Here is a 72,089-nt window from a genome sequence, read left to right on the forward strand (position 1 = left end):
TTACAATCTTGAGCACCCTCAGAATCGCAGGGTTCTGCTGGCAAACCCAAGAATTTTTATGAATATGATTGCAAAGCATTTTCAAAAAGAAGTAGTTTGTGTAACTCCATGCAAACTACAGTTGTATTATTTAACTACAGTACAACTGTCACTCCATATGAATCAAAGACTTAGACCACCTTTTGTAGATGAGCAGCCCTGACAAATTTTGTGTACTCTCAGAAACATCTGTGACTGGTTCCACTGCCCTCAGCGATTTGGTTAGAGGAAGAAAAAAACAGAAGCAGAAAGATTTGGCTAAATAAGAATAATATATCAAAACACCCAATATTTTAATGAAAGAAACTGAATATCCACACATTTGCACTTCTGTACAGTTTTTTTGTGATATATATATAATTTTAAGCTGTTTACAAATAACATTTAATGCTTCAAATATTACATAATGTTGATATTATATTTCTAGCAGAAATAAATATATTGCACTTAAAAAGAAACTTTTCATTAGATGTTGCTTCATAGTTTATGTTCACAACTTTTTTTTCCATAAAAAGATTTCCCTCTACCCCCACCCCATACACACAAACACACACTTCAGTACATGGTGAATGTGCTCACGCAATGCATTATAAACAACAAAGTCAACACAGCAAACAGAAGAACTGTGGTACATTCTGGTAAAGAGGCTACATCCAGTTTTTTTACCTTCCTTATTTTTAAACCAAATCTTTCCTCATGTTTCTGAAGGTACAATTAAAAGAAAAAAAGAAGATTGCTTAAATGTGCTAAAGGTAAAATACAGCAAACTGTATTTTTTGTCCTTAAACTATCATAAAAAGTTGCTTCAGAGCTTATTTAATTCACTGCCTAGTATTCTCTTAAAAACATAAAATAAAGAAAAAGAAGTTGTCATTTGATAATCTAGAGATTATATGCAAGGACATTTGATTACAGAGTAATACATAAATCCTCTTGCCAACAAGTAGGTGACTAATAAAGAAACCACATCTCCTGCAGCAGAAAATGCTTGGTAAAGAACAGTGAGAATAAAAAACTCTCTAAAACCAAAATTAATCTTGCAGTGAGTGTCATTCCCCTGCAGATGATTAGTATACGCACTGCGGCCACAACTTCTTCAAGACAAGAAGCTGTAACTCTCATCTCACGGCTGCTTTCACTCTTATCTAGGAGTAAATTACCACAATTTATATTGACTTACACTTTTGGAAATTATCCCAAGTCCTTGCAAAAAATTTCATTGATATTTCTGTTTCTATATAGTACACACACATAAAGAGGATTTACTACGTAATCAAGTTACCAGCCCAAACACCTTTCAGTTAAAAAAGGTTCCTTTTCAAGTGCCAGTTAGTGTTTGCTGGATGTTAGAAACGGCAACGTCTTCTTACATGTGCACATGTTTGATGCAATGTCTTGGTCTTCACAGGTAAAACTGTCTGTGAGGAATTCTTCAATTGCATTCTGAAGGTTGTGGTACCATGCATGTTAGCTACCATACAACTTACCATCCTTGGACTCATGAAGGAACCATTTCCATTAGGAACTCTACCTTTATCTATTTGGTCTATGCTTCTTAATCAGTTTACACCCAGCAGGGTATGACTGAAACCCAGTAGCATAGATTTACTATCTTTTACACTTCCTTAGGCCATATAAAGCAATGCTGCAAACTGAAGAGAGAAATTAAAAATGGGAGGTTTTATGTTTTATGTCTCAGAGCTCCAAAAGCAGAAGAAAAAATATTCAGACAAATACATTCAAATCAGTTTTGTCAATATATGGGATGCTTTTGTTGAATTAAAGACTGGAGGGTACTGAAGATCTATGGATAAAATGGTAATTCAGGAAAAACACAAAAATACTTGGAACACTTCCAAGGAAAATCTTATCATTCTCTTTGAAAAGCATATTTAGGCATGTTCTTTTTGCTCTTCTTAAAAAAAGGCAAACAGCTCTCCCCTCCAAAAAAACCCCCAACAAAAGCAAACAACATAAACCAGCTCCGATTTTCTGAGCCAAGAAAAAAGCTCATAAAGGTGAAGAGTACTTCTCATGGGATATAAAATGTGAATTGTATTTGCAAAATAAATTCTAGATTATGTTTGGCATTCTTAGCCCATCTACCAACAACAGATGTTCTGTCCTGAAAGTGATACAATTTTGACAGCAGTACAGCAAGTCCTTAAATAAATTACTGGGTTATTGTCAAAGTGCTGGAGATAATTTAATTTTTTTCTTTATTTTTTTAGAAAAAGTGATTTTACTCTTTAATCAATTAATTACAAATTTGCATTCATTTTCTTCCAGTTGTGAGTTCAGTGTTAAAGCTGATTTGTACTTGGGTTTTAATGTTTTCTGTACTGTTCCTATATTGTTGCTGTCATTTAAGTCACTGTTCTTACTGTCAAACTTTACTTTTAGATGACAGTGTGGAATGAAATCCTGCCCCCGTTACAGTCAATAAATTTCCATTTGACTTCAGCTGGGCAGGAATTTTATTCCTGGAATCACTCTCGTGCTTCCCTGGACCCACAGGAAGGTGAGAAGGACATGGAGCAGAAACATTGTGAGGTGGCAAGACCTCTTCACTGGAGGTCCTGTGGCCTCTGTGAACTTAATCCCTTTAACCTCAAATCTATGCAACAGGTTTTGTAGATAGGACTGTGAGAGCAAAGAAGAGAAAGTGAGGAATGGACATACCTACTGATCTCATTCCTGGGCAAATCTGTCACAAGCTGCCTTCATTCATTTGCTTGGGACCTGCCTGTGATTCTGCATTAGTGGGGAACCCAGAGGGTTTCTTCTGCAAAGGAATGAAGCCATCAGATAGCAGCACAAGGAGGGATGAGCCCACTGTGAGACTTGGTCTGACTGGAAAAATCAATCTGTGGATTTTGACAGATAATTCTGCATCGTCTGTAATGCAAAATTCATTGGAGAGAATTTGGATGAGAAGTTGGCTTTATCATGTTTCTATATTGAGACAGCCTCTTCTGCCACATTATTTCAGATCAGAATCACATTTCATTTGTAGTGGAAAGCACTTTTCTTTCATTTAATAATTTTTGTAAATGAAGTTGTCAAACTCCTGTTTCATTCTCCAGAAAGAGCCTGGAGAATTTTCTCTGAAACAGTATCAGAGCATTTCTGCATGCCAAATATTGGTGTTCTCAGAGCAAGGACTGGGACTGGGCTGAAAAGATTGTACAGTTTATTTCTCTGAATTTGCTTCATGAAGTAAGGTCATGTATGAGCAGCCGTTATGTCACATTTTGACCATGACTAAATGAGCCCACCTGTTTCAAACTTGTTTCTGGAGTCATGTAAAAGTTGCCTACTCACTTGACATTTTCCTGATGGAAATATCAGCAGTAAAACTACTGGCTTGAATTCTGAACTTAACCATGTCCCTTGCAACTCCAGATAAGTAAATGAAGCTGCAGAAGAAACCAGATAAAAGAAACAGAATTTCCCCATAGGCTTTAGTGCATGTCATCCTAGGGTCTTCATATCACTCTAACAGAAATCAAACAACTGAAGAGAAAACTTTCTTCCAAACCTCTTCTGTAATTATTGTTTCTGAAGAGTCATGTGTACTTGAAGAATTACATTCTTGTAGGGTCAGTATCACCTAATTTCCTGAAAAATAGGGTGTTTATTTCAAAATCATTTTATAAGTTGGCACAATCTTGCAGCATGCACTTTTCCTGTGAATCAGATAGCCTACAACAAAATCCAGTATTCAGGTACACCGAGACAAATTCAGTGTCTGATTCTGAGCCATTAAATACTGCAGAGCTTGGCCTGTTACATTAATTTATGGAACTCCTTTTAACAGGTCTGAGTTGCAAATAAAGTTTCTTTTTTTATTTACATAAAAAGCACAGGAGTTGCACGTTGGCCAAAGTAATTTTTCATCAGCAGGTCCAATAGTGATTAATGGGGAATTAGGGTGATACTGCGGATAACTTGGTTGAAAAGGTGATTGAAATGGCCAACTTGAGAAGATTTTGAATTCATCTGCTAGAAAACACATAATGATGGTCTTTTTCTGTGGGATGCAAGTGCCTTGCCTTGCACTTTGCAGAGATGGGAATAGGTGACTCAATGGACTGCAGTCTGCTTTTTATCACATGACACCCAACACAGAATGGTCAAAAGTAAAAGACAATAGTGGGAGATAAGTCTGTTTTGTCTTCCAGCTCTACAGAGATCTGTAATATATGAGATTATATATAGTAGTTCTTTTTTGTCAGTAGATGTGTTATCGTCTATAGCTTGGATGCAATTCAACACAGAAACTCTGTCAGCTTATCATTTACAGTGGAATCCCAGCTCTTGCCACACAGAAAACCAATATCACATTGGGACTTTTTCCAGCAGCACAAAGGATTCATTCTAGCTCTCTGCAGACAAGATCATTATTTTCTTATGCCTCTATAGCTCCTCCGTTGCATCAGACACAACATACTAGAAAAAGGGAACAGTGCTTTGAATGAGAGCCCCAAATACTTACGGAAAACAAGTCAGATATTAATTTAAAGGAAAAAAAAAAAAAAGTGTAAAATTCTGTACTGATATTTTCTCAAGGAAACTCCACTAATCTAGTGGGACACAAGAAAACTGGCTGTACAACCTTCATTTTCCTGGCCAAAGAGCTGGTATAGTAACAGCCATGATCAAACCCAACAAAATCAAAACAAGTGGAAAGATACACCAATGCCACCCATACCAGTCCATTAATCAGTTTGATCCAGAGAGTCTATAGACTGAGCTAGCCTGAAACTGGGTTAACTTGGTACACATGTGCAGCTGGAAACAGGTCTTCAGTGGCATGCACAGTAGCAAACAAGCACTGCTTTGAAAATCAAAATATTGAGTTTCTAAGTTTAAGTAACAGATTTTTCCAAATCAAAATTTTTCTTCATTATACCTTAACCGACAGTTAAATTGCTCCTCCTCAGATATAGTACTAACTTCCTTTTAGGCTGAAGGACAGAATACATTATTACTGCTACAGTCCTGTAACACAGTTCTTTTTTTTGGAACCAATAAGTGTTTTTGTGAAAGAAACAAACAAACAAACAAAGACTTGTTAATAACGTTCTCTTTGTGATTATAGTAGCAACTAAGAAATACTGGTGTTGGTGAATATATGCCAGTCTTAAAAAGGACAGTGGTCTTCTCCACTTTGTCCTGTTTTCAGCAAATGTATGCTGAGATAGCCTAAAACATGCTCAAAGTTATAGCAATACATTTTTCTGTTTAGACGTTCATCAGTCACAAGAAGAGATGAAGATGAGTAAGAGTATCACCTTTTTTTAAAATTCATCTAGCATATGAAAAAGACCTATAGACTGCTGCTCAAAGATAATCTCTTTCCACTAGGTATAATGCACCTTTGGAGCAAGCTGCAGATGACCAAAGATCCTGGGGACTTTGGAATCCATTTTGGCTGTGTTATGCATAGATCTGTGAGCAGCTCCAAGCTGCATGCTCTCTTCTTGTGATTCCTCAAAGGAGGAATCTGTATCCACTATGCATTTTCTTAGCTGGTTTGTTATGAGTTCAGCACTCCTGCCACAGGCCTTTCAGGAAGGTCCCTTGTATTTTTCATAGCAAACTCGCACATTTAAAATCTCCTGTTCCTCTTGTCTCACGTCACTCATACGAATGGTGTCATCACTGCAGAAGAGTGACGCAGTCCTTGGATAGCAGCATAAGGACCCTGCTGAAAATAATGGTGGTACCTTGGCATGTGGAAGGACGGGAAAGTGGGGCCGCTACCTTGCATAGAGCTGGCTATAGCAGAGGGTGTAAGAGGCATTCCCAGGCGGCTGTATGGAGGCAGAGATCCTTGGATCGGATGAGGAATGGGTGTAGCTATGGATGCAGTGCTGGTACCCAGGGCACTCAACGACTGTGGATGCTGGAATCCTGGGAAACTGGTTGAAGAGGAAACCCAGGAACTGAGGGACAGGTTATCAGATGTTGTAAAGGCTGACCCTGCAAGCAAAGAGAAAATATACCTAATGTTGGCACTGGGTAAAGTAACTAAAAGGGAGAAAATTAGTCTTTCACAGCAAGCCTGGTTTCAATGACCAGTTGTCATGAGAAATATTACCCAAATACTTCTGTCTTTAAAATGGTATTTGCTGGTTGCTGTCCTTTATCACTACATCTTTGACAAATTTCCATTTTCAGAAGCTTGTTGCAATGGTTTCAACGGCAAAATCGGGTTTGCACATTGAACATTTTAGGTATTAAACACTGAAGCACCTTGTAATGCTGCCACTAACCACTGAAATATCTACTCTGATATGGAAGCTCACTGTATTACATCCCTGTTTTGAAGACATACTGGCAGATATTTACATCAGATCCTTAGTAGAACTGTTGTTTTGGGGTTCTTTTTTAAAATTCCAGTGTGGCAAAAATGGAGACAAACGTAATTTGCACTACAAGTTTTCGGGTTTTTTTATCCCAGTGAAACCTATCAACACTACATCTTTTCGGTCAACCTGATTCTTTCCATAATATAGAACAAAAAATTCTAAAATTATAAATGTCAAAGTATTTGTTGTTTTTCCAACTGTGTACAGTACTCTAATAAACAACACTAGTGCTAATTTATAATAAGAGGCGCAGAACTTCCTCTGAAGGTAATTACCGACTTTTGATCAAATGGAAATGTTCTGTTTGTCATTTTGTTTTGGGTTTGTTTAACCTGAAAAGTCTCAAAAACTATTTCCACAAATCTTCCAACTCTTTAAAATACTTTTTCCTGAAGATTGAAGAATTAAAAAAAAGAAAAATGGTTTCTTAAAATTAGAATTAATTACTTATTTCATGTTGACAGTAAAATTTTGGGGAAACAATAATTTGTTTGGATAATTTGACACATGGTCATTTTCAAATAATCTGATGACCGTGTTACCCTTCATCTCTGTAGTTCCTGTATGCATGCGACCATGATTTCTAGAAATGAAGGCTACAAAATGCTATAAACTTATTGTATTCCTCTTTAAACAATAATTTAATTCTTGTCTCTTATGTATTTTCTTACTTGACAAACTTTCTTGCTTTAGAAAATAAATTTGTTGGCAAGAGTATTTGACAAAATACAATTTCAATTTAGTATTGCAAAACATTCCATGAAAACAGATTTTGTAACAGGTACTAGTTTCATAAATCTGATTCAAGAAGGGAGGTTCATCCAAACTGTAGAATGAAAACACAGGAAGACTTCTATCCATTGAGGAAAACTTACTGGAATTAAGTAACCAGTCATAGCCACATAGTTTCAAACAGAAACTATATGCAAAAACCAACAGAAATAAAAAGTGCACATTGTTGTGGGTTTTTTTTCAATCGTAAATCTCTTGTGGGATATATTCTCAAATCATTAATTCTTTTCCTTCTGCTTAATGAAACAAGTAAAACAGCCCAGCAACAGTAAAAAGAAATTGTGCAAATTTAGCAGTGGAAATAGACTTGAACCAAATCCTGGCCCTAGCACTGAACCAAATCCTAACTGCTGGGAAATGAGGATCCAGAACCAAACTCTAAGGATTACATATGACTCACAGGCCACAGCAAAACCCTTGAAAAATCAGAGAGTATCTGAGCATTGCTGCACTTCGGGGAAAGCAGGGTGCAAATCTGGATTTGCCCAGGTTTGCATTTGGCTCTGTTCCATGTGGCTGCTATGAATCCTGCATGTGGATGTAGGCACAGAAAAATAAAGAGTTTCCATTGAATTTATATATTTCCTATTCATTAATTCCTTTGGAATTAGACATCTTGTACTGTAGGTTAGCTGCTTCCATCTTTAGATGGCTGAAATTGGCTGAGCAGAGAATGCTCTCAGAGAGTGCTGAAGTAATTTATTTCTTTGTTTTATGCAGAATAAGGTATGTGATTCTTTTTCACGAATAACAATGAAATGATTGTAGGGCTGGAGCACTTCTCCTATAAGGAAAGGCTTAGAGAATTTGGGTTGTGGAATCTTGGGAAGAGGGGACTTTTGGGACATACTGTTGCAGCCTGTCAGTGCTTAAGGTGGCCCTGTGAGAAAGCTGGGAAAAAATTTTAGCATGATCTGTCACAACAGGAGTATGGGCTTTAAAATGAAATTTGATAGATTTAGACTAGATATAAGGAAGCAATTTTTTGCTGTGAGGATGGTGAAACACTGGCACAGGTTGCCCAGAGAGAGGCCGTAGGTCCCATCCCAGGAAATACGCAAGGTCAAGTTGGACAGAGCTCGAAGCATCCTGATCTAGTTGGAGATGTCCCTGCTCATAGAAAGGGGTTTTCACTACATGGCCTTTAAAGGTCCCTTCCAACACTAACTACTCAATCATTTTCATGAGGAACTTCCTCAAGCATCCTTTCCTGCTCCAACTGGTTTGGTCTCTTACTGCAGCTTAGTACTCCAAAAAGACTCTCATACCACTTTTGCCACCACCAAGGGAATTAGTAGTTCTGAGGCAATCAAGATCTCAAAGAGCTTATAACACACACCACCCCACAATGCATGTATATTTGGCTCTCAACTCTTATTTTTATGGGGGAACATCCATCACTTTTGCATGCAAGGTAATTTTAAAACTCATCAGCAGAAATGAAAATCTCTATGAACTTTCAATAAGAGCATTGTTTCTCTCCTTGTATCTTGGAGGGCTTTTCATTATTTAAGGACACTAGGCCTAAAAAGAGAGCAAAGGCAGTACCAGTTACTCATTGTAAGAGCAGCATGATTTACCCTCTGTGCATGTCTCTGGTTGCCCAGATCGCTCACGTCCCATGCAGCATATGGCTCCCAGATTAGAAAAAGCTCTTCGCCATGACTCACAATTTTCCTCACTTACTCATTTGCCATATTGCAAGCAAATGCAGAACTGTACCCTTTTATTACACATAAAATTAATTGCAATGAAGTAGTATATCCCCAGTGACACCTTTCTAAGGACTCTCTTCTGAAGAGATTTAATGGCCAGCTCTCATACTGAGGTTCACCTGGTTCATTTTGTCACTCCTGAAGGAGGGCATCATACTAGGGAGAAATTTAATTCTTGAAGAGAAGGTGCTTTGCTCTGAGTACTTCCAGCAATGGAAAATTTAATACTGTCTTCAATGATAGCTGGCCTAGGATCTAAGTTGACACGAAGCAAGGTAATTCCCCAGAACTATGTGAAAGGATGGCATCATACCAGGTAAAGAGCTGCTCCAGACACTCCATAATCTAAGGACCTGCTCTTAGAATAAATGTGTAGAAACAAGCCCACCTAATCACATTTTGCTGAAGAGCAACTCATGGTTAAAAATAAGTATGTTTTCTCTGCACAAGTCCAAAGAGCTCATGACCAGAAATAATGCTCTTATCTTAGCAGCACTGTATGAAGTTAGAGGACAAGACAAGGGCATTGCCAGTCGGAAGACAGATAGAACTGCTTTACCTCAAGTGGCTGTGGCATATCAGGCAGGTCACAAAGTCAACATGCAAAGTATAATGCAACACAGGTTTATGCTAGTCAGCAATCCTACAGGAAGGGTTTGAGATCTATTTGCAGTGGTAAATTACGACAGATGCAATTTCTCCAGTAAGTATCCTGACAAAGAACATGTCTGTCTTGCTACTACTTTTGCTACTGCTAACACAGACAAGTTGTTTGATGAAGCATTTGGGGCTAATTGCTTCAGGAGGAACAGCACCTTTAAGAGACTAACGGGTAACAATTAAACATCCATTTTTCAGGAAGCTACCAAATTTTCTTTGTGAGGAGGCAAAGTGGGTTAACCATAGGCTGGTTAAAGATGGTTAGAACTAAGTCCTCTGTTCACAGAAGGCTGGAGGTGCACCAAGTGGCACATCTACATGGTACCTTACAAGTAGTGTGGAGCCTAGCTAGTAAGTCCTGCCAAGAGATGGGAAGTGTTCACTTGCTCTCAGCGCCACAGTAATGAAGTTTTCTGGTTTGCCAACATCTTGAAGAAGAAGCAGAACAAGTTCTCTTCTGATGGCAAAGATTATATGGTCGTTTCTGAATTGAACCACCCACACCAGTGCCATGGGCATATCAGATGTCCCAAAGAGCCAAAAGAATAACGAGTATTCTCCTTCATTATGTGACTTCATGGCAGAGAGACGTACCAGAGAAATGCTTTAGAGTACCACAGTACTGCCTGTGGTCCCGCTTTTCTCAAATACAACTGAGTCACCACATTTTACATCATGAGCACGTTTTCCTACCTCTGCTTTGTGTTGCCTGGCTGTCATCTCCAAGCTCATCTTCTCCTCCATAGGTCCGAATGGGGGATCGGGCATAGGAATGCTTTTGGATAAGGCTCTCCACACTTTCTCTGTAAAAGGAAACAACCTAATGTATCAATACCATCCTGAGCAGCATCCTAACTGGTTAGGGTAAATACAATGCCTTTTCCTGTCCAGATCACAGCTTTCTCTCACAGGCTCTCCAAAGTTACTTAACAAAAGACTTACCTCATAGCATGACATTGGAAATGCCAGATTTGGCCTACATTTTTTAACATTGTGGATCACCTCTTACTAGCCTCTTCAGCAGAGTGAACTTCCTACTGTGTTTCCTGGATGTGGTGTCAGACAGTGAATATCAGATCAGAACTCTTCATAAATTTGAAAATGCAAACTCTGCAGTTATTTGTGCTGAGTATGGGTTCAAAGAGACACCTGTGGTCCAGCTCCTTTCAAACAAGCTTTTGCATCGCACATGACCGCCTCATTTGCTGCTCTCCCCTTTTTCTGAAAGCAGGGGCAAGGACAGGCGTGTCCAGAGACAACTCAGCTCTGACTATGCTCTCTCAGCATCAGAGTCGAGGGCAGTTCGTAGCAGGAAGTCTGCAGATATTACCCATCTCGTGCCACGTCTATTTTGGGAGGTTAGATGTGTCTGCCAGACCCCTGCCTTGCTGGTAGCACAAAACACTGAAGTCACCCAAACCATTTTTAAATAGAAGGAAGGCATATCTGCATGATAAGCCTTAGTAGTTTGTAAGGAAGATCCAACCTTACACATTCCAAGCACATTTCCATGTAAGTAGGTGGCATTATACCAAAGATGAAAATGACCTAGGCACATTTCCAAAATGGCTTTGACCTTCTGTTCCTGTTTAAGAAATCTAAGTAGCAATAGTTGTTTAAATCTGCTACTTGATGAAGGTTTTGTCTGAATTTACTGTTTGTCCATTCATACTTGCTAATGCCCTTCGCTTGAAGAGTGTGCCTGTTCCAGAAATTCCAAGGAAAAATATTTTTCAACTAACATGATAAATCACAATGGCACATGTTTTCCTTTCCTACAGAAAGTCCATTATGGTCATTTTGTCCTTGCTCTATCACTGGCATCATTACTTATGCTAGTCTCCTCAGAAAAAAATAAATAAAAAGAGGTTCTTATCAAAGTGATTTACTTGTGTCAGGATTGGAAATGGACTGAAAGCAATGGCAGTTCCTACATAGAGGATGATATAATTGGATTACTGCCTTTTAAGTGATTGAAAACAGTAGGCATATCAGGGCTATCTCGAAGAAGATTTTCCGAAGAAAAAGACAGATGGCATTGTTTACATTATGTGCTGAATGCCTCTTGAAACATTAGGCTTTCTTCTGAAGCAGAATGTGAAATGCAAAGAATTTTACTTGACCAAAAGGACTATTTCATGAGCACAGCATAACAGAATAACAAATTACACCGATGTTTTCTGAGTGATTTAGATGCTGCTATATAAACATATTCATAATCAAAGAATTACTAGTGTATCAAGGTCTGAAAAATAAATTTAATACAGGTGATTGTCTCTATTGTCTCTATTGACTTTATTTCTAGTAAGGGTCTGCTTATAACAGCAGAGATTACAGCGTGTAATAATATCCTGATGCAACAGAAAAAATACAGGCTGTAGTTTTAGCTCAGTGGGCCAATTTCACCTCTAAAACATTGGATCCAATGGTGGCTTGGGGATAAACTCACCCCAATAAATTTACATTTGAATTACCTACAGGGATTTAAAGCTAAATCAAATGCCCACAATTATTGCAGACTAAATTCTTTCCAGATGGGTTTGTATGCTAGACAGAGAACTCTATTATTCTATATGCTTGTCTTCTTTTAAAGGAAAAAGAGAGATGACTTCTTAGTGAACCCTGAATCTGCAAAGTTTGAAACCAGGGAACGATGTGGTAGGTTTATTTATTTATTTTATGATGTAGTGCTGCAGATAGAATGCAAAAGGTTTTGGAAGATTAATCTCATTCATCGGCACAAGAGGCAAAGGTTTTTATGGCAGAGGGAATGTGGAAACTTGGATCAGGGAAAGCAACTAATCTCACAGAAACACTTCCTTTTGTGCAGCTGAGATTTAATATTCAAAACTGCATGAGCTTATCTTGACTAACCACATTGGTTGCTTATGCTATAATCACAAAACACCTACTGAATTTTCATTTTAGAGGTTGATGCTGTGGCTCTCATCATGAGCCCGAAGCACTGAGATTCCCACCAGAATTTAGGCACCTGCCCCCATAGTCTTCAGGTGGCCCCTCTTCTTGGCACATACAACACATGCTGCATATAAACCTCCAAACAGACCTACAAAATGCAAAAGGCTGAGCGCACCTAAGTGTGCAAAAGGAAACGGGGAAAAAAAAAAAAAGAAGTGGTGCATTTTCTCCACTCATAAAGCGTATTTCTGAGTTATCCTCCAAGCACTGTTTCTCCCACTTAGAAAAACAAGAGCAGAAGTCTACACTTAGATTTCTTTCGTTCCTCTTGTGTTTCAAAGGAAAAGAATGTGGTGGCCTCTGCATCATGCTGCAATGTTCCATCCCCAGAGAACATCACTTGGAGTCTGGATAGAGAGGACAGCAGTTGCAACTCATTTAATCTATAAAAACATTTGGAGTTTTCCACATAGGTTGGAAAGAATAGACTAACCTCCTTCACCCTTTAAAGACAAAGGTGCCATAGGATTTACTCCAATGCAGATACGTAGGAGGAAGCAAAACTTTAAGAACAAGAGTCAAAATGCAGGAACAAAGCTGGCAATTTGGAACACAGATTCCTTCTTGTATCCTTGTTTCCACTGGGTACAAAAGGACTTAAATCTCAAAATCTTTCAGAAAATTCTCTTTATGGAAGTATGAACCCTTTAGGTTATCCCAAATATGGTGCTCTGGAGAGTGAATTAATGAAATGCATTTTTTGAGGTCCCAAAACGTTACACTGACACCACTAACAGAGAAATACATTATTACCTCTGGCTTTATAGTTCTGTATGGTACATCAGATATTTCAATGTGGTTCAAGGGATTTATGGAAATAATTTTATAAATTACTGAATGATAAATTAATATTTTCCACTTTATGATTCTATGGTCAATTTCAAAAATAGCAAGTGAAGAGTGTGATGGAGACAGGTTTTTAAAGCTGTCTTTCCATATTTTTCAGCACTTCCACAGCAAACTGTTGAAGAAGAAAGTGACTTCCAGTTAATCAATACCCAACTTCTGTCCTTCTGTTTCTTTGTCATCAGAGACTTACTATCTAATACTGGAACTTAACAATTTTTACCTTTTAATGTGTTTTAGAACTCCACAGTTTCTTCTATCAGCAAGAAATTAACGTTAGACTTCTGAGAAAGATCACAAGCTGCCAACTGAATAAAGGAAAGATGTCTTCTTTCTGTCAGATATTTTTGTATGGTCTACCAACAAGTTTCAGTCTTCCACACTGTTCTTCAACTCACAGATATCTTGGAAATACCCAGAGGAGTAGGAAAAGTATGCACATAGACACAATATATTACTATGATTAAGCTGTGCAATGTGTACAACTGGATAATAGTAGGAGATGACAGGCTGGAGAAGAGGAAGTTAGGGACTGAAGCTGCTTGAGAAAAAGGATCCATGTGCCAAATGGAAAGCAAAAAGCTAAGCTCGCATTGGCAAGCACACCACAGAGAAGATGATGAGGAAGGACAAATGTGAAGAGATAATAGGAAAAGGAGCTCAGGCAGATCCAAATGATCTACATTCCGCTTTGAGCCCAGCCCTGTCAATAAACCTTATTATGAATGAAGCACTTGTCTCCTTTGTCCAAGAAATAAAACACAAAATTTGAACCTGAAATCAAAGCATGTGAAAGCCTGAGAGAATTCATCAATTAGAAAGGGTTTAGGGTGCATGGGGAGCGTCGTGCTATTCTGCAGGTTCTAACCTCTTGATTAAGCATTTCACTCTTGCCTCTGCTGGCAACTGATGCCAAAACTAAACTTCTGGCTAGGGATGCTTTGTGTCATACAGTTCCAAGCTGAGTCTTTGGCCCTGTTTAGCTAACAGTGCCCTGTACGTACAGAGTAGCCTCAGAGGACCAAAAGAAGATGGGAAAATCCTGCTGTAACTGACAAATTATTAACTACCACTTGACAGACCAAACTCAAGATTTGCCATGGACTTGAACTAGGAGAGGGTAGGAAACAGAGTCAGCCTGGTAAGTAGCTGAAGTTCTGTGTGAGGGTGCTCGCTTTCTTCTGCTGTCAACCCAGATCATAGAAATTTTCTCAGGAGATTATGAAGTCCCAGATTATCCTGAGCAGGATCTTTAATCAAAATGAAAGAACAGGGCATGCACAGCAGCCTGGTGATCACCATGACCCTGATTATGAATTTGGCAAGAAGGAGATGGAGATGGGAAACCTACCTTCTCACTTTGGGTTAAGAATGCTTAAGACAATATATTTAGCGTTGGTGAAGGTGTCAGAAGTGCTGATTCAGAAGCAGCTTGCTGGAACCAGGGCATCCAGCATCTATCTTAGATCTATACCATGGCTACAAAGAGGTTGAAGTTCAATGTAAGGAACAGCCACCCCTTACTGTGGGAGGCAGGCTCAAGCTTCTTTGAAGACTACACCCTGAAGTTGAACTGTGGTGAGAAAGAGCAAATGGCTCTTCATTAGTTCAGAGAGCCAGGCACTCTGAACTAATGTCTTCTGCACAAGTTAATGTTTCAGGAATGGCTACAAGAGGTAAAAAAAATTCAGAGCAGAGATGAGAAGCCTCTTAGTATTAACCTCATTTTTTAATCCCTTACTATCCAAGTGCTAGGTATGCAGAAAGGATATTCCCAGAACTTGCTACCTGTTCCTGTCATGTTTGGTTTTTTCTACTTTTTTTTTTTTCTTGTTCTTTGTAAGGAAAGGCAATGTCAATAATGAAAATAAAATAAAACTGACAATCGTGTTTTGCTTGGCCATTCAGTCCAACACAAAGAAAAATACAGAACAGGATATAAAGTGGATGAATTATCAGTTTGCAGCCTGAATGACTTCTTTAGTTCTGCATTTCAAAGGTTTCCTTTTTTTGTAGCTGCCAGTTAGTATGTTTGGAAGAAAGCCCAGATAAGAGAAGATGTCAGAAGTGAGGTGAGGTGAAGACAGATGGAATAAATGGGCTGAGAAGGCACAAAAATAAACTTGTCGGAAGTTGCACTGTAGTAAGTAAAACTTTTTTTAAGGGAAAAGATGACTAATTTGTCCAAGACACAAGTGCTGAAAACAAGTTGGTAAAGAAAAAAGAAACAAAAAAAAAAAAACCAACCCAAACAAAAAAACTCAACCGACGAACAAAACTCCACTCCCCAAAAAACAATAAAAACCACTCACCTCCTGAAAAACCAAAACAACATAGCAGGAAGAACAAATACATTTCTGTAACAGCAGCTATGAGTGAACAACTTATGCTGTCAGGACCACTGTTCAGATATCACTCAGCCTTTATGTTCCTGTGGCTTTTATTTGCTATTTTACATATGCACAAACATAAAGACATATTAATTTTCTACATATACTTGTTCTTACTGGTAGGTGAATGTTAGAGGCTGACCACAGGCACACAGTTCAGGTGGTGGATGGCCCATGGTATGGACCAAATCCTTGAGTAGAACAAAGTAGTTCTCTTCTACTGCTTTGATTAAAACTCTACTAATCAGGGACAAAACAAGGCCTACAGGCTACAGTGGGCTCATGTGACCTGGCCCAAAAGCTGATCCACAGCCCCCAAACACTTCCACATAAAGTCAAAAATCCTGGGCAGATGTTGGATGGATGCATTACTGCAAGAATATATACAAGAGAGAAGGGAAATAAGTCTTAAATTTTGAAAAATCTAGGGTTTGATGACTAGTTAAAAGAAAAAGTGCACCTCCACAATGATGTTTACTGTCACCCTCTCAGTAAACATCCAGCACTTGTAGATGGACTGTAGTATGCATGGATGTGACAAAGCCTAGCTGAAGCCATGGCATGGGAAAAATAATTAAATTTATGAAGAAATGGCATGAAGTTATCAATATACACATCCCACTTCTCATAAAAATGAGAAAACTATCTTACATAGCCAGCACCATGGAGCTCCACTTCATGTGGAGCAACCATTTATTTCTGACTGTAACCAAATGATGAGGAGTGAGTACAGAGAAGTCCTGTGAAATTGTAGGGAGAAATCCCTGGAAAACTTTCTCTGGGGTAGAAACCATAGATCTAATTTGACATCATCCCCACCTGTCACGCACACACTACATCTGCATGAGGTGAGTGGAAAGACCTAGAATAATATTTTTATACTATTTTACACAAGTAAGAAGATAGATAACAAAAAACCTAAGTAGAAAATGAGCCAGAGTATGAGTGCTTAAAAACTCGGGAACTAAAGAGAATTTAAGCGGCACAGGGGGCTTTCTGCTGGGTGAAAAGGAACAGTTGCCTGGCTAACAACGAGCAGAGTCAGATTAACCAGATTTGAAGGGAGTAATTCAGGTGTTTAAACATAGGCAGATAGTGCTTTCAAGATTTGCTCAGGCACCCAAGACACCTGCAGTGTTCTGGAAGGGATGATGCAGAAAATACAGACAGTTCACCCACCCATCTGGAGCAGCAGCTGAAGACTGGAGTAACCTCAGGAACATCTGGAATGGCACTAGATAGGAGGTGTTTAGATGCCAGAGTCCTTGGTATTTCTTCCTAAATTCAGGACTTTTCTTCTCTGAACCTAAACACCAGAGATGATATCTCATGGCTGGTTGCTGACATTCACAGACTGACTACTAGCTGAGAATAAAAGACCAGCTGACGGTTTGACTTGTTGGAGAGCAGTGACAAAGCCCTACCTAACCACGAATGTGGGGGCAGGCCATAGAGGATGTATACATATCTGGCTGTTGGTAGGGGTCTTTCAAGAGTCTGGGAAGTTCTTCTAGAACAGCAGTAGGGAATAGGAATGGGGAAGAAGGCAGCTCTGTGGGATGAGCAGGCAAGGGATGGGAGAGAGGACAGCTGCGCTCAGCCCATCACTGAGCACGTTGCTTTGACTGATCCTTCAGCAGGGAAGTGCCCCCATCCAGGCATTAGCATGAACTTTGCTTACGGCCTTGTAAGCCAGCATGATGTATTTCCACATCTCAGAGATGAAGCTCCTCAGGGGAAAATCTGGAATTTTATTACCATGCAAATCCAGTTGGGATGCTGCTCTCTAACTTCCCCATCCCCCCATCCTTCTCTTCTCTGCCTAAAATTTGCTTGGGTGTGCAACCATACTTTTCCATATTTCCTCTTGAAGTATCTCAGAAGCATTATTGGACTTGTGCAGATGGGTGTACTCCTTTTACTCTCTTTAATAATTAAAACTTGCCTATCGCATACTTGGCTCCTGCTTTTGAAATTACTACCTTTTCCACTGGAGTTTGTGAATAGTATGGTTACGCTGGTTTTGTTTAACGATTTATTTTTAACAGGCTCACTATTCACAAAAACTCAAAAGATAAATTCAGACTCAATATGAAAAAAAAAATCATCCACTGGTTTCTGCCTCTGCATCCTTTATGCCTCTGGCAGTTTTTTCTTCAGCAGAAATGCCTCATTACTTGATTTGGCATCCCATAGTCAACACCACAGTATGCTAAGTTCCACATTCTAGTAATTGCTGCTAAATGTTCAATTTTTTCATTTACAACCACTGTGGGAGCCTTTTTATAGTAGAAGAGATGTAAATACCATGTAAAAAGATCAAAAGGTGAGTCAGAAACTTATCTAAATCACAGTAGCCCCAGATAAAATCTGCCCCGTTGCTATAAATAGCTTACAAGTAATGTAAGGAAAGAGTTGATTGTGAAAGGAACGTTGCACCCTACAAAAAAAATCGGTATATACCAAACTCAAAGATTTTTTTTTTCAATAGTTAAAAGGCTTGCATATTGCTATGAGTGAAAGGAAGGCATTTGGTGGTATTTAGACAAGAATAAAAGAAAACACAGGGCATTTTGAAAGTTTTGCTGTTGCCTACCTCCTCTACTGCTGCGCAAATTTCACTATTCTTACATGTATTATTTCAACTCCAACACATACAATGCCAACAGATTTAATCCTAAAGGCATTTGCAGCTTGAATTTCTTACATAAGGATCGTAAATCTAGAATGGGAAGCCTGAAATCGTTAAAGTCACATATTTATAAAATCATATTCAATTAGGTTAAAAAAGTGCAATTTCTGTCATCATGTCATAAAAAGATGTGTTTTTCTCTCAGATCTACTATAAAGAAAAGCTCCCTATATTGTTACAGATAGAGGCTGTTTTCAATCAGTTACAAGAAGCAATCCAATTACTGGATGGTTTAGTGCAGTAACTGACTCCAGACTAATTTAATTTCTTTAGGTCTCTAAAGATCAATTGATCTGATTTGTTTCCCTCCCCAAAGGCTGTTTAGGAAAAAGCAGGCTTAAATACTTGGAAATGAAATACAAAGCTCTGTGTGCTTTCACACTACTTAGGTCATTTGGAAAAGCTGGAACTCAGGATAAATGAGTGCTGTCCTGGCCCCAACATCACGGGATGCTTTACGGGAGGCCATTAGGATCACCATGCCGTGCTGCAGATTACACGCGCACGTGCTGAGTGCACGCCTGCTGAGGGGGCAGCACAGGGATAGTATTTTCACAGCTTCTTGGGAACTGTTTAATTTTCAAGAGCTGTGCAAGTGTGTTTTGGCCTTCACAGTCTTTTCCCTGGAAAAGGAGTATTTTTCTCCTGCAGTGATCTTAAAGTTTCCAATTAGACTGAGCGAGAGTCTTGATGTACTATTCAAGACACACCTATTTGCAATTAATGTTGCAATGGACATCAAATAAGAAATTCTTCCCATTGTCATATCCCACTTGGCTATTTCTTTTGCTTTGTTTTGGATTTCTTCAAACAATTTGACTGGTGCTAAGACGAAACGTATAGAACCAGTGGGCTCTTAGAGAATGATGTCCTCAGCTGCTTGAGTATTAAAATGGCAGAACCAAACAAACCCCTTGATATTTCTGCACCGTTTGTAGAACCTAGGCAATTCTCAAACAATCTCTTACCAGCCCACTTGCACGTTACACTTTTATTATCTCACGACTTGATGTGTTGTGCAGCAGGTTTTGAATTTTTAAATATTACTGTAATAGTAATCAGGGCTAAGCTTTCTAATTTAAGTCAAAATCAGACCTGACCCAAACTTGGGCTCTGAAATCCAGAGTTTTAATGTAAGTTTACTACTTTTCACATTCTGTTTCTCGTATTTATTGTAGGCTTCATTTTCGTTTGCCTTATCTTTCATGGCAACATTTGTGCCTGGGCTTGGCTGCCTGTCTCAGGCTCTATTCTTACACTTATCAATAAACAAAAGTGCACTGCAGCTTATGCTCAGCATTTCTGACTCCATGCCATGTGCTGTTATAATAAGATGTCCTCTGGAAAAATTCCCTTCATATCCAGCACCATGATAGTCAGTTCATCTGCACAGAGGTAACTAAGTTTTTCTCCCAGCTTATCTGTTCAGACTCTTTCCGCCCTGCAGAGCTGTGTCGTTAGATGTCTCCTGTCTGCAAAACAAGGAAACCTCTTCTGACAGGTCCTTCCTTCCCTATTTATTGCATACTAACCTGAGCTTTGGATGTTGTTTACCTCAGTACCCTGTCAATAGAGAAGACCATGCTATTTTATTAAATTTGCCTCTTTTTGATTTTTGTTGTTTGTTTGCTTTCATTTTTAATGAAGGCTTTCACTTAAGAAACAATTTTCAACAACTTTGCAAGTGTGCACTGCAGCCTACAAGATTTCTTTCCCCAAGTTACTGTTCTTTTACCTATTTATTCAGCAGATCACTTATGACCCAGTCACTAGTAAGGTGTAAAGGATACCACTATCATCCATCCCTGGGCCTGCTTAGAGAGATGTACTTTTGAATTGCTGTCAAGACTTTCTCTAGCTCTGTGGCTATGACTTCATTGAGCAGTTTGTCCCCTGTATGCACCTGTGAAAAATTATTCACAGATACATCTGGATATCTCCACATAGGAGCCTAGAGGGTTTTGGCCTCTCCTAACTTTCTTTCATGATGACTGTGTGCTCATAGGAAAAATTAGATGTGCTACACACATCTCCATTGAGTTCTCTTCCAGCTTAAAGGACATAAGCAGCTTAATTTGCTTCATTTGCCAAGTTATTTGACACGATATCATAAAAATGTGATGTGCTGGAAAGCTACCAAGAGATTGAAGTTTATTTCCTAACTCAGCTGTTAATGCTTCTGTCTCTATAGCAGCAGTTGCTTGTAATGAGCTGTACACACACAATGCAGTTTCCAGATAAAGCTTTCCCCTGATGCAGCTTGTAATACAGCTTTGGTGAAACAAAAATGACATCTTTGTTGTCAGAGTGGGAGTTATGGGAGTCATCCTGATGGCAATAATTGCCAATTTGGTGTCTGGGACTGCTGAAGTGAATTTTGGGAGCTCTCTTCTCTCTTTTCCACTATGTTGAGCGTGGGGAACTGTAAAGATGTTTTTCACAGGACCACTGCCCTTGTTTCCCATTGACCCAATTCACAGCTCTCAACAGGATTAAATGGCATGATAAGAAAAAAGCTTTTCATTCCGAAGTTGTAAAACTGACCCTCTTCCTCCTTCAAGAAGCCCCCTGAGAAAGACTAATATATTGGCCCCAACTGGAACAGATGTCAAAACTCAAACCAGCTCTTTCTTCATAAAGTTTATAAGTATTTTTAAAGGATGTGGAGGAGTCTTACTATATGCAGCAAGATAACGTTAAAATGCACAGGTTCTCAGGAGTTGAAAGGATGCTTTTCCTACAAACTCTCTCTTCTCTTTATCTTATCTGCATGGAAAGTAAACAGAAAGTCCCCATTACCTCTCGATATCAGTGAGTCTGGAAGAGTCACGGAATCCTTTAGCAAAAGGGTTGCTGTCAATTTTCAGTTTGGTTATCTGGGAACACAGAAAAGAGCAACATGACACAAATACAGTGTTAGGGCACTGCAGCCTACAAAGTGTTAACCAATCCATCCCCCGTGACTTCACTGCTAATTTCATCTGCGTGCCCTGGGCGTGTGCACTGCTCCTAAGACACTGAAAAGCTGAGGGGGCAAACCAGGATGCACTGCAAATATGGCAGTGGAAAGACCAAAGGGCATGGCAGGCTCAGCCTTCCTGTTGTCTGGAGCAGGAGGAACCCACCCACAGACAGCACTGCAGCTTCCAAGTACTTTACCAGCATCAATCAGGTTGTCTTTTCCACAAGCAGCACAAATCTCCCTGTTAACAGCTGAGCCTGCTTTGTGGAGCTGAACATCAACCAGTACAAGCCCAAGCGACCTGAAGCCATGGCTTCACTTCACTTTGTATTTTACTGGGATGGAAATGTTCTCAGCCAGGCTTACCAGCCACCACACAGGGGCAGTTTAACTGGTTTTGTATGAAAAGACACTGAGGAAGGGAAGGAGGAATGTGGAGAGAACTCAGATTTAAAATGACAGAGCTTGTATTTAAGGAGTGACCCCACTGAAACCATCACAGTCTTGAAAAAACACAGATCGTGACCAAAAACTTTCCTCCCTTCTTCAAAGGTAGCTATAAACTTGCCCAGTCATTCAGTCAGCCTTTCCATTTTGATTGAGCAACCCACTGACCAGGAACCTCTCCTGCCCCAAAACATCTGCACCCCCCTTTGTGGTGAAACTTTTCAGGCATACAGTGGTGGCTTTCAATATGTTTTTTTGAGGACCAGGAAAAAAATGCACCATTGTTCTTGTGAAATTTTCTATCTGTCCAACCAATTTAGATTCGGTGAATAAAACCTGAGACATCATTGTAATATTTGGATTTTCCAGTCATACTTTTTCCAAGAGCTAAAAATAAAATTTTAAGTGGGAGTTAGAGCTTGATGAGAGAAAACACAGGACCTATCCTGCAGGGCAATGAATGCCACCAACTCTAGCTTAAGGCCATGAAAATCAACAGCTCCCAGCATTTCATATTAAGGGGCTTTGTCAGCCTGACTTCCCTCAAAAAAAAAAAAAAAAAAAAAAAAAAAAAGCCTGTATTGAAGAGGCTACAACCTCATTTTTAATAACTGGGCCTCAAGACTCAGGAAAAAAAAATGGGATGTTTTCCAAATCCTCAAACAATGAAACACTCTCATAAAAAAAATATATTGAAAAATGGGGTGGCTTCTCCCCCAAAATAAAAAATAATAAAGAGGACAAATACATATTTATGTAAAATACAAAAAAATAAAGAGGACAGCTGGAGCAAATTTTTAATTCTGAGAAAGAGGTCCTCTGAGGAAAACAAAGAGAGGAAGGGACATGCTGACAAAGGGAAATTCTGAGTTTTTAATTCACGGTCTGCCAGTGGTCAAACACTATGGACCTGCGTGCGGGTGGAGGGTTTGAGGCTGTCTCATTGCTCGGGTACAACTGGTGGGAACAACCCTGAAGCCCTGTCACAAGGACCTTGAAGCAGTTCAGAAAGTTAGCTGTAGGCTCATTCTACTTCCAAGACATCCATAAGCCTCCAGCTCATGGTGATGTTGCAGGGTGGCAAGTTAGTGCCTCACATCCAGGGAAGATTTTTATGGCAGCATATTGAAAATCACCTTGAAAAAAGACAAGCTCTAACTAGTTCCATTGACTGAGATCACCGACACACCAAGCCAACTGCACTACAGAACAATAAGGATGTCTATTCATCTCTCGAGCATATTTTCACCAATCAAACTTCCATCTTCCTGATATTAAAGTTTTGGTATGACATCACAGGAGAAACTTTTTGTATCCACCAAAGCCAGATGAGACTCACAATCATTTATGGCCATATTTTTCCTGAGAGACTGTCTCACAAACAATCAGAGAACATCTGCTAGAAAGCATTTTAAAATGAAATCTGACCTACAATTCAACTCTGTGGCAGTGGTTTGACTGTTTAAATAAATGCATGCCCTTTAAATCTTAAATTATGAGATAGTTTGTTGAAAGTGTAATGTATTTAGCTTTTATCTAATAACCTCCAGAAATGTAATCAATCCCTCCTTAAAACAGTTCTGAAAGAAATGGCAAAAATGAAAAAAGGCTCCATTTTCATTAGTCATAAATAAAATGACAACATCAACCTCTAGGGGTTCCGGAGATGTTCCATTGAGAAATTTTCCAGGACTCAATGTATGTGCTTTGGGAAGGTTACTTTAGAAACCTCTCTAGTGTAAATATCATCGGTAGACACAAAACCATCCTACAGAAATAAATTCTGGGTTTAGCTGATTTTGTGCCTGTTACTGTTTTGCTGGTTTCTAAAGAAAGTTACATGGATAAAATCTAACTGCCTGTCCAAACATTATTTTCTTGAGATTTCCAGGTGCTTTTTTACAGAATTCAGATACAAATCTAAGTCTAAATCAATATATTAAAGCCTTAAAGCAGGATGCGGGGTCTGTCATAGGGACTGACTTAATATCACTAGTATTATCTTCAGAGCTTCCTATGCATTTATGCATCCTATGCATTAGTTTAATTTTATTCATAGCACTTCAAAATTGCTTTTGCTTCATATTAGGAAATGCCTACTTCTTTAAATAATCCAGCAGGTACATTAACTCTGTGATGCTGCCTGGCCACATATTTGGACAGTGCCTGTATTTTTTCTTAACTTGAGGGAACTAAGGAACAAAATAGGTAGGTTTTTTTGAAGTACCATAGTCAGTAAGCCGTTAAAACATGCTCTGAATCACACTGAAGGCAACAACATATTTCCACTGACTTAAATATTAAAGCCCAATCCACCGTCAAGCAGAGCCTCTGTTCTCTGATTGTTTATAGACTTCCTAAAATTACTCATTAGCAATCCATTGTTATGATCTCCTCATTTTGTATATATTATTCACTGGCATGCAAATTGAAATTCAAACATCTGGATGTAATCTGGGCAGCCTCTGAAAAGCATATCTCTGAGTGACTTTCCTTACGTTCAAGTCTTATGGCTTAATTAGTCAACTTTTTAAGCCCATGAAATCATCATGTGCAAACCAGAATCTCTCTCAGCTCATAGCTTGTGGCAGGAAAGATCACTGCAAATAAGAAGAGTTCTTTAATGAGCTATAATTAGAAAATGACTAAACATTAATAGGCAAGCAGCTTTTTATAGACAGAGGGGAAGACAAAAGAAAGCCTCTTACTTGCCATTTTTACTCTCATGAATAATCCTCACTGCTCTTTGAAGTCTGTACTGCTACTGTATATTCAGGAAATAGTCGTGAATGTGAATAAGATTGGCATGGAGAGGTAGGTTTTGGCAGAAATTTTCCTAGTTTAGATTGGGCAGAAGGGAATTTTCAGCAGGATGGGATCCAGTTACATCTGTGGAAGTTAGCGACTCTACTCACCAGCTGATTCTGGTAGGCAGTAACAGCAGTAAAAACTGTCTCTGGAAAGATGAATGTTCTGAACTCTTCTGATTTCAGATTTAGCAAAGAAGCTGTGTGATCCTTCTTCTTAATGATGTGGACCCTCGGCTGGTACTTGTGCATGGAGTTCAAAATGATCTGCAAGGAAGAATGACAGAGCACTGTCCTGAGAGGAAGGCTGACAGGGCCCTCAAAGGCTATAAAACCATGGGGTAGGGGAGATCTAATTAACACTGCAGGGGAAGCATCTGAAATCTAACCAGCCAGGGGCTGGTTTTCAGAGCAAACTCTCCAGGTCCTTTGGGCAACTCCAGGAAATGAAGGTGGAAAAGCAGGCATCCCAGGAGTTAGTCTCCTCTCACTCCTACGCCACTGGTGAGCATGCATTTCTTGAGGCGTAAATACCTGTTCCTACAGGTGAGGTGTTTTACATACAGAATTAGTCACTGGCAGAGTGTGCCCTGTCTGGCAGGTGTGAATATGTGCCTCCTGAAAACCAATGGCCGAGAGCCCCTGCTTGCAAAAATGCTCAGGTGCAGAATGAAAATAGTCACAAATCCCTCAGAAAAAAAAAAGATGGAAAAAATTAGACCCATCCAAAAACCTACCAGCAGCAGCACAAACTGTCTGACCAAAAGTAAAACTCCACGTAGCCTTTCCCTGTGCCCAACCTTTAAAACAAACTCCTTCAGAGGCGCTCTTCACCGCAGACTACCAAAAATGCAAGCAAGGAGGGAAACCAGTACGGAACCCCCAAATGACTGGGTTTTGCTATTCTATCCTCATTAATAATTGTTTACGAGCTCCCAAAACAATTCTAAACCTAAGGTACCAACCAACCAATTTCAACGTTCAAGAGTCCCCCTTGCTTCAGTTACCACTGGCTGGAGGCCTGTTTGGCGGCCTCTAACCACAGTATTACAATATAAGAATTAAATACAGAGCTCAGCTCACACCAGCCCTTGTTTTGGATATAATCACAGTCACAAGACAAAATTGGCAATGGTGTGGGTGGTTCTATTTTGCAGGGGCCATAACGACATTACAGGCAGCTCTGTACATCTGGAATAGCTAATGTGCATTCCTCAGGAAGCGCTAACTTCAGCTGAAACATAGCAGGAGCAGTGCAGTATTTCATGCTAAGTCAATGAGAAAGGTTGTACGTTGCATTGGAGTGGGGAGCTTAGAGACAGGTTTATCATGGCTACAATTTCCATCACTGTTTTCCTTTGCTGTTCCTCTGGGGCCAAATATTGCCAAGACTCACACTGGGACTTCGGGGGGAGGCACACAGCAACAAGACATTACAATGACAGTGAACCATCATCTTGAAAGTGTTGCATGTTTGCTTGAACCAGCTCAGGTCCTTTTTCAAAGCACTTCACCATTTTGTATAGGAACACACACAACGGCCATGGACCTTGCCTTTAATATCCTTAGCACGTTTCCCTCTCTTTGAAAAGTTTTGTCTTGCCGTCCTAATTACTTAGAGTGCCCTAAGCAGATGGAAAAGGCGTTTTAAAGCAAGGTGTGTGGATGGTGGCAGGCTCACTGCGGGGTTGGCCCACAGACCTTGGCACTTTCCATTGCCTTTTATGGCCATAACATCCACATCAAGGCATTACATCTGAGCAGCAGTCAGGCAGAAGGAGGAAAATGTTGAGAGCAGCTCCCACACACACCCCTTCCTTTCACTCCCCTCTGAATACAAATTGTGATAAAAAGAACTACATTTCTCAAACAAGACCTTATAATCCCTTATGAATTTTTTTCACATAGTGCACATAGATAACCTCCCTTGCCATGGTACTCTACATTTCTCTTTCCCACCAGAGGCAAGTCTGGTCATTCACGTACTAAACAAGTGCTGAATGCAACTAGGAGGTCACAAAAGACCCATAAACAAGGTAAATGTCACCATTTCCTTCACATGAGAGTTTGTATGTGTAATTCTCCACCCAAACCCCCACACAATCTGCTGATGACACACAAAGAGACTCCTTAATGTCCATGCAACCTCTTGTGTTAGGACCATAAAAAATAGCTCAAAGGAGTTAGATTCACAGGGTGTTCCTCACAGAGTAGCCTCCAAGTGCGGCCTCAAAATCCAAGCAGTCCCCTCCTGTATGGTGTAGCTATCAGAAAATCCATATATTCATGGCAGCCCCCCTGCAGACACTTGCTGGCAGCCACAGGTTCCCAACCATCCCGTCCACCACTGTGCTGACAGCCTGAGTCAGGGGAGATGACGAGGATACATCCTTATAGGATCCTGACTGCTGTAAGGTCAGGCAGGTTTGTAGGCATCTGGCTCCCACTGGCTACAAACCAGTCATCAGAGACAATCTGGATGCCAGTTGAAAAATTCCAAGATGGTTTTGAATTCAGAAACTTTACTGTGAATGCCACTTCCATATCCACCAAATTATAGCATTACCATGTTAAGTTTTCTTTCTGGAAGCACAAAGGTTCCTAACTTCTGCCTCATTGACTAAAAAAACTTGGGCATAACTCCTTGTGGCTATTCCACACCCCCTGCTTTCACAGTTATTTATTAAACATGTTCACAACTTTGAGGGTTTTTCCGCATAGATTCCTGTATTTGAGTAAATGCCAAAAAAATTACAATAATGTATACACTCATGGCTCACCTAGCTATAATCCAGAAATGATGGCACTCCAATGAAGGGCAATGAAAAGTCCTAAAGAAAGCACTCAGTGTGAAAAACATCACTAAAAATCTGGGAGGAAAATGTCACATTCATAAATATTTCACGGTCAGAAAAATGGCAATTAGTTGCTTGGCTGTAAAATTCTAGAGACAGGAGCCATTTCCTTCCTCTAGTAAGGACATCTTAAAGTGTTTCCATGGAACAAGCTGTATGCCATGCACACAGATATAAGACTTCTGCCTGAGGCTTGGGGAGAATATGTGCATAACTCTGGGGTTACACATGCTGCTGAAGGTACATGATCAGAAATGTTTGCCAACTCCAAAAACCTTGGATTAAGAGAAAACAAACATATGCTAGGACAAACAAATGCTCTCTTCTCTACAGATTTCTTTTCAGGAAGTGAACCACCCTGCAAACAAACCACAATTGCCTTAACACCCAAAACTGTCTTCTGGATGGTGAAGAAAGCAAGCAACTAGAACAAACTGGAGTCAGGTTGGATCCATTTTCCCTACCTGTTACTAATATTTAAAGGTGTCTTTTGGGTCCTCCAAACTTCCTCAGGAACCAACATGCCTTATAAAACATAATTAAAAAGTGAAGACTGGCTATTTCAACCTGAAAGGAACGATTTCAGGAGATGTTTCAATTCTCCACTTGTCTTCATAGACAGGAGTTTGGAAATGCCATGGACCATACCAGAGTAAGCCCTCCATAAAGGCTCCAGAGCACTGATTTCTTCCTTAATTCTACTGATCATCCAATTGCATTGCTTTGGTAAGGCAGCACGTAAAACCTGTCATCCTAATTTGGGACATAAACCCCCACAAAATATTAAAAAGAGAGTCCTCTGTGAAGAGGTAACACCTGTCACTCAAATCTCAACACTGGATCAAGCCTTCAGGGCTTATCCTTAACTGAACACACAAAACTTTCCATTCTCGTTGGATGTCCAGAACCTTTGTGCAAAGAATGGGATCAATCTCTGCTTCTCCGGAAATTAATGGGAAGGCTGCATCTCAAACACTACGGATCATTTTCTCCTGCTGCCTGTATTCGAGACGATTACATCTTCTTGCTCTGCCACATGTCTCTGTTCCCGACAGCTCCTCAGACCTACTTCTTCTTCCTACTCCTCTGGGCTTCTGGGAACTGCAGCTCTCCTAACTAGCTTGCAATATACTGCTGCAAGCCCTTTATTAGAGGCACACATGGCCCCTGTTATGATGAAAAATGCTTCTTTTTAAGTGCTCACGTATACTGCTCTATCATCACTCGGTGATAGAGCCCACAAATCTTCAGCATTGCCCTTCTACAGATTATGAAATAAAAGAGAGGAAAAAAGCAAAACCATTCTCCACTAGTCCTGAAGGGAACAACAGTGGGAACTGGGTTCAAGAACAATATACCCACAGATGGATCTCTGCAAAAGAACAACACAGAGGCATCTATCTGGGCTTTCTTTTGTTTATTTGTTTGGCGTTTTAATCTATTCTTGATGCTGTTATTTCCAGGATGTATTTTAAATGATCATGGCTGTGGTTCAATTCTCAGTTCTTGAAATGAGTGAAAATTCTCTTTTGGATGAGAAACAATTGCAAAGAACACAGCTGAGACAAATGGCCACTGTCTCCCACAGTCCAGGCAATAAATACCACGCTAGGGAAGGGATTTCTGATATATTGTATTCTGCAATTATTCAGCTGAAAGAATTATTTACCCCTACACACACTTTAGAATTCAAAATCATTCCTCTCTTCCCAAGACCTCATTTACTAGCACTGCCTTTATGCTCGTTCTTCTGAACTGACCTGCCCTGTTGTCAGCCAACAATTCTTTCAAATCCATCCCCTTGCTCCTTCTGCCTTCCCTGAGAGAATCACCAAGCCCAGAGGCAACAATTTTAGCTCTTGTTTTGCAATTTGGAAGCACTTACCTAGTCGTTCCTGCACTTTACAGGCACTTTTAAGGAGGGGACTGGACAGAGGATACCTATTCTAACCACCTACCACCAGCCAGTCAAGATAACTGAAGGAGTTGTCCCCACTGATGGGAGCACAGCAGGAACCCTTGGCAAGCAGCTCTGAATCCTGTTTACCATCTTCCAGCCTCAAGACTTGTGACAACAAACTGGCACAAATCAGAGCTGGGACCTGCCTCCTTTAGAGGCTCAAGCCCACCCTGTGACACACCTTGACTTGGAGTTAGCCTACAGTTATTTCAAGGGCAATTGAGGCACACGTGTGTTTTAGAATTCTGTAGACCCTGCTTCGGTGTCAGGTCAGTATTTTCTTCTGGCTCTGAGCCCATGCTGCGATGAGTCTGGAAGTAAAATAGCCCTTATTGACAGATCCAACCCTAACTGGTGGCCTGAAGAGACCTGTTGGGAACCTCCAAGCACATGTATAAAAGCACGTAGGTTTTCTGGCCATGGCACGTGGCAGAGCAGACTGCCAGGTCACAGCAAAATGCAAGCAGAAGCACAACAAAAGGCTTATCTGCCTTCCTTCTGTTCCTTGCTCTGATGCTCTCACCTCCACCCTGAACTTGCCCCTGATGGATATTTTGCCTCTAATGGAAGTGGGAGCATGATTTGAACCATTGATCCAGGCTCTACCTTATGGAATATTACAGAAAATCCTGACTTTGAAAGTTGCCTTATTCCTCAACATCAAAGGAACACAAAAGGACCCTTAAACATGTCAAACCAAACACATTCAAGCTTCATGCAACATCTTCCACCACTGTGGTATGAAGGGCTTGAAGGGCTGGTCAAAAGAGGTGTAACATGAGAGCCATGCCAGCCTTTCCCCATGGCAGTCTCTCTTGCATTTAGCTCTGTAGCACAAGCAAGCAATTCCTCGGTGATTTGTTTTCCCTTTCCCATCCGTAGAGCTACTCACATGGCCATGCTGATCCAGCTCGTTGTTGGTGAGTTTGACTTTTTCGAAGGACACCATCTGCTTCAGCAGTTGCTCTCCTGTGAACGGGGAGTCAGGGTGCACATACAACCTAAAAAAAAACACAGGGAAACCGCCTGCTCAAAATAAAATCTCACCTCTGTGTTTGTGTGTGGGCACCACCTCTGTATGAAATTAAAATGCACATATCATTTTGCCTTTGGGATATGCAGTGGTTTCATGGGCATGGACTTCCTGAGAGCTTAAGGTAATACAAATCTGCTGCTAGAACATGATACCATGTCCCCCAAATTAATGAATTCCCGAAATAAAGCTATTCATGAAGGACAGTAAAGTGGATGACTTATTTAATTCACTGGAACATAACTGAGAATCCTGGGTCTGAGTGCTAGACTGCTCCTTAACTATACCTATTATTTTATCCCACTATCTAAAATGGAGACATTAACATTCCCTGTTGTGTCTTTTCCCAAATGAAAAATTGATCATGTCTTTCCCCACAGCTGTACTAACAAGCACTTAAAATAACAATGACTACAACTCCAAGAGAAAAAACATGGTGTCATTACAGAGATAATGGGGGAATGCAGATAAAAATGCATTTTTCTTTATATGTAACATTAAGCCGTGATAATGATTTTAACCTGCACTTGATCACACATTCGCTGTGGTGACGTCTGTTTATAAGAGGTTGAAGGCTGCAGTCCAGCACAGTGGTCTGCCATGAAAAATTAGTTGCAGCTCTGCTATTAACAATCCTACACTTGGGAAATTAAGCAGAAGAAAAGGAAGCAAGAACACATGCAGATACAATATATTATGACTACACTAATTACAAATGCCATGCTATTTAAGAGCAATGATTTTATTGGAATAATGTATTGCTGACAATTATTAACTCAACTGTTCTTTTGTGATGGCAAATTGACTAGACTTTCAGCTAGCGCCAACCAGCCCTGTTTTGCTGCTGCCTCTACTGGTTATCACTCACTGAGGGCCTGACTCTCATTTTGGGTGATGTCTTTGGCCACACAAATGACTTTCTTCCATTAGGTGGGTGAGGCAGCACTGAGCTGCCAGGTTAGGAAGATAAATATTTGTCCTTGTTGTTGAGCTACGATTTTAGAATGGAAAAACCACTAAACGGTGGGGTGTAACTCTCCAGTAGAGCACACTGATCCTAATCAATGCCCATACTAAAGACACGGGGGAGAACAGCCCTGTTGCTCAAAGAGGAAGGAGATTTGATCCTGTATTCTGTTTCTGCCAGCACAATCCCCAGGACACAGTGAAACTGAAGTTTTACCAGCACAGCTCGCCTCAGATGTGCAGGATGTTTTCCTTACATTGATCCAAAGCACAGCTTGGCTGCTCTAGCTATGTCCATGGGAGAGATGATGCTGAGCCAGGATTCCTGTCACAATAAAATATTCCTAGCATGCAGGCGTCCTCACTGCTATCGGCTCTGCGGATTGCACTGCAAAGCTCATAAAAAATGATGATATATCTGAAACCCCAAGACCTGGAATCATGTTATGTCCAAAGAATCTTAGCCCTCATGAAAACTAACTTTGCCTTCCTCTAAAGAACTGTGAAAATTTCAATATTCAGAGCAGTGAACTGTGGAAGGCAAAACAAAGAGTCCCAAACATGCCTTGCAACTTTTAACTTCTCGGCCAGGCTCGGGGGTTGGTTTTTGGTTTTTGTTTGTCGGGTGGTTTTTTGTTTGGTTTTTTTTTGAGCCAGACTCCTAACTATGAGTGTCTGGATAGCTAATAATGTTTACCGTGATCACAGTATCAGACTCAGCAAAGTTTGGCTAATTGGGACCAAGAAGCCAAAGTATTTCAAATATGTGCGGGGAATGATTAAGGACCTCCCTGTGATGAAAAGCTGAGCACAACTGTTTTATACCATTGATGGTTAATGCTTGGCACTGCTTTAAAACTACCAAGTGCCTGTAAGCAGAGTGCTAAGAGGAAAGTCACTGAAGGATGGGCATCAGAATGTCAGCTACTGAAAAGCAGTAATAGATCTTACTTTTCTTTACCCGTTTGCTACACCCCAACAATCCCACTGCAACACAGAGTTCCACCTGGTGATCTACACCTATTTCCCACACTTCTCCCACAGCCCAAGCTGGCACATCTCAGGGAAGAGGGCTGAACACTTGACAGAGCCATTTCTGAAGCAGAAGTGGTTGGCAAGACCACGAGTGCGCACAAACGGGTCAGCGAGATAAATGTGCACGTTACAGCACAGCACGCGAAGCTCTCCCAGAAGTTTGCCTGGGATGTGCTGCCTAAGGCCAGCCAGATGTGAGGGCTCCTCAAACGATTTAGGAGCCATATTTGGGTGTGAATTTGCTCTGCAGTATATAATGTTTCAAGATATATGCAAGGTTTGGGTACTGCTTCCTTTTTGTGTATTTTGGAATGCAACACTGCACTCTCTCTATTTAGATTAACAGATGGTCTGGTCCCACAAGCCCTCTGCATGCTACTACTATTTACCATAATGTCTCAAATAGTTTTCAAAATATAATACCTTTTAAAGGTTTCCTGCCTAGAGTTCTCTGTAAGTTTGTTACATGAATTACATTCATGTAATAATTCATTACACGAATTATTGTAGACAAATACAGTTTTAAAAAAAATACAGTGACAATTTTTTTTGGGTGAAAGAAATGAGGCAAAAAAGGAAGAATATCAAATAAAGGTACATGCTGAAACTTACTGAACTGATGTCTCACACAGTCTTAACAATGTGGAAGACAAACACAAAACATCACATAGGAACTCTATCCCCAGATACCACTTTAGAAGATTTACAAAATACTTTCTGAAAAGTATTTTTATTTAAATGATCGTTGCAACATAAACTCGTTCATTGCAACATAAGCTTGTCTTCAACATTGACAGCAGGAAGACAAGGATAAAACTGGTTTTAATAGAAAGTTCCCTGAAGGGCTAATCTTTCAAACAGAATCACAGAATACTTATTAATTTGAAAAAAACCAAAAACCCAAAAAAACCCCTGCAAAACTGTCATAATGTTGAAAGTTACTTTTATAATGGAAAGAGTGAAGCCATCAAACTGGTTGAATCCTGCGAAGTCTTACACCCAGGCACAATGCAACTCGTGATTTATTCCCCTGATGTCCCTGTGCCTGGGCAGATGCAGGCAGTGATGTCTGTGGGGAGTAAGTACCTTGTTACCAGTGCCCACAGACACCTCTCACTCACTCTCCTCAAACAGGGAGACCTAAAACCTTGTGTTTGGAGGACAAGAAATCATAACTTCATTAAGGGTTTCTGTTACTGAAGCAGGACCAAACTTGTTTCAAGATGGGAGGAGAAGTGCTTTTAATCTGTTCAAGCAAGACCGAGGCCTCCCACCCAAAAAGATAACACTCTAGAAGAAGCACTGATAATGCAAACACTGGCACACTCAACGTCTTGAAATCCTTTCCCTCACCAAAAAGAAGTAAGAGAAGAACAAAGTGCATAAATGTTTATGTAAGTACTGTCCAAAAAAAGAAAAAGCTATCTCTGCCTGTGCTCTGATCAAGTCTTTTTAACTAGGAATCCTGAAAATGAAGCAGGAAAGCTGTACATTCACACATGGGGGCAAAGCATCCTGAAAATGGAACTGCACAGATACACATTTGCACAAAGGGGCACTGCTGAGGACTCCCAAAAGTTACCACAGTGCAATAAAAATAACTATTAAACTTCAAGAAGGTTTTATCCAATGCTCAGTAGGGCGATTGCTAATTATTCCAGTCTCTTGTCTTATGTTCTAGTATTTCCTTGTTGAGCAAGTCTATGCCAGAGAGTGTGAATTAAAAATCTATTTAAAGGTATCCCAAAAGGGATGTGAACAGAAAAATAAGAAGGGGAAAACCCTGCCTTAAAACTATTTCTGTTCTTCTGTTATTTCTTCTTTTGATGCTGACTTCTTTGGACCAGGATCTGTGTTTTTTTCTTTGGGTTTTGATCAGTGCCCATTACAATACGTCAAATGAAGCCCTCAGACTTTAACCACATTGCAAGAAGGAGTTTTTGGCCATGAAAACAAAGCAGACATAACTCCTAGGTTGCTGTCTTTAATCACAGCTTCTCTGCTTGCGATTTTTGTTTGTTTACTTCCCTGAACAGCCTTTCAGAGATCACCAGTCACCAAGATTTCAGTTCAAGCATTTATATAAGGAAATCGCGCAGAATTTGGTGCCTATACTCACTCACCAAAAAAATTTGCTTCCATTCCTTGTGTTTCACTTATAATTTCTGCCTCTGTAATAAGCAAGTTCTTAACCCCGGGCTAAGCCACCTGGAGCAGATCTGCGTTCCTACGCGGAGCCCTCCGCAAGAAGTTTCTTTGAAGCCGGAGAGGCATCCGTGTTATTCCCGTATCTCCGGCTCTGACTCAGCAAAGCCTCTCGACATGTGCTGCAGTCTTACTGGGCTTGGGGACTGAAGTAGGTACAGAAGTGCTGGGCTGAACACAATGAAGTGTGGGTCTCCCCTGAAGTGCCCTCCCACCGCACAGCCCAGCGCTGCAGCCTCAGCTGCCTCAGTGCTTAAAGGAATCTGTCATTAATTACATTAATGGAACGACTTTAGAAATTAGATTTCTGAAACATTTGTTTTTGTAGAGAAAAAGGAACCTATTTTAGAGAACTTATTTTACAGGGTTGGGGTTTTTTTCCTAATCTCTCAGAATATATCATGATTTCTTGACGAAAAGAAAAGCTGTGCCGAGGAACTGATCTGTACTTTGCCTACTGGCTTAGAGATGATAAAAATCAAGAATAAAATCATAGGTTAGCAAATGCTGGATATGTTACAGAAATAATATAATTGCAAGCATAAACAGCAATGAGCTGCAATTTATTTCTACTTTGGCTTGGCTGGTGGTGCCTGGATTTGCTTTAAATTATGAGGTCAAATATTGGGGCGGCAAATCCAAGAGACAAATCAATTTAATTGGTTTTTTTAAGTTTTCTTATCTGAATCATGACAAACTTAACTTTAAAAAATTAAGAAACAGACAACATGTAAAAAAGAACTCTTAACCAAATTCCGCATGTTATGGAATATTCAGTATAAATCAAACCTCAGGCACAGATTTGAGGCCAGATTCTGCAACAAAAAAATTTTAATCAGAGTTTTGTAACCAACTTTGCTGAACCCGGACTCAAAATCCCAGAGCGCTGTTTGCAAACAGAATGGAAAGATTGATACAATAAATTTCTTGAAGGAAAGAAAAAAGTAAAGAGAAGTAAAAGACCAACAATGAAATCTACAAACCTTGCAGGGAGAGGAGGGTCAGCTTTTCCAGCCACTAACCAGGAAGACCTGTGGTAGGCATATCTATATCTTTTATTGTCCACAGGAACTATATCCATTAACACAATATACTTGGCCTCAGGATCCACTCCCGAGAAGGAAACCCTGATCGTTGGAAACATTCTCCTGAAAAAAAAAGATAAATCAGAAAATAAATATTTGGGCAGAGAACAGATGTAAGACAGCATCCGAAAAGCCGCTAAATGTGACAACTATATTTAAATCCCCTGAAAAAACTTAAAGCATCTATTGATTTTGCTTCCACATGATGGGAGTTAAATCTTGTCTCTCTGAAAAGGAGACAAAAATCAGCTTGAAATCGAAATGATATTTGAGAGGCAAAAATAAATATATGGTAAAAGTGAAAAAGTAAAAGAGAAATATACTGTTTGCCTGCTAGTTAAGAGTACACAATGATTTCAGCAAATAGTTGTAGCTAAGGTACATAGATATTTAGATACTTGGACTTTCAATTATTTAATTTTTTTACAGGATCTATACTACTCTAAGGGAAAAAATCCAGAAATTATTTCCCTTGTTATTCTCACATATTTTAGAGGAGTGTTTTCTTAAGCCTGCTCACAATATTTTTGAGCAGAATTTTCAAAACTTAAACACTTCTTTTCTGTATTTTTTTTTTTACAAAACAGAATTTTAAAATGTGTAAGGTTATCCTGTAGACCAGAAATAAATAAATTTTGACAGCTGAAAATGCTTGACTACAAATTGCATGTATTATATCTATTTAAAAAAAAAAAAAAACAAAAAACATATACACATAGAGCTCATCAGTTAGAAAAAAAAAAAACCTGCAGGCAGCTACATTAATAAAAAGTAACTTGGGGGATTAAAAAACTCGAAAAGGCATTTGGCTCTTCTGGACTGCGTTTGACTGACCCAAACCCCACAATTTTTACTGAAGAAACGACGTAGTTCGAGGCAAGAAGAAAGCCTGGAATTCTTTTGCGCATTTTTGCAACCGAGAGAAAAGAACGAACCAAACCAAGCTCTGACAGAGTCACTCCCCCAACGACCCCGCGTTTCCCTCGGTCTGTACCAACCCAGCGCTTCAAAATAATCGCGGGATTTTAGTCACAAAATTGATTATTAAGGAAACAATTCTTCCCTGCCGCCAGGACGTCCTGGGTGGATTCCACCGCACCGCACCTCGCCGCCGGCCCCGGCCGCTTCTCCCTCTGCCCCAGTGGGGCTCCGCACAGCGCCGGGCTGGGCCCGCCGAGGGGCTGCGGGAAATAGGGGGCTTCACCCTCCTCCTCCTCCCCTGAACCCAGCCGTGCTGCTCTCCCGAGACAAAAAAAAGAAAACAACCCAAAATCTGCGGGGTTTCGGTAAGTCTGCCTTCCCCCCCCCCCCGCCCCGTCCAAAGCCGCTTTTCGGAAGATGCCCAGAGGGAAACTCCGCGGCTGCCCAGCCTTACCTCCCGGATTTGGTGATGATCATCTCGGTACCCAGTTCGTGAAACTTGTCCCAGAGCTCTTTGGTCTCCAGGCTGCAGGAGATTTTGGCCATCTCCTCGCTAGGGATGATGGGGGTGGTGGGTATGAGCGGCTCGGTGCACAGGGAAGAAGGGCTGCTGCTAAAATCCCCATGAGGGTCCAGGCTGGATAAATCACTCAAAGGCTGGGCGCAGGAGGATTTCTCAACGAATTGTTCTGCAGGGTTTGAGGGAAAAGTGAGAGAGAGAGAAAGAGAGACAGAAAGTGGGGATTCAGCCAGGACAACGCGACCACTGAGGCAAGCCATTTAAAAAATATATATGTATATATAAGAAGGCATATATCGTTCAACTGCCCCAGCACACCCGCAAACCCGGCCGATTCTTTAGGCGTCCGCTCATCATCTGAGGGCAGTGGGGGTGATTTTCGGAGATGAGCCCCGGGAAGAGCCCGGAGCGGCGCCGCTCCCCAGAGGCGCCCCGGGAGAGACGCCCGGGGGCCGGCGGCAGCAGCACGGCCCCGGCCCCGCCGCCGCCCGGCTGTGATCCGCTCCGCGGGGCAGAGCCAGCCCTGCGCGCTGCGGCCCCGCTAACCGAGGGGTTCCGCGGAAAGGTCACTAATTCTCATTAAAACGGGAGCGTTGGGCGCCGAGGGGCTGCTGAGGGCCGGGGTCACGCTGGGGGAGCACGGGCGGCTGCTGCTGGATTGCGCCGCTGGCAGAGAACGCAATGCAGAAGGAGCCGGAGCGCGGCCGCGCAGGCTCCGCGCTTCCTTCGCGGGGAAGCGAACCCCAAACACTAATTAAACAACGGGCACGGGCTCACCCTCCCGGAAAGCTGGGTCTGCCTTTCTCCCAGGCGGTTTGCTGACACTGAACCCGCTCCTTTGGAGAAACAGGCTCCGGGGGAGCGGCGTGCGGCCGCGCAATCTACGCGGGTGCAGTAGCTGCTGCGACGCCGGCCGCCCGCCGCGCCTGGCTCCCGCTGCCGCCCAGCCCGGGAGGCTTCGGGCGCCTCAGCAGCTCCGCTGGGAGCTTCCGCCGCAGGCGAGGCCAGGAGGGAGCCGGGCTGCGAAGGCTCTGCCCGGCCCCGAGATGCGACACCGGGATGCGGTGATGGACCCGGCGCCAAAAAACGGGAGGAACACGAACGCGCCCTGCCCCTCCGGGAAAAGGTTTAGCCTAAAGCTCCAGTTAATAAAAGGCGAGTCCTAGACAGTCGTTTCCTTTCGATTTTTTAGTTGAACGACATGAGGGAAGGGGTTAAAAATTTTGAAAAGTTAAAACAAATAAGCGTTTTCATGAAAAAAAAAAAAAAAAAAAAAAAAAAAAGAGAGAGAGAAAAACCAAAATACCCTCAAACCAACTCCACTAACACTAAGTTTAACACAAACCCATATAAATACGCCGACCGGGAATGCTGCAACATTCCCGGCCTACATTAGCGCCCAGACCTAAAACTGAAGTTCACAATGAATCCCTAGACTATGTGAAATCTTTTGAGACGGCTGATTAGGTGCAGCAGACACTGAGGAGCTGCCTTTTCTAAATTCTTTTAAGATTGAGTGTAATCCTGTTCATTGGCGCCCTGAAAGCTTAACACATATTTTGTAGTTTTCTGCGAACTCCTGGATACACGCAAGGATGACAAACCGCAGAAACTTGAAAGAGGGGAGGAGGGGAAGATGTTAATGTTTTTAAAAGCTTTTAGGATTCTGAATAGAGGCAACCGAATAGAAGCGAAATCGCTTACCCGAAAATCGCAAGCGCTCATAAAAAAACTCCTCTCGGTCTATGCAGAGCAAAACAGCCTATATGAGCCTACATCGAGGAACTGCGGAGTTGAAGGGATTTTCAGCGCTACGCGCAAGTTTTACTAGCCCTTGTAAGCCTAGGCACGGCAGCGGAGAGCCTCTAATTTGACTTCAGAATCAGGGTGAATTTGCAGTAAGTTTTTAAGAGATTAATTTCATGTCAGCGAAGAGAAACTGAACTACCTTAGAGTGTGGGATAATCTACAAATGGCGAAACTGGATGAATAAGAGGCATAACTGAAAGTGGAGGAATTTAGGAAACTCTTTATGCTATAAACAGCCTTGCCTAAAAACGACCGTGGGTGATGAAGGCACTCAACCTTCAAGCTGAGGTGATGCTGCTTTCCAATCTGCAGGAGAAACCTTCGGGCAGGGGGACGCGACGCTGCCGGAGCGCTGAGAAGGGCGAGCCAGGGCGGACAGGGACAGAGGGACGGACGAGAGCTCCGCACCCCGCGGACACCGGCGGTCAACCCCGTCCCCACTCACCCAGAGGCTTGATGGTGCTCTCGGGGGACTCCTTGTCCTTGGAGCTGCCGCTCGACATGAGGGCGGCGATGGAGAAGGCGTTGGCCCGGGAGGAGAGCTGCGGCTTGGGGGGCGGCGTGTACTCCATGGCCACAGCGCGGGGACGCGGCTCGGAGCGGCGCTGCCCGGACGGGGCGGGCGGGAGGACCGGCCGGGGCTGGCGGAGCCGGGATACCGGGAGCGCTCTGCTCCCGGCGCCGCGCGCTCCCCCGCCTTAACGCGGGGCCGCGGAGATCCTATCGGCCGGCGGCCAATCGGCGCCGGGACACGTCAAGGGCCCCGGCCCGGCCCGGCCCGGCCGCGGGGGAGGGGGCGGAGGCGGGCAGCAGCAGCAGGAGGAGGGACGGACGGAGGGAGGGGAGGGGAGGTGAAGCGACGGCTCTGCCCGCCTGAAGGGTGGGGAGGGGGCGGCCGGCCCTCGGGACGGCTCCCTGCAGCCGCTCCCCTTTCGGGGACCCCAGCCTTGCTCCCCGCCGGGGCCCCGGCTGCGGTTCGGGGAGCCCCGGGGGCGGGAAGCGGGGGCAGGCCGTGTGGCCGGGGATGCTCCCGAGAAGGTCCCTAGGCTATTCGCTTTGCCGAGGCAAGAAACGGCGGAGAGGCGCTTGAAAGGATGAAATGTAATTGTGGATTTTGCTGGTGCGTGTGTGTGAGTGTCAATTTTCTCTTTTACATTCGACTATTAAAAGACCACAGCTTTCAAAGCAGCCGTTTTTGTCGTTGTCTGCTTTCTGTTGGGACAGAATGTTCCTTATAAGGCTGATCGTGCCCTTGGTTTTCCTGCGCTGCCTCCCAGATATTGTCATCTCGGTGAGATGTACTCGCCCGCACCGACCCCAGGTGAGATCCTTGCAGCATTCCCTTCTCAGCCAAACCAGTCCGTGGGCCGCTGATCGCACAGTTTTCTTCAAGTCTGTTTCATCGGCTGCGCCGAAATAGATGGTATTGATCAAGCACGTAAGACAGACAAAGTCGGGACGGGCTGATGGTACCAACGAGTAGTTTATTCCAAGGCGGTGATTTAAGTAAGTTGCCCACCAGTACTCTTTCACACATACAATGAAAACATACTGAGATGAATAAATGAAATAAAGAGCAGCGGCGCTTTTAATTAAATTCCCTTAAATAAAAATATCGCTGAAAATATTTACTATCTAGAACGACTCTCAAGAAGACGTGCAACTTTGTCACTGAAGTTCTACCTTTTAAACCTAGAACAGAATTCCAGGACTCTTGTTATGCAGATTCGTGCCAAGAGCCATACATACTCACTGTCGCTCCCGTTTCTACTACACTTTATTAATTATTATGGAAAAAAGAATTATTTGGGTCACCCTTTCCCAGCCTGTGGGGTGAGGAAGACGAAACAGTGCTTTATCGCTTTGAGATCAGCGAGAGCCAACTGCAGCTTGCCCTTTAGTTAACTGAATTTCCTAATAGAATGAATATTATCGCAAACGGGACGCGCATATTTAGAAGTGTCTAAAGCGTCTGGCAGAGGACTTCGGCATGGCCCACAGCGGTCTGGGGGCCCGGTCTCGTCTCAGGCATTAGCCGCAGGAGAGGGGCGAAAAGGGAGAGATCGCCCAGCCAGCCCCGCGGCCGGCGAGCCGGGAGGGTCAGCTCACCAAGCATCGCTTCTTGCTTCACACAGGAAAATAGAGACGAGGGGTTCTGCCGACATCGATCTTGAAAAAAAACAAACAAAAGCCCACCCCCAACATTTTACCACTTTATCCCGAGGGACATCCTGCCAACTACGGGTCCGGTTTTCCTGCGCCACAGCCCCGCTCCTGGGACTGCTCCCGGCGTGCGAGGGGCGGCGGGACGGGGGTCCTGAGCTCCGGCCCTGCGCTCCCTTAGCCCTACCTGGAAAGCAAAAGGCCCTACCTGGCCTGCCTGAAAAGAAAGACACAGAGGGTACAAACAGCCGGGGAAGTTATCCTCTTCACCTTTCCTCTGGTGGTAACAAGGATGCCTAAGTCTCCTTTGGTTTCCTACCTACTGTATGCGCCGCGCAAGTGAGGAGAATTAAACTCACGGGTTCCAGTCAAAGTAGCAGCGCAGATCCTACATGAACAAACAAACAAACAAAATACAAACAAAAAAACCCCAAACTAACAAAAAACTCAACCAACCCAAAACCCTCCAAAATAACCTCTCTTTTTCCCTTGCTTATTTCCGTCTCCTGGCAGTGAGGTCGTAACATACCTGTCCCTAGCAGGGGCTGCCCCCGGTCCATCGGGGATGAGGGGAGAGGGGCGGTGAGTGGCTGTGGATATTTCTGTATGTCCGTCTGGGAAACACCGGTTCAGCCCCGGCACTCGAGGCAGCTCCGGACCGATTTCTGCTCTCCCTCGCCGCGGGATTTCCAGTCCCACGGGGCGAGCGGTCACTGCCTTGGCCCGGGGGAGGCGGACCCGGCGGGGGAAGCGCTGCTCGGTGAGCGGGGCACGGCGCAGCCGGGCGCGGAGGGGAGCGGAGCGACGGGGAACCGAGGCCGCGGCGCGGCCGTGGAGCTGGGACGGGGCTGCAGGTCACCTCCGGGCAGGAGGTTTCCCCCTGGGAGAGGAACTGGCTTTGGGGGCTTGTGGGTCTCTGCTCGTACCTCAGAGGTAAAAAAAAACCGCGACGGAAAGAAACCAGGAGCTTCGTTTTATTTTATTTTAAACGCCTCCGTCCACACGGGATGGCTTTTCTTTTGCTTGGTTAAGCCATAAAAATTTTCGCACTATCCCACGATAATTATATTTTTTTTAGGGTTTTTTTTCCTCGCTCCGCCTCCGATAAGGAAATGAGCCTTGTCTAGACGCCCAGAGCACCCCCTCCTTCCCCATGGGCAGAGAATGGGTCTCAACTCCGGCTGCCTAATCCTCGCTACGGCTTCCTCCCCCGCCGGGGCCGAACTGGGGAGACACAGGGATCAGGCAACCCGAGTGCGGGAAGGGTGAGAGAGAGCCCGGCTTCCCTGGACTGCTTTGCCATCCCCGCCTATGGCCCTCTCCGGCGACGGGCTGGCGTGCAGAGACCAGGGGGTGGTGGGGGAACACACCACTACCTCAACGCTCTTGATGCCTCTGCTTTCCCAACCAACGAGATATATTTAAAAACGCTCTTCCCAGGGCATGCGGACCGGAGCTGCCAGTCCCCGCCGCACCCGGGCGCAGGGCGGCTGTCACCACTGTGCCACCCCCTCCCGAGAGCAGAGTTACCGAGCCTGCTGCTTCCCAACAGGGCCGTCGCCTCGTTTGAATCCGTTTCAGTTAAATCCTTCATTATTGTTTATCCGTATATGAAGAACACGCAATCTACACTGCAGTTTGTTTTCAATCTAGCAAATACGGGTTTGTCGGTGGTGTCAGCCTGCTGTGGAAGAGACATTTCATTAGGCTTCATTATTCTTTAAAAACACTTTTTTTTCCCCCCGCCTTCCTTTGTCTAAAAAGTTCCTTACTCTCTTGTGCACCAGCAAAAAATAGCCTGCGGTAATCGCTGCACACCTCATCTCTCTCGTTCTGTTCCCAGCTTTAATCAGGATTAGGTCTTAATTTCGCCGTCAGGTTTCAAACAGGGAGCTTGTAGCCCGCCTCCAAAAGCCGTCTCTGAAAAGCCAAGGACAAAACTCGATCCCGTGAAAAACATGAGCACCGCATCTTCCCGGCCCTTTCCTCACCTAGACAGAACCACGGGAACGACACACGAGGGACAGAAAACCCGCAGATACCCGCCGAGCAGCCTAGGGTCCAGCGGGATGGTTTCAGGTGCACCTTCGCTTGTGTGACAAGAGCTCCGACGCTGCGCGTTTCTGCGCGGCCGCGCAGGCCCGCGGCGGCCGGGGTGTGTGGAGAGGCGCGCACGACGGGCGGCGAACCACGCTCCGGTTTTAAGCAGCTCTTTCGCGTAGCGATGAAGGGTCATTGCCCTTTAACTTTATTCTGTTCCCGCAAAAGCCCCCACGCCGCACACTTCACGCCGCGGAGACGAACATGTGCTGCGGCATCCGGGGGGCTGCGTCCCGAAAATGGGCCCGGCACAGAGCCCAGCTGACACCCGCTCTTCTCCCGGCTGTCTCTTAGGATAAGCTGGCATTCGCATCCCATCCCTCCTCCTCCGGACGGGAAGGAACCCCCGTCTCCCCTCCGGATCGGTAGTCTGTGAGGAGAGCAAGGGCCGGGTTTCCCTTTAATTAGGAGCCTAGGGATGCGGGGCGCCGCCGCCGAGACCCTCGCTGCCGCCATCCCGCCCTGACCGCTCCGCTGCCGCCCGGAGTGTGTCTGACCCTCCAGCTCGCGCCCCCTCTCCCAGATAACCTACTGCACTGCTTTGGGATTGAGCCTACTCCTGCCTCGGGACGGAAGAGTTAAAATCTTTTGCTCTTTTTGATTTTTCACCCTTGTAGAAGAAAACAGGTCGTCCAGCATAAAGATTGGTGTTTATTCGCTCGGGCAGGGTCTCCGGCTCGCCCGTTCTTGCCTTGCGAGCGCACTGCTACTTTACAAAGCCATGGTTACCGCGCTACCCGGCTCTCGCTTTAGCTCTGCTCCCCTGCAACCTCACGAGATTATCAGCCCTGCTTTCAGGAGCCTTTTTGTCCTCGGCTGCACGTAATTCTATTGCTCTGTCCGCCGGATTCTCCCTCTCTTTGCGCTCCCCGATCTGGGGGCAGCCCCCGCTCCCAGCGCTGTTGCTGCGGCAGGGACATCGCTCCCCCGCCGCCGCTCCACGCTCTCCCCTTCCCGGAAAGAGCCGAGCCAGCAAGGCAGGAGCTCAGGTACCCGAGATCCAATTTCACAACAAAAACATCTCAATGTCACCTACAGCGAGAAGGTGGCTTATTGGAGCAAAATACGAGGCATTTTAAACCTATTAGGCATCTCCCAGATGCAAATCCAATGGTGGAAAGAGAAAGGCTCTATTAAGACCCGAGGGCTGACAATTAGATTATAGTCCAATTGCCAGTGGATAATGTGCTAAAAGCTTTCCCATTTAGTGTAACTCCTCGCTGAAAATTATTCACACTTTGCAGGCTGCCGCGCTCCTGAACGGGAGACGTCTTTGTCCGCGGAGAGCGCGAACAGCCGGGTACGGCTCCACACAGACACACAGACACACAGACACACGGACACACGGACAGATGCACACGCAGGAGGTCTCGCAGGCAGGAGGATCATTAAACACATCCTTCCCGACCCAGAGCCGTGTGGTACAAATCTGTTTGTGGTACAAGCTGACGAGCGCACTCACAGCCGCTGCCAAGGCGCCAGCATAAGCGCATCCATAGGCATACAGACGCCTATTCCAGCGTGCCACACTCTGTGTGTATAGCCTGGTTTGTGTATTGCATAGCCTGGAAGATCATCTAGTTCTCATGCATCGCCGCATCAGCTGGACACAATTAGATTTTAATGTCCCTTCACGTGTAGAAAATACACTATTTCCCGTATAAACCTAAAGTTTCTATTTAATGACAGCCATGACAGTTTTATTAAAAATAAATATCCGAGTTGGGCTACTTCATAGGTTATTTTTTTCGGTTTAAAACTGTCCCTGAAAGCTGACGAAATTTTCAGAGGACTAGAACTCCTAACTCTCTGCAGCTATGATCCGAAGCACCGCCAAGCAACACACTACTTCGGATGTGATCATTTAATTCCAATATTACAAGATCTTTGCCGGGGGTGAGTGGGTTCGCAGCCGCCGGTGCCGTGCCGGCCCCGGGGGGCGTGGGGACTGTGAGCCTCCCCCCGGGCGGCGGGGACTGGTTCTTGCAGCCCCGGGAAGACGATGCTGACTGCGACAGGGCAGCACTACAGCCTGCCCCTGGAGGGTCTGTCCTGGACCCGAGGGCGGTGGAGGGCAAGGTTGAGTGGGATGGGCTAGGCAGAGGCAGTGGGGCCTTCTATTGAGGGAACTTCTGCCTCCTTTCATGTCACACATACCAAAAATCATGAACGTTAGTGGTTTTTTTAACAGTGTATTCATATAAATAATTAACACACAAGTTTGTCTTGCACATCTTTCCCAACATCACTTACTTAAGAACTAAAGTAAAACAAGTCATCCCCCCAAAACCCAGAACTGCCAGGACTTATGCAATGCACACCAGGCTTGAAAGGACCAAGCTCCAGCTTAGGATTTTGGGGCTTAAATCAATAGTTAGAAGTGTGATGAAAAGCTATGTCTTTGATGCTCTCTTTTTATATAACCATTTTATGCTCAATTCCAAATCAAAGTCCTCAGGAGCACTTCCACCTGTTTTACAGAGTTAGAGGAAATTAAATTAACTGGCAGAATTAAGCAGAAAGGCTGGCCTGTTAGAGAGAAAGATACGTTTAGAAAAGCTCCTTCACAGGTCTTCAAAATGACAGCAGAAACACAGAACGGTCTGTCCAGCTTCTTAACTGAAGAGAACTACATTTCAATGGCTTGGAACAGAATCTGTTTGTCTGGTTTCTTTATACAAAAAGTATTATTAATTTCTTTACTCACAAAGCATTTCAGAGCACTTCAAAATTTTATAAATCATAATATGTGACTTGTTTACTTAGCAGATGGGAATATTACTCAAGATGAACAAAATGTACTTGTGTGTACACTTTTCTATACACATACATACATCTGCAGTACCATACACTTAAGCTTGCCCAGTGGTGCTTTTCTTAGTTGCCTTCCATGAAACAATACAAGAAACCCACGGTCTGCCACAGCACAAGATTTACTGTAAGCTGAAACCACTGCTTTGGACAAAAATTTAAGTGGAAAACAAGACTTCTTTATTTCAGTGCTCATTTTAAAGACATAAAAATTCATGCCAATGATATGGAAGCAGTTTGCTGGAGCTTCAGAAAAATTTCTTCCAGTTCCTGACTTTTGAAGTCTCACTGGAATTAAGATATCCTGACAGGCATGTGTATGTCTGCCTATTTGTCTGTCCTTGAGACAGGGCAGAGCTGCGTCTTGACTTTCACCTTGATGATGGAAGCCAAGATGCAGTTCCCGGCAGACTGCAATGACATGATGGCTCTCTCTCCTTTGATCAGGTACAGTGGTCCACCTGAAATTTTGGGCCTGAAGTCTTCAGGAGAGCTGTCACTCGCTTGTTCGTTGGTCAAAGTAAATCTGTACTTAGTGCGTGACTTGATTGTGCAGTTGAACAGCTTGGGAAATGTTCCTCAAGCTCCTGAAATTTTTTTTTCTTTGTATCTGTGGCAGATATTTTAAGTGAGCCTCTTATTTTCATTTTCTTTCAGACCTTTTTGCCTTTTTCCTCATTTCATATTTTATTTTCATTAAAAAGTAATGAATCAGAACTTTTGAGCTTTATTAAGCAAGCAAGATTTAAACAGCTAATTTATTTGCTGTTTTTTGGAAATTGCCCGTTTAAGGAATACTAATAACAATAAATTGGCAATTGAGAAGTACTTAGAACAACTTCCGCTAAATAAAAATACTCTCAAAGAGCATTTTTTGGTTAAAAAAATCATCAGATTTTACACAGCAGTAATGATGATCATGCGCACATTTATGAGAAAGGGCAAATTTTTCTCTTGACTTTTGCAGCCCTTGGATTGGTAGGAGAGTTTCAGAGTTGCCTGTAATGGCAATATGAAAATAGGAATAGTGGGAAGTGCTGGGAAGAATAGAAACCTCAACAACTAAGAAAAAAAATTCTGGCAAATGCTATACCTTTTTTTTTTTTTTTTTTTTTTTTTTTTCCCTAAATAGAGGAGTCTGGTTTTAGGTCATCAGTTCTAGATGTCTTGGGTGTTACTTACTTCATCTAGATTTATAGTTCCTTGCAATTTTTTTGTTGTGTCCAAAGGTCTGTCCCAAAATATCCAAAGCAAAGGACCTAAAATTAGAGACTGCCTTTGAAACTGCTGATCTCTGCATATTTTCCCTCTGTGAACATACAGCAGTAGAATACGCCCAAAGACAAGGAATAAAGAAAACGAGTTTTGCTTTGAGGGCCAGCGGTAGGAAGTATTAAAAGGTGGCTATCAGCCATTTCCCAAAAACTTCAGCAAAGGTGCTTTTTCCATTTTTGCTCAGTGATGTATCTGTAATTTGCATCCACCTCTCCTGGTAGGTATAAAGAAAAATGGTAGTATAAAAAAAAAAAAAAGAAAAGAAAAAAAAGAAAAGAAAAGAAAATTATAAGATAGAAAACAAGGAGGAGTAAGGTGAAGGTAGAACAAAGAAGGTTTCATTTCTGGCCTAGTGATCTTGGAAAGTGAGAAGAAGCACCGTGGTTTACAACTCTCCCAGCTCATGCAGGGCTTGTAACAGAGCTTGTGATCCAGTCTGGGAGCAACAGTGCTATCACTGAAGAGCTGCTCCAGCAGCCTTCTGCTGCCTGAAGTCTCACAGCCATGATCATAGAAAGCCAGCAGGTGAAGAGAGGGTCTTGCTGCTGGACACATCAGGCACTGCAAACACCAGATATTTCTGGCTTATTTCCACACGGTAAGGATGGAGGGAGAAGCATTCCCACACCGTGGCATGCTGAATGGCATTGCTTTTGCTTATTTTAACAGTATGGGGAACAGGACTGGGGGTGTTCTGGCTTAAAAAGGATTTTTTTTTTAAGCCTGCAGTTTTGAAAGCATTCGAGATTAGGGCTTGAAAAACACATTTCAGTACCCATAACATACCGCTGATTTATCTGGCAACAGTTAAGCTCACAGAGGGAAGCTAAGCTTATTTGAAATGATGTGGTCGTCAATAACACTGGAGGAAAACAGTTCACAAGTTTCTGTAACTCCCAGCATACACTTTGCTGGAAGGCTGACACCGAGAGGGTTTTCATTTCAGCAGTGTGAAGACAACCCCACGAGGTAAGCACTTCCTGCTCTGTCTGCACGGGTTTGCAGGAGAAGCCAGCTTGCTTCCATTAGTTATATCAAAGTGAGGAAACCAATCAACCTGGAATTTGCACCATCAAAAGTGGCTACAAGCCAAGTAGGTCGCCATCAGCTTTCAGGTGATCAGAGGTGAAATTATGGCCCCTTTAACTTTAAACAGTTCATTTAGCGTGGATCAGAGAAGAGCTTGAACCAATATTTCAGTTTAATTTTACCAGGAATTTTTGGCTGGTTTTAGAGCTTAACTTATTGTTGACCATAGTACAGTATTCATGGTTGATCTTAAAACCTTCACACTAAAGAGTGCAGTAAAGAAATACAAATCAATTAGGCTTCTGGGTGACAGAGAAACTAGCATTGCCCTATGACAGACACGAGATTCTAACAGCTTGTATTTAATATAAGTGAGTGTGTAGTTTTTGCTGATGAAGAACCTTTATGGTCTTGTAGTGCTCAAATCTGGCAGTTTAAAATATAGCTAGACAAGAATATTGGTATTATTAGGATTACAAGACAATGTGCTAACCTCAAACACTCTTGCAGGATACAAAGTTGGGCTGGGTTTTTTGAGATACAGGAAAGGTTAACAAAATTTGACAGAATTGCTACTGCTGTTACCATGAAACACAAATGAAACTCAATTAATTGGATAATACTTTACTGCTTGTGCTGAAGAAATAACCAAGAAATACAATCATAGATTAGTTCATAAAGGGGTGTAAGTCATATACATTGGATATCTCAGGGATAAAAACAAGGAGAATTAAAGAAGTGTGAGAACAGCTCCTTTCCAACAAAAAAAGAGAGAATATCATGCATCTTAGTTTTTCCATAGCAGAAAAATCAGTTTTCCTGGGCTTTTATTTAGGGGATCTCTGGTTACACAAGGACCAAACTACCTTTGCATTCCAGCGTGCTCTTTTGGCCCAGCATGCATTAGGAATGAAAATGGGGAGCTTTAAAAAAAAAATACAGAATCATTTAGGTTGGAAAAGACCTCCACAATCATCAAGTCCAACCTTTGATCACCACCTTGGCAGCTAAACCATAATACTATGTCCCATTTTAAGTCATTTCTTAAATGCTTTCAGGGATGGTGACTCCACTACTTCGTAGTCCATTCCAATGCTTGACAACCCCTTCTAGGGAAAATATTCCTCTTGATGCCCAAATTGAACCCCTTCTCATGCAGCTTGATGCTGTGTCCTCTTGTCCTGTCACTGGCTGCCTGGGAGGGGAGTCTGACCCTCACCTTGCTACAATCTCCTGTCAGACAGTTGGAGAAACTGATAAAGTCACCCCTGAGCTTCCACTTGTCTCATATGATTTACTCTCTGTAGATTCTGCACCAGCTTCGTTGCCCTTCTCTGGACATGCTCCAGCACTTCAATGCTTTTCTTGTAGTGAGAGGCCCAGAACTGGACACAAGACTCAAGGTGTGGCCTCACCAGTGGTGAGTACAGAGGGAAAATCACATTTTTGGTCCTGATGGTCACACTGGTTTTTATACAAGCCGGGATAACTGGGCACTCTGCTGGTTCATGTTCAGCGGGCTGTTGACCAGCACCCCCATATATATGATATGTAGGCAGCTTTCCAGCTGTTTCTCCCCAGGTTTGTAGTGCTGCATGGGTTCTTGCTGTGGACCAAGTGCAGGACCCAGCACTTTGCATTGTGGAGCCCCAGCCCTCTGGTCCAGTCTGTTTAGATCCCTCTGCAGAACCTTCCCACTCTCCAGCAGATCAACACTCCTGCCCAACTTAGCGTTATCTGCCAGTTTATTGAGGGTGCACTCAACCCCCTTGTCCAGATCGTCAACAGAGATATTAAACATGACTGGCCCCAATCTGGGCCTTAGGGAGCCCCACCAGTGACTGCCAGGCAGGAGAGATTCCTCTTGTGCCAGGTAACCATGAGTGGAAAGAGACAGCTCACTCCTCCTCCATTCACCACTGCTCTGAGTCTGCCTGCCAGGATACTGCAAGGACTTTGGAGCCGGATTTGGCCCTTCTCTCTATCCATGGATACCCAATATACCCAAATCCTGCCACAACATAGTTGAGGATTAGTACCTAAGGCAGCCCTGTGTTACATACACTAGAGGTTGATTAACTTCCTTGTTTTCCCCCATAACCACAGGGGGCAACTTATTTTGTCTCCATGGTAGTCTCTTAAATTTAAGGTTAAACATTTTGTCTTCTTCTGTTTAAGAGATATTTCTGTGATGAAATATCACACAGCCTGAAGTCATAGGCTTTAACTCCATTGTATAAAGATTTAAAAGAAAAAAAATTGTCAAATAAAAAAACCCATTTCATTAGCTGAAACATTTTTTCAATAATGGAAATTATTATTTTAAACAGGTTAAAATAGGATATTTCAAGTTAAGAAATATGTTTTACAGTCACTTTTTGGCAAATTAATGATTTGATCAAAAGCTTAGTTCTCACGCAAGCTGAAATGAGTGGGTTCTCTTTAAAAGTCTATGGCATCACCCCTTTTCATGTACCTGATTTCACATCCCTCTTTCTGTTACAGAAACTCTTGAGCAAGTATGGAGTACAGAAACCTGTCATGCATCTTTCAGTTTCAAAGACAGCAACAAAGTACAGGACAAGAATTATAATATTTTTTTTCTTTCAAACACCAGGAATTCTTTGGGTGCCAGTGCCAAGACAAACCTTGTCTCTCAGGTTTAAAACACATGTGGAAAGTGATATTCACCTTCATAGAGGGTACAAAATACTAAAACTGTTACTGTGACTAGCATGGATCCCCTAAAAAGGCCTAGAATAAATGAGAATTGAAGGGAAAATTCTCTTTAGCCTACTAGAATAAATTATGTGGATTTACTAAGCAGATTGTAAAACCGAGGCTGGCACCATAAAAGAAAGATAATGGTGTAACAGTACGGCTATTGGAAGGATAAGAGGGGGAAAGCTGGGACATAATTTAGTGAGTACTTTAAAACAGGTGTTTTATGTCAAAAAGGGAAACCCAAGGTTAATTCTGGCAAAATAAACAGGCATATAGACATATCGGATATTTGGTACTGGAAAAAAACCTAAGACCAAAGGTTTAAGAGTGAGAGAGAAAAAATTTATTGCTAAGGCCCAGGGATGGAAATGCTAGGAAAAGCACAGGCTAAACTTTTACAGCTGTAATGACAGCTTTGTACTTCAGGTGATGCCTCCACCCTTCCCTGGCAATTGATCTTGATCAGTACAATGCGGTAACTAGAACACAAGGTCAGAATTAACGGGTCTTAGACTCCAGCCCACAGCTGCAACTGCTCTACATTCCTGCTTTGCCTTGCCCAAACCCAAGTGGAGTGATAGAACGTGCTGCAGAAAAGGCATCAGAGACTGATCATTAAAAGCACCACCTAGAGAGATGGTGTCAGTACTGCCTATAAAATAGGACACTTGGGAAGGCACCTTGATTCGTTGACTCTGGATTTTCCCAAAGAAAATAAGAGTCTTTTTTTAAATTTGACCTTTCTACCCGCCAACAGCTAATGACACAATCATATTCAATTACATGGGTTTTCAGAGAGGTTTTAAAATATTTTTGTTAGCACAGCAACCAATACCTGAGCCCTTTATTTTCTCAGTTCAGTTTCAAAGGGCTGCATGCCTTTTGCACTGATATGTTCCTAAGGATTGGGAAGAGCACTTCTGTGTTTAACATGCACTCACGTTTCCCGTGAAAGAAAGACTGCATGAAATCTGTCACTTAATATCTGAAACCTGCATGGTTTCCTTTTCTTCAGTTTGACAGGGGAGATTATGCCCACAAATAAACATTCGCAATAGTATATTTGGGCTCTTACCACTTGGCATCTGTCAAGCAACTTGCCATCAGCTTTCTAAAATTGACAGTTTCAGTAGATTTCTGCTAAATGTTGAAAAATAGTTCTGCTGACCTCTTCTTTGTTGAAGATTCAGACACCAGCTGAGGCAGCTGTCCAGTCTACAGTATGATATAAGAGAAGAGGAATTAACCCAACAGCAATTGAATTTGGAAATGTCTTTAGAGAAACTACCAACTGCTGCAGAAAAAGGAGTATTACTTAGTTCTGCTGTCACTAAAATGGATGACATCTGCTAATCTACAGTGACTGATCCTTCTCTAATGTGTGACCTGAGCACTGGAGAGCTGAATGGGTGCATACCAGTCACAAGCACAACATAATGGCCACCATCACTTTGCTGGTCTTCTCCACTAAAAACTGAGTATATACAGTTTTGAATAACATTTTAACCTTGTTATTTCTTATCTATTTCTGGACCTAGCTCTTTTGCCTTAAATTGTATGTCTATTGTGCTTTCCATAGTGGTGATGGTGGAATTACAGGAGGAGCATGCACTTTTCCAACCAATAGTGGTGTAGATGGTAGTGATGGTGGGACTGGAGATGCAGCCACTTAGCAGAGAGTAGGATCTGAAACGTATCCATGTCATTTATCCTGGTTTTGTTCTGTTAACATGAATGTGCATTCTTAAAATGCACCATGTTGAAATCCAGAGAACCAACTGTCATGGAAATGAGAGGATTTTCAAGGAAAATGGAGAACCAAAAACAACCAACTTTTGTGTGCATCTGAAACATGTAAGGAAGAGATGCATGAGCTACAGAGGTAGAGAAGGAAGGTTGTGCATTAGGGAAAGAGAGGAAGTGAAAACCATCTTTTCGTTTTCCTGTCTTTTTTCAACAAAAGGGTTTTCAGTTTATTCACACACTGCCTAAGTCATCTGAATGCTATCTCATGTCATCACTGGCAGCCTACAGTCCTTGACATCTGTAACTCACTTTGGTTCTCATTTTACTTTAGATTTTTTTTCTTTTAAATAAAAGCAGTTTCTGCTGTGAAATGCCAGCTCTTTTTCAGAGCACATAAATGTTGATGTAAAGCTGAACATCGCCACATTCAGCCCCAGACCCAGAGGAATTGATGAACAGTGATCATTCTGCCGTGTTGTTCCTGTGGTGTGACACTGCTATACATTCTTAAGCTGCTGTTTAGATGGATCTTTGCTAACACACTGTTGTTGCTGAACTTAGACCAGATATCCACAGGAAACATGCCATGCACCATCTACCAAAGGTGGAGTCATTTCATCAGTTAACCATATTCCTGAACTTAGTCCTTGATATCTTAAAATAACCTCCCCTCAAAGCCATAAATCAGGGGGGAAGGATTGTAACAAACTTTTCCAGCCAAAGCCAGAGTGAATTATATTAATAGGTTTTTTATAACCTGGTCACATCATCTTTGTTGACTCATTCAACTGACACCAGGAGCTGCAGCTCCTTGCTGGGCTCTTCACCTTTGTCCTTCAAAGTGCCTGTTTATTAACAGGTAGTGGGGACATGAAACCCACTTATCACCATCTGTCTCTAGTAAAGAAGAGGCAGGCCTGACCAAAGCATTGGTACTTTGAATCTCCTGGGGGGAAGGAAGGGACATGAGAGGCATAACAGAGCTGATGAAACTTTGAGGACACTGGTGCAGGCTTTTCCTGTGAAAGGAAAGACTTCATAGCTGGCTCTGCATATGGAACCCAGATTTTACAAAAGCTGGGTTCCCTTCTTAAGAAGAAAGACAGAAAACAGATTTACTATCTGTTCAGCAGATTTGATATTAATGTGCCCCACTGATACCAAATAGCTTAAGACATGTCTAGGTGAGGTCCTTCTTGAAGGCTTACAGTGAAGCTCCTAACAAGTTTGTTTAGTCATCCACATGCTAGGGATTGGAAAAGATATAAACAGCTATATATGAGAGAATAGCCCATGCAAAACAACTAAAGTTAATTTTGCTTCCTCCTTGATATAATTTGAATTTACCGATTTTTTTTTTCTGATTGGTTTGGGTTTTTGTTGGTTGGTTTGTTTTTATTACCAGGAGCTTATAACAAATGAAACCTGTGTAATAAAAGCAAGGAAAAGCATGTCAGAGCCCACAAAACTCCATGTGCTGGGAAACCAGACCAGTTGCTGAGGCTCGAGGAGCAGGATTGCAGATACATCTACCCCATGCTCAGTTTTCTGGGAACCAGGCTATTCCTCTGTGATGCAGTGGAGCAAGACTATGTGGAAATTTAGGTACTTTTTCTCTGTTGCATGTATTGAAGGGGTCATAAAGAATTATTTTGATTAGTAGTAGAAAGTATGGGGAACCTATGTAGACTGGTCATCCATGAATTTATGCCTTGTGATAAAATTTACTATGTCAATAATTTTCTAATAAGAGAATCAAGCCATGCTGTAATTCTTCCGTGAATGGAAGTATGAAGAGAATTCTGGCCTCATATTTTGCTCTGTCTATAGTCACAAAACAAGCACACATCGAAATCTGTTGACATCCTGTGCTTGTTTCCAAATTAAATTGAAATTACCCAAGTAGTTCAAAAGTTCTGTTGGAGAAGGGGTGGAATAGGCAGAATTATTTCAACCTTGCTTCCTTAAGGAGAATGGTTTTGAGAAACAGGCAACAAACATAGCTCCCTCATGGTAATTTCACAACAATAAACCGTATCTGTTTTGTGTTACATAAACAAAGTCACTGCTTTGGGGTCAGAAACCCTGTGAGACACATTAAGACATCTTGCAAACTGTCTGTGTGTTCACTGTTGAAGATGAAGATGCTGCAGGTGAATCAGTAGATCAGACCTCCCTCAATTAAAAGAGAGTGACAGTAAATAGCACAGCATCCGCGTCAGGTGAGTATAGGAAGAAACAAAGAAGCAAAAGGTCCATCAGACATGCCAAGGGGAAAAAATCGTGGCTGTTACTTGGCCATTGTTTCATATCCTACACTTCTGGGGAGCAGACCAGGCAGTGTTAAACACACAATACCTCAGGAACTTTCCCTGCTTTTGCAGCTTGACCCACATCTGGTTTAAAAAAAAAAAGATAACAAAAAACTGGTATATGTGGGAATATTTTTGCCCTTGGCAGCAGTGAAGAAACCCCTATAAATTATCTAATATGTCGGCAGATTGTTAGCAGCAGACGTGACCCCGGTTGGGTGGGTACTGCCTCTATGCAGAAGTACAGCGCTATGGAGAGGAACATAACAAGAAGCAGGCTGAGCTGCTGCATGGCTCACACGGAGAAGGGCTTTCTTTGCAGTCACTGCAATGTGTCAAGGAAGTGGAGCCTTTTGTGAGTCAGCAACAGCAGAATCTCTAACGCTCCCTCAGAGGGACACTGCCGAAATGGCTAACAGACCTGAACCAGAGCTGTAAAGGATGAAAAAGACACTATTATATCATCTGAAACCTTCCCATGTGAGAGATGGGAAGCCTTTACTCACTCTCTGGTTTTTAATGGGGCTTTAGAGCATTTGGGAACCAAATCTGCTGTTTCTTTTCCTCCTCACAGAAGTCCTCAGAGCTTTTCAGAGCAGCAAATGCTGTAATACACTAAGTAAGGAGAGTGAGCAGATAAGCAGACTGCTTTGGACAACTATCTTGTTAATTAAAATGCTACTTTCAGGGCTGGGGGAACTGCAGATAAACCACCAGGGAACTAGTTACCAGTTCATCATATGACAGACATCTTTGATATGTAACATACTACTGTCCTGCTGCTCTTTCCCTCCTCCCCCCCCCCCCCCCGCCCCAGTTCTTGCCCATGGCTAAATATATGAAACACTTGACAATATGGCCATTTCTGTATATTTGTGCTTTAAGGCAGTGGATTTTGGCAGACTTCTTTGCTGCTGGTTCAATAGTGGCCCCCCACGCCCAGTGCTGTGCAGTCCATTGCACTGCTGAAGCACCAGCTGCTAGAAGCAGCATGAAGGAAAGATGATCAGAGCTGTAAATTCAACATTTGGGTACTGCCTATGCATTTTCTACGTTTCAACCAATGTTTCACTAAGCACAGGAAGTCAACAATGTTTCACCAAGTCAAGGGTGCACCATGTAAAATTGTAAAATCTCAGGGCAATGTACACGCAATTCTTCTTTTAGTGATCCAGTGATGCATATTCACGGAGAGATGATATCTGTATTAGATGGCTCACACCACTGAACTCTGCTGGAAACAAAAGTCAGCATTATGGCTGAGCAACAGCATTAGGCAAGTATTTGTATAACAAGAGCAGCAGGACAAATATTATTTATGAGCCCCAAATATTTTTACGATGAAAGATCACAAAACGCTTTTCTTCTTACTACTTGTACAAATACCTTTTCTTTTTCAATACAGCAAGGTTCTTCCTTATGTGTGAGTGTAACAGAAATATTTAGCACCAAGGCTAGCTAAAGCAAATGCTGATGTTTTGTTGAGTATGTACAAATACTGATGAATTTGAGTATATGCAAATACTGTACCCTCTAGAAAGCAACAATGCAGGAGCAGGAAAGCATGCCCAGGAAATCCATGAGAGCAGGACTTTGTGTTTCCACCACCCATAGCCTACAGTGAAATTCAGTTGAGCTGGAACCACACAGGTGGTCAGCAAAATTTGAAGAAAATTCTGTCTATCAATATTCTTCTCTTTCTGGGGAACTGGAAAGGGATCTGTGGTGAAATGTTTTGTTTGTCTGTTTTCTAAAAGCACCTGCTCATCCTCTCCAGGTAAGCTGCAAAAACCAGAGGACAAGGCTGGACGCCTGTGTGAATATACCATGCCGAGGATAAGGGAAGATAACAAAAAGGGTCGCTAACAAAACACCTAAGTATTCCCACAGCACTGTTCAGAGAAAGTGTGCCACCAAGTGTCTATTCAAATACAAGCTGCTAAAAGCAACAAGTATCTGATTTCAGTTAATTAATACATGGAGCATCAGCATGAACAAAGCAGAGAGCACTTTTTAAATACTGGGGAGATGCAGCTTCCCTGGTAGGCATGTGACATTGCTTCTGAGTCAGTGCGTCAGAGGAATCGACAAGCACACCCTGGTACACGAGGTAGCAAAGAATAGAATTACAGAGTCTCAGGTCCTGGGGATTTCTGCTTAGGCACAGTGGTGCTCCTCATGAGCCCACACTTAGCTCAAGCTAGGGTTGCCCATGCTTCTGCATCAATAACAATAACTAATGATGAAAAGGCCTTCTATCACACTTTTCAGTGGGACAGCTCGAGTTCTTTGCAAGTAAGTATATGATCATGATAGATAGGACAGGAAGAACTGCATAAACTGTTCCAGCTTTGTTCCCTGAAGTACCAGAAGGTAAATGGCATGGTAGGAAGTGTATGCATGTCTCTCAGCCCAGAATTATATGAAATAAAAAACATCTGTGTTCCTTTTTTGGTATATAAACAAAGGAGCAACCTGAAGACAGATGCCTAGACCTGTACTGGTGTTCTCTTGCCATGCCAGGCATGCAAACCTGGACATGCAGCTGTCAGTCTCCTGTCGCAAACAGGCAGCCTTATGTACCTTGTGGGAGCAAAGCTTCTCTGCTGGCTGTTTGGCAGCCCATACAGAAGGAGCAGAGAGTTTGCCTGAAAGGACAGATGTATCAGTGAAACGGAGGCATAAAGCACATGGGAGAAGTGGGAGAAGTGGGAGAGAAGCAAGCTGCAGTCTGTATGGAAACCACTGCTGAGGGACTTGTTGCAACAGGTCACCATCATAAAAACACAGCAGATGACTAAATTGTGGCAGTAGTGGAGGTGTGTTTCTTCTTTCCTTACTATGTGCATGTAGCACCTATGCAGATGTTTCTTTACCTCAATGCAAAAGTTCTGTATGTCCAAGTAGGTTATTCCTTTTTCCTTCCAGAAATAAGCCACAGCACTCTAAAACATACCTTATGTTCAAGAACAAAATGAAAATTCAGAATTGCCAGCATGCCACTTACATTCTGCAGCCCACATCAAAAAAGTTTCAGGACATGGTAAAAGCAGCATTATTTCATCTCATTTGCTTCACTTACAAAATAAATTCAACAGAATCGTAGAATAAACTGACAGACTTTTAAACTCTGAGTTAGAAGATTGACTTGGGAATTTAAATAACCAGTCATAAAATATACACTTCTATTTAATTTGCCTTGTTCCTTTCCTTTGTGTCTCTGTCTAGACAAGCTGTTAGTCTGCATGAGCTTTGGTTATCACCTTCATCACAGGGTTAATGCAACAGGATCCTAATTTCAAGCTGTTAGCAACTATCCAAATGCTACAGCAAAATTAGCAGTAACCAGAGTTATACTTATTTTGTCTTTCATATTGTAGCGGAACAAGGCATGTTTGGTTCATAAAGAAAAAAAAAAGAAAAGTCAGACACATGGAGTCTCTCAACCAGTACAATTCTCTGAGATTAGGAGACTCTCAACCAATACAATTCTCTGAGATTAGGAGCCCGTCATTCAGCTTTCATATCTAATATTTCCCCTTGCTCATTTTTCCATCCAAACAAGAAGTGTTATTAAATCGAGAAGATTAGCAACATGAACAACTCTTTTTCTTCTGCCCCCCCGTATTTTGCAAGGAAGGAAGCATCCTGCAATCACTTGCAAAGCACATGGTCATAAGCACACTGCAACTGTGGATACGGGTGTGCAAGCCGATCCTGCAGCTAAGCCTCCTGTTGCTTAAACAAGCAGGGCTACCTGTTCTCAACCTAATTTCAGTATTATGTTAGGGAGAGAAGTCTCTTTGTATCAGATCTGACAGGCATGTGTTCCTGAGGAAGTGGAGGGGAAGCCCTCTGTTCATATGACTAATTAGACAGGCTTCACGCTGGGTTGCTCTTTTTTGATGCTGATCCCTGTGCTAATTGTCAGTTTGTTCCTTGGGAAGGCAAGGTTGAGTTCAAATGCTGCAGTGCCTTGTTCCCCGTTAGCTTTCCTGACCTTAAACTGATGCGAATTGACAAGGAACAGACTGGGGAGAGAGAGAGCACGGTCCTTTCCACTTGTGGAGAGTGTGTTTTGGAGCCACAGAGAAAAAAAGCAGAAACAGGAGGACAATTAACAGGGGGCACCTAGATAAAACAGGCAGTCGTACCTGTGAAGCAAGAGCACTGAGAGTTTAAGGAGGCGGCAGCACTATCATAATCACTGTCACTTCTAGCTGAGATTCTCCAGCTCGCTTAGGAAAGTGTAGATGGTTTAATTTTTAACCAGATTCTCCAATTGGATTTTTTTCTCTGCTTTTATTCTGGTTGGATCTGCAACAGTTTAAAACCAAGCTACTGCAGCTGAGCCAGGCTCACTTCCCAACAGCTGCCTGCCTTTTATTTTTTTTTTTTCTTTTCTTCTTCTTATTTTTTTTTTTATTTTTGCTGAGGCTGTTATAGCTCTGGTCAGGCTTTCATGGTAGGAGAGGAGGAGGGGGGTGGGGGGGGAAGAAAAGGGGAGCATTTAATCAAATCTGACATTCAGGAGCTCAATCCTGCAAGGTACTGAGCTCATTGACCTCAGTCCAGCAAAACAATATACATAGGACTTCAAAGGGGATACTCACATGCTTAAAGTTAAGCAGATGTCTAAGTGGTGTATTGGATTTGGGCCAGGGAAAGCAGGGCCTTCCAAAAAGCTCAGGCGCTCCAGTGTGCTCAGGTCTGCAAACCACCACCTTTATTGGCTCAGCTCTCCGTGTAACTCCAGAGCAGGTGTTACAATTATAGCAGGGGCTGAGATGAAAGGGGCCCAAGGGCTTGGCTGCAAAGACAGGAGAAAACTGGCAGTTTTCTGGGCAGTAGTTCCTGTTCTTTTCTTTGCAAAATAACTGCTCTATTATGCTATTTCTGATTTAGGATGAAATGAGGCAGCCAAATGCTCCGTTCCCCATTAAAGTCCTAAAATTCTAATTTACAATCGAGGCATGACAGCTCTGCCAAAAAGGGAAGAAAGATTTCAATTTTGTTGGTTGGGTTATCCCCCTGTTCTTTTTGATGCTTTTAATTTTAGTGATATGGTTCAGGAGTGGAAAGGCACAGCTTTCTGATTTTGAGGGAAGATTGCATGGAAGACACTGTATGTCTATGAGCCTCCTCAAAGCCTGACTTGAAACAGTGGGCACTGTGCAACTTTAACAGACTTTCTACCCCACTGCACATAGAAGTCCAAGGGAAACAGGAGTTTTCAGCCAAGTGAGGACTCTCTTGGTCTGATTTCAGACATGATGGTCTCAGGAGGGACTTACTTCAACATATCTTGGAGGTCAAGAGTGAACAAGACCTGATTCTGTGACATTAACAGCAAGAAGGAAAGAAACTCCAAGCAATGACTTCTACCAGAAATCTCTGTTTGAACTCTATTAGATAAAGCAGTGATTATCAACTGCTCTGCTCCTTTCATCCAACATCCTTCAACTAAATGTGCTCTACACAGGTACATATGCACACGACTATATATCTTCCAGTTCTTAATCTTCTGCTCAGTAGAATTTAGACAAGCAGAAAGCCTATTTTTAGACAGTGCAGATATATTCCTGTCCACCTTAGTGCATGGAAGCATAAGCTAGAGGGAGGGATACAGATAGAATGTTTTAACCTCCAAATAAATTAATTCTTCAGAAGTTCAACTGGCTGGACAAGAACTATTCCATTTTTGAAGATCTATGAAATTCCAGCCTTTGAAATGTCTTTTGAGATATGCTAAGAACATGTATTAATCAGTACAGAATGCAAAACATCAGCTTTCTCTTAAAAGTCACTAGTAAGTTACAAGGGCTTTTTCACAGCACTCATAATGTGATTTTCAAATTTTCTTTCAAGATTTGACATTTAAATAAATTTCTGCTTAGGGTATGATTCCCTTTTCAGTGACACTATCCAAACAAGGGAGAGACAGCACTCCACAAACAGGTGAGAGAAGCCAGCAAAAGGAGAGTCCAGAGAAGCAAAGGACTGTCATAGATCCAACCCAATCTTAAATCTCTGACATTGGTAGGAGTTATTGTATATCAAAAAAAACCCCAACAAATTCACAATTAATGAAAACACCCCACCCCACTACACCTTTCTTAATAATTCTTTAGATCAGTTGAAAAGAATTTTGCACTGCTGTTTTAATAGCCTACCAGTATGGATAACATTACTACTGTACAGCTTTTTTTGTAATACCTCAAGAGAAAAATGTCACCTCAGTCTTTCAATTTCTGGGGGTTCAAGGTAAAAGCAGACTTTTTCAAACTTGCTACAAGCATATATATTAAGAGCTGTCATATAGAACACTACACAGTCTTTCTCCTGCTACTTTCTCTAGCTCCACTGTGGATGATTGTCTGCTCTGGAATAAAAGGAATAGAGCAGGCGAAAATTTACCTCAGGCATCTTTCACTCATGACATGGGAAGTACCAAACCACCCTTGGTTTCATACTTTGAAAGCACAGGTTCTCTGTTTTAGCACTTCAGCAGCAAAACAGCTTCCCTATCACTGAGTGCATCTGCAGTAGGCCGTATTTTCATTTAAATGATGGTTTTTCAACCTTCTGTGGTCTAGACTTTGACTATATAAGGGAAGATTATCTCCTCAACAACTTCCTCCACGTTCACGTCAGCACAGAAACTTTCCTGCAGAATTTTATCAATACACTATATGAGGTGTATTAGCAATATTCATCAGAAAAAACTTTTTAAAAAGAAAGCATGTAAAAGAGAAGTCATAAAGTGTCATACCTTGTGTACCTATTCCCTCTGAGCACATCTTTGAAAACCTAAGCCATGAGCTCCCCTGTTCAGCCATGACATCTGTCCCTACATGTCCTCATTAATTTCTTTCTAAGAAAAGAGAGGAACTGAAGAATTCTAGAAGGCAGTGCCCTATTAAATTTGCATTTGGATCAAAGTCTTTATTCCAGATCCTGTCATAGGTAGCCATTACAAAGCCTTGGATCAGGTGTTATGTTTTCAACATTTCAAGTACAAAATAATGGTTTTTCTTAGATTTCTGATGCAGTCAGAGGAGCCAATGGTAATCTTCTTCCCATCTCTGAAAGAGCTGGTTACTTGCATCCTATTCCTGCATGTTTGGATAATGTTCCAACAGCATGGATTGAGTAATATAGATAACTTGGGCATAGCCACAGTTCTAAAATCTCCTGTTGTATCAAGTCATCAGAAACACAAATACAGAAAGAGAGAGATGCTGTCCTCCTGTCCTAGAGTTCCTACATCTGTAAAGAAAAGTCTCCACATACCTGAGCTCCAGATAACAGTTATAACTAAAACACCAGAGTACAGATGGCACAGTATTTCCCTCCTCACCCTCTTCTCTTTCACATATAGAAAATTAAATAAGGCGAAGGGACGTAAAGCAAAATGGTAACACAGCTTTGATAACAGTTTAGGTCTACATCATTAGGGCATCATCGGAAAACAACCAACAGTCAAGAGATTTCCTAGAGATTATTGTGGAAGGAATCTATTTCAGCATCATGCCTGTGCCATGTTGGCCATCTAAACCACAAAAGAACAGCAGGGTATCTTTGCTGCAGTTCAAGGTCACTTGTAAATGCCTATTGAAATGAGCCTCATGAAAACAGCACCCTTGATATTGCAGAGGTCACCAGCCCAGTGCTTGGTTTGTCGACATAACAATAATTATTCCACAATAACAAGCTTAGCTGCAACAATGGGGGCCTAGTATTGGGGTGGTGGAGTTTCCAACCTGCAATTTTCAACCTCAGCCTCCCCATTCAGAGTGGAAATCACAGTGTGTGTGGCATGCCCTCTGACTGATGTACAAGGTCACTGAAAGCAAAAGTGTAGCACTTGCTGAAATAAAAGTTCAGACTAAACAGCATGTGATATTGTCAGGACTTGAGCATGTGAAGGAAGCTTTCATCACCAAATAGCATTTTACCAGATGTTCATGAGCATGCACACCCAAACTCACAATCTCTTGTCTCTTAGGAGGAAATTCACACCATTTTCCTTTGTTCATCATAATAGAGTCCTACTTGAACTAGGTTTGTAGGAATATTTCAACATCTAACAGCTCCCATTGTAGACAGCTGGGAGTGAATATTTGAAAAGCTAGTTCATCAGCTATAATTGCTGTGGGAGACAGAAAAGCAGCCTAGGAGAGCTCACCAAACACTGTGCTACCAAAAGTTTTATTCAAAGGCTGCCACAATATGAAATGGGTAAGGTGAGGAAAGGGGGGACTTTGGGGTAGATGGTGCTGAAATGCCAGAGTCTGTTAGGGAAGGAACAGAAAACTGTGTGGGAACAGTTTGGGAATGGGGAAGGAGCTTGAAGAATGGGAGTGTCAAAGAAAAGTGTCAAAGAACTTGGAAGCACTGGGGTACTTGAACTCCAGGACAGGAGGATTGAGAAGTAGAAGAGTATGTTCCCATCACTCAGCCTCTCATGCTAATTCAGAAGAAGAAGGGATTATCTTTAGCTAGAGATAAGCAGACTCATTAGGAGTGCAGAACACACAGAACTCCATCTAATTTTTTCTTGCACTGGGCTATCAGGATGTTCTATTTCTAACAGTGGAAAGTGTCCTAGCCTTTCCAACTTCTCTTGGCCATAGGGTAGGTCTGTCAGAATTTTCTAAGCAATTTTGTATCTTTCATGTTTTGCTCTGTCTTGTAAAAAGGCTTCTTTCCAATATGCAAGAAATTCAAACATGTCATTAGTTAACAGTCTGAGATGATGTATTTTTTCCAGTTGTAGCAAATCAACAGTTTGCAAAAACACCCCGAAATAAATAACAGCCCCTTAACTAGTACGCCAAGAAAACCAAAGTCATGATGTTCACAACAAACACTCCTCGCTCCTGATAACTGCAAACTGAAATCTGGGTTGTGAGCAGTTTCTTATGTTTCAATCCTTTCAAAATGGTGTAAAAGTAGTGAATAGTCTCTTTGCAAATGAATGTTTACAAAGTTTTTCTACAGGCTAACATCTTTTTAAAATGAAAGGATCTAATGAAAACTTGACCATTACATATCAAGGAGCAATGAATGAATCCTGAATGCAGTGCTGAGTACCATTAATATAATTTCCTTTTGGAGTATGAGTACTTTAGGAGTTTTATTTAGTTTTCTCTTTGTTTCTTTTGGTCTTAATTTTCACTAACACAAACTACTGTGACATTGGAAAAGTCAGTCCCCTATTTCCTGTTATGACATGCTTAAGCCCTTAAAGACCTCCTGAACATCTCCATGTAGGAAAAGGGCAAGTAGTTCTTTGAAGTACAAAATCACTTATTCCATAGGATCAAAGAACAATTTAGGTCAAGAATGAGCTCTGAGGTGCTCAAGTCCAACCATTAGCCCAGCACTGTCAGGTCCACCACTAAGCCATGCCTCCCATCCCAGAGTCCACCCTGAGAGTCACATGCTGGAAAGAGCTGATGGAGGGGCTTCAGCATGGTCTGTACTAACTAACAGCTGTAGGTTAACTTGGGCCATGCCCAGCTTTGGAAGTGGCACTGGAGCAGCTGGAGGGAGCCCTAGGGCAGGACTAGCAAAGGGAGCTTAGACAGGCAGAGCCTGGGTCACTGTTCACCTCAAAACCCAACACCATGGGGTTATTTGAGTCTCTGTACCACATGACAATTGGTCCAAATGAACTATTGAAAAAACTTAATTTCAACTACAACTCACCACATACCCCCTGAATGTGTCACTGCCTCACAGAAAAACTGGTGTTCATTCAGTGTTATTCAGGTTGGGACCCACGTAAGGGACAAGTAGAATAATTTACTTTGAGGTAGCGAAGATATTTCACCTTTGTAAGTGCAAAAACTATATTTATTCCCACCCATCCCCCCAAAAAATGAAGTTCTGGGAGATAGTTTATTTGCTCCTGTGATCTACAGTAGTTTAACTTCCAGCTTTATTGAATCAGGCCTCTCACAGTTATAAAGTGGTGTCCTAAGGTAAATGACACCATGTCCCTGATACAACTTTTCATAAGTGTGAAACATTATTTCAAAGATAAATTTGTAAGCATGCGTTAGGAAAAAGAGCACAACATCAACTGAAAAAGGACTGAAATAACAACAATGTTATTGAGGAAAATCCAAACAGAATGTAATGGAAGAAGGGTGTAGCTACATTTTGCCTTTCAGCATATATAATATAGGTAAAACTAAGTCCTACAAAATAACTCATCAGAGAGGCATCAAGAAATGTTTTCTTTAGTAAAGTAGGAATCTTAAATAATATTCCAGAGTAACTGTGCCTAAAAATGGTGGATGTCACACCAAAAACTAGTGAGGTGATGGTATTCACCTCTCACAAAGCATTTGAAGATGTAGCTGATGAAATGACCCTGAATCAATCCTAAAGGAAAGGAAGTACTTTTTCATTCAAATAGTTAAACTCTGGGACTTATTGCCTCAGAAACCTGTGAAGGTCAGGAGCATTAAAAGAGATTCAGAGAAGAATTAGGCAAACGTGTAGAGGATAAATCCTTCCCTCAGTTTGTATTCAACAAAAAGTGGTCTTTATATCACTAATGTTTTTAAGGTGGAAAAATATGCCAGAAAAGGGATCCCTCTATATCTGTTCATCCAGCTTGTAGGAAAACAACTAACAGAGTATTGGCTGCTATGGATCTTTTGGTCTGGTTCACTCTAGCTGCACTTATGGAAATGAAAATAAAAGTAAAAATCTTTTCTACTACTAGTTCATCAACATATTTTTTCTATTTCTTTATTCCCACCTATCTGTTTCATCATGTTATTGTTTTCAACATCAAAGTCTGTTGGTAGTGTTCTCCTGCCTATATTAATAATTAGTAAGTATTTGAAAAACAGTTATAAAAGAGATTGTAAGAAAAAAAATCATCTTTAAAACCAGAGACATAGTGTTATTCTATGGTATATCAATCCAGTATTCTAGAATCTGTGTTTGTTACTGCCTCTTTCAATATTCTAGTTTAAAAAAAATTTAATCCAAATAGTAGTTTTGTGTTTTAAAATTTCTGTACTAAGATTTAGTAACTAAAAAAATCAGATCAAACCCCAAGAGTAATCAATTTTTAAGACTATCCTCAGAAGGCATTTCTTTCAGCCAAAAACATATCTGAAAAAGTGTGCAAGAAAGGAATATGGGAGATGAGTAGGTTGAGGAGACCAACATCCTGTCTAGAAAGCAGGCACTTCACATAGTACATGATTTTATCACTGCAATACAATAAAAACTCTTATTTATTACTTTTCTAGTTAATGACATTTTTTTCCTAAACCTCCATGCTACACTCAGTCTCCCATTAGTTAAACAGAGCTCTGTTAAAACATGCAGCATCAACTCGAGTTTTAAAAGGCATTTCTCAGGAGCACCAGACAGCCTGTTAACCACAGCTGTAGATGCTGTAACCTCATTACTTGCCAGCACCTTGGGTCAAAAAAGGACAGTTTTAGTGAGGGAGAACCAACATAGCACCAACTCGGAAAAAATGGCATAGCAAGGACAGGTTACCTGTGTACAGCTGTCCTTGGAGGTGCTCTGTGGATACAGTTCTCAGTTGCACACAGGAAGCATGAATGTAGAAGTAGATGACTGCTTACATAAAAAATAGATTTTTAATGGAATTTTTAGTGCTACACTGATACCCCCTTCCCTATTATTTCCTCTCCACTCACCACTGCAAGTTCCAGCAAGCAAGTAGCTTTCCATGGCCCTTTCATCTTTGGCACCATTAACCCCACAGACAATACAGATGTTTTTAAGCCCTAGGATCTCCAGATGGACAGGATCAAATCGGTCCACTTGCTTGCTAACCAGAAATAGGCATATCACAACCTCTCTAGTCTTCCCAGTTGGCTGTAGCAAGGCCAACACCCACCCAAGGATGCCTAGAATGATACCATAAGCACCTGAGAGCCCTTAACAAGTTCCTTACCCCAGATATACTCTCCTATGGAGAGAAGCATGTCTTTGTATGCAGGTATTGTAGCTCCACACCTGGTAGAGGGGCTCTAGGTACTGATTTTAAGTGCCATGTAGATGCTATTTGTGAGTGCTGACAGAGAACTTCACCATCTAGAGCAATACTGCAACTCTTCTTCTGTGTCTCCATTGGTGAAGAAATAAAGAAAACAGCCTCACTGACACCTAGGACTGGACTAATCAAATAGCAGCCTGTGATCTGGATTAAGACCATCCAGTGCTGGCAATTTTGCCTGCTGGAACCCTTACCAGTAGTGCCCACATCTTGGTAGAAATGGAGATGGTGCTCCTCACAGCTTTCCTGATGTCTTGGGGGGCTGTTGTGAAGCCAACATACGCAATAACTTTCCTAGGACCTGGGTATCCTGGCTGACCATGGCTCAGCAAATATTAATTTAGTAGCCGTGCCCTCAGGCCTTGTGTTTCAGGAGTTAAACAATCCCAGAGATTAGAAGCTATTTTGTAATCACTTCAAACAAAGAGTTTATATAACCCAATATGATACGTTACACCTTCTTAGCAACTAGTTCAGCATCAGTTCTTCTCACTTCAGTAAATTAAATCTTTTTGAAGGCCTGTCTAGAGCTGGATAAGAGAAATATTTTTCATTCTTGCCTCCCTATGCTTCCTTAGGGTTTGGTTTTTATTTTTGTGTGTGTTTTAACAAAAAGTCTCTACCAATGGAATTAGTGATTTTTCAAAGATAAAAAACCTGTATGAGAAATGAGAAGCCCACAAAACCAAACCAACCAAAGCACTGCATATCAGTAGGTGTTACTTTGAAAAGACATTTTCAGAACACTACAGTAATTGGTTTTATTACTCTACCAACTCTAGACCAGCACATAAACCAGCACACCGCTTAATTACAATTTGAGCAGTATTTGAGGTGGGATCAGTATGTTAGAAGATTAGGAATAACCCTCTTAGTAAGAGACAAAATATACACTTGTCCACCATGGCATAAGTTGCTGCCTATTCTCTTTAAGACAGCCAGTTACTGTTAGAGAAAGAAATAAGAGATTTTAGAGAGAAACAAAATCAAGGCCATAATGAACTGAACTGATAATCATTTCTTTCTTTATGGTAAACAAGCAATTCTGTTCTCTGAAAGTCGGATCCAAAATCTGCTGAAGGTTATGGAGCCTCCCTATTGATTTAAATGGGCTTTGGATCTTCTCTAATTTCCTCCTCACAGTTTTATCTTATTTCTAAGGGGCCAGATGCTGGGTCCATATCTGCTCAAATCTATATTTTGCTAATGGAGCTCAGGTTTCTGTAGAAAGAAATGTAACTGAGTTCCCTTAATCCCCACTCCTGGGTGTCTCTAAAAGAGAGACTTAGTCCATCCTGCGGTGGCAAGATAAAAATCGTATTTTAAACCAACCTACTTTAAATGAAATTAAATAGCTGTCAGTGTTAATTGAGGACACTTGTCCCTGGAACAAAAAAAAACCCCAAAAAACCAAAACCCAAAACAAAACAAACAAACAAAAACCAACTAAACAAACAAACAAACAAACAAAAACAAACCACCACAAAACAAAAACCAAAAAACCCCACCAAAATCTGATTTTATTTCTCCGTCCTAAAAGAGCTGCACTTATGTCTCCAAATGGTGAGCTAAGAATGACCTCCAGGAAAAAAACAAGGAAATATAGGTATTTGTGCAAACTGCTTTTAAGGAGAGAGGGAATCTTCTCTAAGTTTCTGTATAATTTATATTTCACTCACCCTCTATATCGAATCATAAACAATATGTATTTAGATGTTTTATTATAACTTCTGGGTGTTTGTGAGCAATGAAGTATCTTACATGTGCAATGTTATACACAAATGAAAAACAAGAATTATAAAAACTACATGAAAAAAAAAACAACCCACTGCAGCTGGGTGCTCCGTACCACAAATGATCTCATGCATGTGACATTGCATTTCACATCCTGGACAATAGTCTGGACTGAAGCAGGGTCACAATGCAGCAAAAGGGCTGTTCTGTGGTTTTATCTATAGGTGGTATTATAGACCACTCTATTCTTCAATAGCCTTTTTTAAAAACATCATACAGATTAATAAATAAATACATAAATAAATATAAAGCAAATATGGAGGAAAAAAACCAGTCTAATTTTGATGGTAATTTAAAATGTTCCTCAAAATAGCTCTTCTTTAAAAAGTCTAACAACTTGTTGCGTTGTTGCCTTTATTTCCAAAATTTTCTCTCTCTCAGTCCACACAAAGTCCTTTGCCAAGGTTTGATATTCAGCGTCTGAACTGTACTAATCTGACAATCTTCACAGGAAGAGACATTTTCTTTCAGCAGACCAGAAAATATATATGGAAAAAATTACGAGTTTTTAGGTAAATTTGTTCAGACAAACCACACGGTACCAGCTCTGCTTATTAAAATAATGAATGTGCAACCATCTCTAGAAATTCATAAGAAGATTTTCCTTCTAGTCATGTTAAAGTAATTCCTAAATTTTCTCCTTTGAATATACATACCAATAAAGCTTTATCACTCAAACCTTTGCAAGATGCTATCCAGAAAACCTAACATGGCAGGAGACAATTCACTCAGAGAAACACATCAAAGTGTAAAATTTCTGCTGGGACCTATTCTCTGTGTCTGATCAGAGCTGCAGATGCTAATTGCAGAATCACTGCATGCAAATTGTCTCATCTGCTGCCCTTTAGATCATAAAAGTCATTCCCAGCATGATGATTTCCTCTTAGATTAGAGCTTATCCCTTTCTCCTTAGCTAGCTGGTGAAATGCATCCTGCTGTACGTCTTGCACTCTGGCTGGTGGGACAAACCAGGAGGCAGTGGTCCAAGACCTGCCACTTTATTGCTAGGAAAGTTCAAAACTTTTTATAGAGCTGTTAATTAAACTAAAACCTTCTCTAGCTGCTAAACCATATCCCTTTACATGTACCAAAACAGATCAAGGGTCAAAGATTTATAAAATAAACAAAACTGAACGGACAAATCATCTATGACTAAAAAGAGGCATAAATTAATCTGGGTATAAGCAAAGTGGAAAATTCAGTGAAATAGAGAAAAGCCCCAAACCCTGAAGGATTCTACTCCATTATATTTAAAGGAATCAAACCCATTTGGTCCACTGGTACTTTGGGGAACAGGGGAACTGCATTTTGTTTTCGCACATGGAATGAAATGCAGAATGCGCTATGTAAAGGATGAATACTCAGAGGGGTTTTTCTTTTTCCAGCATGGTCTCTGCTTTTTTCTCTCTGCTTTTCCCACCTTTTCTTCCCCATCCCCAGTGCTTTTATTCAGAAAAACACAGCATGAATAAATAAGAGCACCAGCAAGAATGTGAAATATAAGCAGAGGAATCTTGTCGTATTTCTTTACCATGGCCACATATAGAACCTGATTAAAAACTAACACATAGCACATTACACATTAGACTTTACTAACACCCTCCTCCCACTTTCAGTTTCTCCATTTGATTTTCTCAATTCTGGGCTTTTATCACCATAGTAGTTTGATAAAAGTCCATCATAGTTGTGTGACATTGCAAAAAGGATTGTATTCTCAAGAACATTCTCACCTTTCCTGAAGTATCCAATTTTTGTCTCACTTGTAGAGAAGAATACTTGTCCCTTGGGGTGTTTTCAACTCTACTTGAATGCTGTGATGTTTACATTTAAACATTTACTCCAACTATGTCATTAAGATAATATTTAATGGATGGCATTTCCCTCCCCCGACTGGGGTTAAGGTTAGATGAAGTCCTGCTGCCTGAGCACCAGCAATGAACATTGAAGTTGTTGATACTGATTCCTATTGCTGAGGAACATTAAAACCTGAATGATTAATACCTGAGTGTACTCTCCAGGATTTAGGACTGCAAACACCTGGCCACAGCTTTGAAGGGGGAGTGTATCTGTGTCAGGGCTCTGAGTGGATTGCTTCATCCTAGAGGTCTGGCCATGAGAGGTCTCTGCAGGTCTCCACTTCCCTCCTGATCTACACTGAAGCTCAGGCTTCCACCCTGATCCTTGCCTGAGCTCTGTCTCCTGTGCTCAATCTCATATATCACCATCCCTGACCCCTGGACTAGAGGTCCTGGCCTGGCTGTGGACTGGCTTTACCACCATGGGCTCCTTTAGTGACCTGGGCTCCTCTTGCCTCTGCCTGGCAATCATTCCCAGACGAGCTCTGCTTGCAGCTGTTGAAAACTATGGGACAGATCCCAAAAGATTCAGCAGTTATGGGCTTAGAAGTATTTTTATGATAAGGAATGAGCTACAGCACTCAACCAGTGCTTAATGGAGGTGACTTCTGCAATCGTGAATCTTCATTTGGAGATCCAAATTCTGCAAAGAGCATGGAAATATTTGTTTAAAGGTGAACATAGTGGGGAACTCTGTGCTCACACCTGGACTTGATGATCTTCAAGGTTTTTCCAACCTCATCACCTCTATGATTCTGTGATTTAAATACTTAGTTGCATTATAAGATCTTAAGTTTGGCGTCACCTAGAACCTTCAGCCTGGAAAATCTGAGGGGTGAAGCTCTTTTTTCTCCCCAGGATATTTGGAGCTTACAAATTTCTATCAGCTCAGAAACAAATGCTGAGCAAGACACTGGTTGGGAGAAGCTTTTGCCAAGAAAAATGCTTGCCACAAAAAGCAATGTTTTAATTAAAAATAAGATATTTATTAAAAACACATGATTATTTTGTGGCAAATCAGTACCAGTCTCAAAACCTACAAGTGGAATTTCCTTAGACTTTCCTATTCTTTGCTTTTCTTGTCATTTCTCTGTTGCTGTTAGGTAAACCACTCGCAGCTGTT

At 41.9% G+C, this 72,089-nt stretch overlaps 1 protein-coding gene across 1 annotated transcript; it reads right to left on the reverse strand.

The window, feature by feature from the left end:
• Nucleotides 1-5,383: 5,383 nt before the first annotated feature.
• TBX20 (T-box transcription factor 20) lies at nucleotides 5,384-39,751 on the reverse strand. Its single transcript, XM_066321815.1, has 8 exons — nucleotides 39,541-39,751; nucleotides 37,221-37,455; nucleotides 35,744-35,908; nucleotides 30,414-30,522; nucleotides 24,815-24,973; nucleotides 21,290-21,366; nucleotides 10,277-10,386; nucleotides 5,384-6,027 (listed from the first exon to the last, which is right to left on the reverse strand). Exons 1-8 carry the CDS (start codon nucleotides 39,665-39,667, stop codon nucleotides 5,687-5,689), a joined length of 1,323 nt encoding a protein of 440 aa, XP_066177912.1. The 5' UTR covers nucleotides 39,668-39,751; the 3' UTR covers nucleotides 5,384-5,686.
• Nucleotides 39,752-72,089: the final 32,338 nt, after the last annotated feature.

This window comes from Sylvia atricapilla, chromosome 1 (assembly GCF_009819655.1).
Source record: "Sylvia atricapilla isolate bSylAtr1 chromosome 1, bSylAtr1.pri, whole genome shotgun sequence".
In the NCBI taxonomy this organism is placed as follows: domain Eukaryota; kingdom Metazoa; phylum Chordata; class Aves; order Passeriformes; family Sylviidae; genus Sylvia; species Sylvia atricapilla.

What these genes read in the sequence shown, in the direction of transcription:
- TBX20 (XM_066321815.1), bottom strand. Translation starts at nt 39,667, where the DNA reads ATGGAGTACACGCCGCCCCCCAAGCCGCAGCTCTCCTCCCGGGCCAAC. An exon ending in ATCATCACCAAATCCGGGAG is followed by an intron (nt 35,909 to 37,220) that starts GTAAGGCTGGGC and finishes TTTTTTTTTCAG; the next exon opens with GAGAATGTTTCCAACGATCA. An exon ending in CCAGGCAACACAAAGCAGAG is followed by an intron (nt 6,028 to 10,276) that starts GTAGGAAAACGT and finishes CTTTGCTTGCAG; the next exon opens with GGTCAGCCTTTACAACATCT.